General features: G+C 41.2%; 7 protein-coding genes and 1 long non-coding RNA gene across 11 annotated transcripts in view; 7 read left to right on the forward strand and 1 right to left on the reverse strand.

Moving 5' to 3' along the window:
- Window positions 1–6,168: 6,168 nt before the first annotated feature.
- LOC308335278 (uncharacterized protein) lies at window positions 6,169–13,062 on the forward strand (the record flags this gene model as incomplete). The annotated part of the gene is made up of 9 exons (XM_080792296.1): window positions 6,169–6,243; window positions 6,277–6,307; window positions 7,282–7,454; window positions 7,961–8,068; window positions 8,685–8,795; window positions 10,513–10,602; window positions 11,296–11,364; window positions 11,660–12,385; window positions 13,043–13,062. Exons 3-9 carry the CDS (start codon window positions 7,352–7,354, stop codon window positions 13,060–13,062), a joined length of 1,227 nt encoding a protein of 408 aa, XP_080648422.1. The 5' UTR covers window positions 6,169–6,243; window positions 6,277–6,307; window positions 7,282–7,351.
- Window positions 13,063–13,619: 557 nt separating this feature from the next.
- LOC308335092 (rano class II histocompatibility antigen, A beta chain-like) lies at window positions 13,620–22,169 on the forward strand. 2 transcript variants are annotated; one of them, XM_080792071.1, is made up of 7 exons: window positions 13,620–13,635; window positions 16,935–17,101; window positions 18,065–18,334; window positions 19,059–19,349; window positions 21,075–21,182; window positions 21,366–21,386; window positions 21,536–22,169. In XM_080792071.1, the coding sequence occupies exons 2-7, from the start codon at window positions 17,041–17,043 to the stop codon at window positions 21,574–21,576; spliced, it is 792 nt and encodes a 263-aa protein (XP_080648197.1). In that variant the 5' UTR covers window positions 13,620–13,635; window positions 16,935–17,040; the 3' UTR covers window positions 21,577–22,169. The 2 variants fall into 2 exon arrangements, with proteins under 2 accessions (XP_080648197.1, XP_080648198.1); XM_080792072.1 differs by lacking the exon at window positions 13,620–13,635 and having other exon boundaries at window positions 16,983–17,097.
- A 674-nt stretch (window positions 22,170–22,843) lies between these two features.
- On the forward strand, window positions 22,844–28,598 carry LOC308335665 (H-2 class II histocompatibility antigen, A-U alpha chain-like). Its single transcript, XM_080792782.1, has 5 exons — window positions 22,844–23,012; window positions 23,688–23,948; window positions 25,859–25,959; window positions 26,597–26,774; window positions 28,128–28,598. Exons 1-5 carry the CDS (start codon window positions 22,937–22,939, stop codon window positions 28,274–28,276), a joined length of 765 nt encoding a protein of 254 aa, XP_080648908.1. The 5' UTR covers window positions 22,844–22,936; the 3' UTR covers window positions 28,277–28,598.
- Window positions 28,599–28,998: 400 nt separating this feature from the next.
- On the forward strand, window positions 28,999–33,142 carry LOC308335094 (rano class II histocompatibility antigen, A beta chain-like). Of its 2 annotated transcripts, none has more exons than XM_080792075.1 (6): window positions 28,999–29,325; window positions 30,312–30,581; window positions 31,306–31,590; window positions 32,177–32,284; window positions 32,471–32,500; window positions 32,625–33,142. In XM_080792075.1, the coding sequence occupies exons 1-6, from the start codon at window positions 29,283–29,285 to the stop codon at window positions 32,636–32,638; spliced, it is 750 nt and encodes a 249-aa protein (XP_080648201.1). In that variant the 5' UTR covers window positions 28,999–29,282; the 3' UTR covers window positions 32,639–33,142. The 2 variants fall into 2 exon arrangements, with proteins under 2 accessions (XP_080648201.1, XP_080648200.1); XM_080792074.1 differs by having other exon boundaries at window positions 29,001–29,329.
- An 880-nt stretch (window positions 33,143–34,022) lies between these two features.
- On the forward strand, window positions 34,023–40,086 carry LOC308335063 (H-2 class II histocompatibility antigen, A-U alpha chain-like). The gene is made up of 5 exons (XM_080792024.1): window positions 34,023–34,144; window positions 36,302–36,562; window positions 37,085–37,185; window positions 38,702–38,879; window positions 39,662–40,086. Exons 1-5 carry the CDS (start codon window positions 34,072–34,074, stop codon window positions 39,808–39,810), a joined length of 762 nt encoding a protein of 253 aa, XP_080648150.1. The 5' UTR covers window positions 34,023–34,071; the 3' UTR covers window positions 39,811–40,086.
- Window positions 40,087–49,728: 9,642 nt separating this feature from the next.
- Window positions 49,729–51,339, forward strand: LOC308335279 (uncharacterized protein; the record flags this gene model as incomplete). Its single annotated transcript, XM_080792297.1, has 3 exons — window positions 49,729–49,864; window positions 49,953–50,309; window positions 50,888–51,339. Exons 1-3 carry the CDS (start codon window positions 49,825–49,827, stop codon window positions 51,337–51,339), a joined length of 849 nt encoding a protein of 282 aa, XP_080648423.1. The 5' UTR covers window positions 49,729–49,824.
- A 4,966-nt stretch (window positions 51,340–56,305) lies between these two features.
- LOC308335738 (uncharacterized protein) overlaps window positions 56,306–70,636 on the reverse strand; it is a 20,809-nt gene continuing 6,478 nt past the window's right edge. Inside the window, exons 2-4 of the mRNA XM_080792909.1 lie at window positions 61,958–62,114; window positions 59,182–59,226; window positions 56,306–58,780 (exon numbers count right to left, since the gene is read on the reverse strand). Of these exons, the coding sequence (XP_080649035.1) occupies window positions 58,505–58,780; window positions 59,182–59,226; window positions 61,958–62,114 (478 nt within the window). The 3' untranslated portion in view covers window positions 56,306–58,504. The remainder of the gene's footprint in view (window positions 58,781–59,181; window positions 59,227–61,957; window positions 62,115–70,636) is intronic.
- The window catches only part of LOC308335739, a 4,602-nt gene continuing 1,051 nt past the window's right edge, over window positions 67,086–70,636 (forward strand). The window contains exons 1-3 of one of the 2 annotated variants that reach the window (XR_013966090.1): window positions 67,086–67,219; window positions 68,624–68,726; window positions 69,523–69,570. This is a non-coding gene — a long non-coding RNA (uncharacterized lncRNA). Of the gene's footprint in view, window positions 67,220–68,620; window positions 68,727–69,522; window positions 69,571–70,636 lie in introns of both variants that reach the window. The other variant, XR_013966091.1, reaches the window with a different exon arrangement.

Consider the following 70,636-nt stretch of genomic DNA (forward strand, 5'->3'; position numbering starts at 1 on the left):
ACCAAGAACATATTCTGTCTACTACACTCCTTTCCATCCACGGCAAGGTCTCCCATGAGATGGAAGGGAGGCTTTCTATCTGTCTGAGAGAGAACAGACTAATACTATGATATGTGGTCCACCCTTGGTAGCCTCTTATTATTGTTTTCTGTCTTGTGAATAATTTTGAATTTTGAATTTTAGTTGGTAGTTTTGTTTTGTGAGACCACTGGGCACTAGACCCATAACAAACTACAAGCCACTGTTGTAGGCTAAACTATGTCCTTTGAATGGAGTCCACTATGAGTCCCTAACTGCTGTTCTGTTCCCTCTTACAGGACTGGTGCCGGGTGAGGCCCATTTTGGGACCAGGTGACGTGACGGCCCATGGCAGTGGTGGTAACCCCCTTTCTGTTGTGTTTGCTTTGATTTGTGGGGGTGCCCTCTCCTCTTGCCCTTAGCACTGGTTCCTATAGGCCCAGTATGGTTATTGGTTAACTTACTGTTTTAATACTTTTATCCTGAATGCATTACTCTTTTAATGATAATGTTGTAACTGTTAATAAAACCCCTTTGTACGTATTATGTTATACCCATTTCTGCCATTATTATAACTTTAAGTGTACAACAAACCTTGTGCTTGTGGGGAGTAATTCATGTTTCAGGTGGTTTATTAGTATTTGGAGTATTTACTAAAACTATTTCCTATGGCGCAATCCCTACTAGGTGGCGTAGTTGGCTATACTAATTTATACCGCCATGCTACATTAGACAGCAGCATTGTTGTGTCAGGACTAAGAACCTGTTTTCAATCTTCTCAGAGAACTAAAACGTCACTCAGCCTCGCCCTCTGCAAACAGGTAAGACAGATTTAGCAGCCAGCTGCAAATTGACGAGATGTTCTATCTAGAGCCAGGCCGACATATCGGCGTGGCACTCACGACATATTGTGAGCTTCAATGTAGAACGGCAGTTGTTATTATTATTATATATTTTTTTTAAACAAATAAACTACCGGTAATCAAATTGATTAGAATTGATTTAGCACTTTTTGCCAAAATATTGGTCAAACCATCGCTAATCGGTGGGCCATTCAAGGCTATCTCAGCATTGTTGGGGTGGGTGGTGCATATCTACGCCTTTGATCTGGAGTGTTTGCAATCCTCCCAGTAGACATGACAGGTCGGTGTTGAAATAGGACGGCACTTCATTCATTTGACGATGGTTCCCAGAGGTTTGTCTCTCTGCTTCACCTTCCCTGTGAGCTGACATTGTTTTCTGTTTCCTGGTGTTATCAGGTACCGAAACACAATGATGTGCATTTCTTTCCTTGACCGTCGTCCAAGTATCTGCAACAAAAGGCAGACTCAGAATGTCTTCATCCCTTCAGTCTGATTCCAGACGTTGTTACTTTACACCCTCAGTTTTGTTTAAAATCTAGGCTGCATCTTTCATGATGCTGGGCACACACAGGCCCTTGGCAGAACAAGACATTCTAGGGTTTAAGCCCCAGGACCAGATTAAAAACAAAGGGTGACTTTGAAGTGACAGCCCCTAGGCTGTGGAACGCCCTCCCCCTGGACTTAAGAACTGTCCTTTCTGAGGCCTCTTTTAAAAAACAATTGAAAACGTTCATGTTCAGACAGGCTTTTGGTCACCTATAATCACTTGATGTTCTACTGTTTGTGTTTTTATCTGTGTGTTCTTATTGTCCTTTTTTTTTAATTTATAATTTTTATCCCACGATTTTGTAACCCATTTTTCACCCCTGTGTCAATTATCTAATGTGATCCTGGGCTCTACACACCCTCCGCCAACCTGGGGAGAGCAACGGACTTGAACTCATGCTTCCTTCATGCCTGAGTGTCCAAGTTGCTCCTTTACACCTGACAGGAGGGAGTTTCCCTGGTTGGACGTAGCGCATGGAAGGAACACGTTATTCCATCCAGTTCCATTCCCATCCATCAGGCACCCCGGCTGGCCAGGGGGAGGCAGTTTAGAGACCAGCATTACTGCATGTTTTTGTGAGGGTACCTACCCTAGGGGACACGGGGAGAACATGCAAACTCCACACAGAAAGGCCCTTTCGCCAACACCGCTATTGTCCTTTTTGATGCTAGTTTTTCACTGTTTATTCTGTGATAATGGCTGCCTGCTGTTGTTATAGTTGTTTTATTTTTGTACTATTGTAAAGCACCCTGTGCACTCGTGCTGAGAAGGGTGCTATATAAATAAAGGTCATTCATTCATTGTTTCCAGAGCAGTGCCCGTATAGGAATTTCACGAGACACGAGATTTGGTCGAGGTTGAACTTCTACCTTCCATTGTGTTTACAGAGGCGTTTATCAGTAGGCCTATTTTATCAGTCTCTGTAACTTAACCAGTAAGACGCTCTGAGGGCGAGAAGCGACTTCGCCCTAAAGGCTGCTGAAATAACAGGTCTGGGAATGCCCATATAAATTACTTTTCTTTTTCTTTTTTTATGTTTTCGGGCCAGGTATAGAGTGTAAAATGTGTGTTAATTACTAATAAGGCCAGACCCAGTTACACTGAATGAATTGAAAGATAATAGACCAGTAAGACGCGCAAACGCGGGAAGCGAACGCAGCTGAGACCCTGCAGATCATGTCTGTCTGTCTGTGTGTCTGTCCCGCTGTTACTGTATATGTGGACCTGGCCCCTTTTGTGCCCATATATGGAGCTGAGTGGACCTGGCCCCTTTTGTGCCCATATATGGAGCTGAGTGATTGCTGATGCAACACACTCCATATTTGGATAGCGGGACAGACAGACACACACACAGACATGATCTGCTAGGTCTCATAGTAAGTGCTCACTGCGTTCGCAATCACTGCATTCGCAATCATACTATCATATTAATGTATATTGTATATCTGCTATTTTTGAATAACCAACGTAAAAAATATTCTAAGAACCTGTTTTCAATCTTCTCAGAGAACTAAAACGTCACTCAGCCTCACCCTCTGCAAACAGGTAAGACAGATTTAGCAGCCAGCTGCAAATTGACGAGATGTTCTATCTAGAGCCAGGCCGACATATCGGCGTGGCACTCACGACATATTGTGAGCTTCAATGTAGAACGGCAGTTGTTATTATTGTTATTATTATTATATATATTTTTTAAACAAATAAACTACCGGTAATCAAATTGATTAGAACTGATTTAGCACTTTTTGCCAAAATATTGGTCAAACCATCGCTAATCGGTGGGCCATTCAAGGCTATCTCAGCATTGTTGGGGTGGGTGGTGCATATCTACGCCTTTGATCTGGAGTGTTTGCAATCCTCCCAGTAGACATGACAGGTCGGTGTTGAAATAGGACGGCACTTCATTCATTTGACGATGGTTCCCAGAGGTTTGTCTCTCTGCTTCACCTTCCCTGTGAGCTGACATTGTTTTCTGTTTCCTGGTATCAGGTACCGAAACACAATGATGTGTATTTCTTTCCTTGACCGTCGTCCAAGTATCTGCAACAAAAGGCAGACTCAGAATGTCTTCATCCCTTCAGTCTGATTCCAGACGTTGTTACTTTACACCCTCAGTTTTGTTTAAAATCTAGGCTGCATCTTTCATGATGCTGGGCACACACAGGCCCTTGGCAGAACAAGACATTCTAGGGTTTAAGCCCTTCATTGTTTCCAGAGCAGTGCCCGTATAGGAATTTCACGAGACATGAGATTTGGTCGAGGTTGAACTTCTACCTTCCATTGTGTTTACAGAGGAGTTTATCAGTATTTTATCAGTCTCTGTAACTTAACCAGTAAGACGCTCTGAGGGCCAGAAGCGACTTCGCCCTAAAGGCTGCTGAAATAACAGGTCTGGGAATGCCCAATGGCCAGACCCAGTTACACTGAATGAATTGAAAGATAATAGATCATACTATCATATTAATGTATATTGTATATCTGCTATTTTTGAATAACCAACCAAATAGGGATAAAGGGGGTTAATATGTATTATCCCAAATTGCTGGGGACCCCTTGGAACCCTCCAGAGGGAGCCCACTTTGAGAACCAATGTCTTAGAGAACTGGACTTGAGTTAGAACTGTAATCTGAACACATTTCCGTCCGACTATTCCGTCTATAAGAAATGTCTCTGCTCAGAAAAGAATACCCTGATCTACAAGCTCACAAAGTCACAATACCCAGAACACCTGATCTACAAGCTCACAATGCCCAGAATACCTGATCTACGTTGCAATGCGACTAGTCTCGCATTGCCAGACCTCTCGCCGTTTCCAAATGCTTCGGTCATACAGTCTGGAGCAATGGAAAAGCTAATAGCAAATAGTAATCTCAGCTATAGGCAGATGGCTTCTTGGTTAGTGGGTGACAATATTATCACATGAAAAGATGAAATTACCTACCTAGGTTCCATCCTGGAGGCTAATCTTCCCGGTGATAAAATGGCCACCAACGTAATCAAAAAAGTCAACCAAATAACAAGATTCCTTTACAGGATCTCCTCACTGGTCAACACAAACACCTTGAAGACCCTAACAGGTGCCCTCGTACAAGGTTTCTTTGACTATGCATGCACCTCTTGGTACCACAGCACCTCAAAGCCCCTTAAAACAAGGTTCCAGACTTCCCAAAACAAACTGGTCAGGCTCCTACTTGGCCTCACCCCCCGAACCCACCTCACCCCTGCCCACTTTGACAGGCTGGAATGGCTTTGGGTCGACGACAGAGTACAGCATCTTGCAATGGGTCTGGTCCACAAGATTCGATACACCACCAAGATACCCATGTACCTGTCTAAATACTTACTTCCTTAATGTTAACGAAGTCCACACCCACAACACCAGAGGGAGTGCAACAAACCATGTGCAACCCAGATTCAAAACAAGGGACACATTATTTTTCGCTCCTATGCCATCAAAATGTGGAACGCCCTACCAACAGTCATTAAGACATGCAAATCCCTTGACTCCTTCAAAACCAAAACTGGCCCCCGTAAAATCTGAACCCCCCCCACCCCTTTTTCCCCTCACTGTATAATGTTTCTTTTCCCTTTTTACCTGCTTTATGATGAATTCCTGTTCTCTTTTTTTTTGCTATATAGAAGTGTCTATTTGTACGTCTCTAAATGTTTTGATGATTTGAACAAGTTGGACCCTCTTGTAAACAAGTGTAATGCTTGGGTCGTCCACTCACAGTTAACAGTCTTTGTATTGAGTTGTGCTTTAAATGTACTGTAATTTTGCAAACTATAAATATGTCAATCAATAAATCAAAATGTAAATTTTAACATAGGCAGATATTTTAACATAGGCATATGAGAGGCAGTAGAAGAACCCTGCCTCTCATAAGATGCACCATCAAACTTTCAGATGCTGTTTTTCTACCAGTGTGGAGGAAGAATGATTAGGATTTGTATTGTATTCTCTCACTATAGGCTATATTATAATCCATTGGTTTCTGTTGTGTGAGAACAATAATAGTAATTCAAAGCAGTTCTGCAGTTGTCCTCAAAACCACACCTCCAGTCGCTGTCATAAGAACGGGAGGTGCGCTCGGCAGCAGAGCCTGTTTGTCCCATTTTGTCCACGGCTGCACGCGCACCTGCAGCCCATCAAGTATAATTTATGCTTCGTCCTGCGATGGTGTCGCGCACGCAGACCTCTACGCTCACAACAGTCGCATCCGCGATGCGATGTGAGCAGCTGTTCTCTGTGCGCAATACTGTTGCGCTTTGAAGTATAAATGTCTCCTAGACTCTATAGGACCTAGAGACGAGTGCACCTCACTAGCCAACACACAAGAGGAGGTTGAATGAACTGAAACCAGCGCTCCCCAAAACAACAGGTTTGGAGATCTGTTGTGCAGCTCCCATCCCAATGTTTGTAAACAAATAATTGGTCTATAAAGTCAGACAGACTTGAGGTTTAGATTGAGCAGCATAATTTTGTTTACGACGAGCCATCAGTGCCAATGTACGATTATAATATAGGCCTACTACCGAATTAATGTAAATAAATAGCTCCTATAAAGAAGGCGGCTGCCTACTTCCTCTCAGAGCCTTAGATATTAGGCCTACACGGCTCTGCTTCCTCTAAAGTCTAAAGCCAGGAAGACAGGAAGTTCGGCATTCGACAAAGAAATACAGATACAGAGGTATTCAGATTTCAGAAGCGCGTCTTTCCTATTCTAACAGATATACATGTCCGAAGAAACGGAGAACAACAACAACAACTATATGACGGGGTTTTGACCAAAAGCTGTTTTCTGCTATTCGTGAGTTGTTGAAAGTTTCAACAACTTGAAACCAGAGAACAAGTGAAGTTACTCAGTCAGAAGAACAGGTATGTGCAGTTACATTAGTCACTTTCGCTGTTGACTGTAAAACGTTTGGTCTAATTTACTGTTTTTTTGTCCTAAACTAAACTGGGTAATGGATATAGGCGGATATATGGCGGAAACACGTTTTCTACCACAATTTGACAGTTTAACTGTTATTGTATTTTAAAGCTTGTGAGCTTGTACTTGCAACTGACTCGCTCTCTCTCTCTCTCTCTCTCTCTCTCTCTCTCTGTGCGTGTGTGCGTGCGTGTATAATGTTAATGTCAGAATCATCTTTATTGATGATTTGGTTAATCACCTAAATTAACATTGATTTTACGATATAAATTGGGGTCCCAGAGATGTAGAAATGCCATCAACTGCATGGGACTCCGTAATGCAGGTCAAACTGGGGGTCGATCCTTGACATTAAAATGTCTGAGAGTCACTGCCATAGCCATACAAATCTTCTCTTATGGGGGTCCTTGATATGAAAAAGTTTAAGAACCACTGTCCTACTGAAACAAACCTATTTAGGACTACAAATGTCTTCCAAATTTCCAAAAGACAGTTTTCTGAGAAACCTATATGTTTCCATGTCAGTGGTTCTCAAACTATTTCATGTCAAGGACCCCAGAAAGTATATGTAATTGGCCGCCGAGTCGGCGGCCAATTACATACACTTTTACATATACATTTTTGCCTTACCCTACCATGTTAATGGTAGGGTCACAAGAAACCCCTGTAAAAAGTTGCTCAATACCGACAGCTGGTCAGCAAGTGGATTCATGAATATAGACAATATTTTATTAACACTGAGGAAGGCCCATCTGGCCATAAACGCTTCCTTCTTTACTGTTATTCTCATAGCCTAGTGTTTTAAATTCAGTTGCCGTTGCGCAGTGCTGTGCACGTGTTGCATTGTGTTTGTGTGCTGCTCAGTAAGTTTGACATGGTGTGTTTTTACCTCTCTTTCTCTCTCTCTCTCTCTTCACAGAGAAGGTCCAGTGCGGAAGTGCATTAACAAGGAACCTTCCAGTCCCCGAAAGGCAGGCTTCCCGTTTGGTATGGAGATGCCAGGGATCCGTGCCGGACATTACCCCATGTCCGAGCGGCAGCAGGTGGCCATGCTGATGAAAATGACGGCCGAAGAGTCTGTCAACAGTCCAGGTGCGTGATTGTAACGGAGGCCCACGTCTCCATTGTATAGCCATCGTCTTGTATAGATGTATTTATTGATAGATAGAAAACATTTAATAATAATAGAAGTTGCAAGTCTAGGCAGCAGGCATATGAACTGTAAAAAAGAATGGACACACTCCAGAGAACAGATGGACAGCTTCCTACGGCACAAAATGATTTATTAGCATGATGCATTTTGCTGTGAGCTTCGTCAGGTTCTACAGCTATAGCTTTGTCAGGTGCTATAGTTACAGTATATACCGGTAGCTATATAGTATATAGCTATTCCCTGTGGTATCAAACATTGTATTGAATATCGATATTTTGCACAATATAGTATCAAAGTTGGAAATTCCATTATTCCATTACACTTCCATTCCATTACAATTCCATTACAAATTGATACACAAGTGATTGACCAACTCTCCTCCTCCTCATATTGTCTGTTATTATTGAAGTTAAGTATTGTATTTCCCTTGGATCCTTCACCACAGACTCTATGAGGTCCAGACTGCAGGTTAAGATGAACTCTCCAGACCCAGCTGTTTCCACGTCCAAGAGGCAGAGTAAAATAACAGCTGAGGAGTCCGTCAACAGTCCAGGTGCGTGCTTGTAACGGAGGCAACATCTCTCCAGTGTATCTCCATTGTCTTGTATAGTTTTATTTATTGATAGAAAAATAAAAATAAATCACACTCCTGTGAAGTGAGGGGCGCTCTTATCATCACACATCATCATACATCATATTCCGTGCGCAGCCAATCAAATCGTCACAACTGTCACTCCGGTCAATCGCTTTTGGCGCTTTTCTGCTCTCACTTTTATCCTCAATATGTAAATCATCGCTATGGGGTGATCAGCCAATCAAATCATCGTGTTTGTGTTCACACAAAAACAGACAAAGCTGGGCATAGGACGGGCTAGAGCCCCTCAAAAAGGGGACATTAAAAAAAAGCCCCTCACTTCACTCGTGTGAAGTGAGGGGCGCAGCGACAGCTGCATGTCATCACAGGTCCTCTCAAATTTTGAATGGCTGGCTCCCCGGCTATTAGAATACTGGACAATATATAGTTGCGGGAACACCACAGTGTTCCCACCCCCTAAAATACTTTTGGGCCCCCCCAAAACATGTGTGTCTGGTCTGTTTGCATGCCTGCTGTTATTATTGAAGTTTGGTTAATCCTGTATTCCCCTGGGATTTCAATTCCTTCATTACAGACAAGTCTATGAAGACCACCAGACTGCAGGTGAAGATGAACTATCCAGACCCTGCTGTTCCTCTTAAATTGAAGAGGTTGACACTAATGCTTGACAGACTGCCCGTGGCAGGTAAATAAAACGGTCGGGCAAGTGAAGTTTGCTTTCAGGTTGCCCCTACGGGCAAGTGCGTTTTAGTGGGGATTGCACAAACACACACACACACACACAGACAGCGTGCATTGGAAATGGAACGATAAACTTATGTAGTCCTAGACTGCTATGTGTGCAAATCCGGCGACCTGGGAACGATCGCCAGCAGGTACTCCTAAACACAACGTCAGTAAGAATTGGGGGCGAGTGTGTTTTTTGGGGGCGAGTGTGTTTGCTTTGCTTGGGTGAAGGCTTTGTGTGTCTCACTTTTGAAATCACTGATGTTGACTGACATTGTTCATCGTCAATCTGGACAAAAAAATTCCCCACTCCTACAGTATAAAGCTGCCATTTTCAAGCAAGCAGAAATGAAACAAAACTAGTCGGCGCACACACGACCAGACCGGACATGCACTAGAGCAGTGGTTCTCAACCTGTGGGTCGGGACCCCCAGGGGGATCTCCACATGATTGTTTTGGGGTCCCCATGCAGCGACGTGACAATTCAAGGACTTTTAAAACCTTTGTAATACCTCAAAAATAAAAGCAGAGAAAAAAATACCATTTCTGCATCAAAAGTAACAAACTGTACCATAAACTATACTATAAAAACTCGTCAAACATTGACCAAATTGTCAAATAATATAAGAGGCAAAAATTGAGAAAATAGCCGATCTACAAGCTCACAGCGCGAGGCATTGCGAGCTTGTAGATTGGCTATTTTCACAATCTGTGGATCCTAGTCAAACAATATAACAACTTATCAGTTTAAATATGATTATTTTGGGGGGTCACGGCCCGAAAAGACCCAGCTGTTCCCACGTCCAAGATCGAGGCAGAGTAAAATAACAGCTGAGGAGTCTGTCAACAGTCCAGGTGTGTGCTTGTAGGTAACATCTCTCCAGTGTAAGTATCTCCATTGTCTTGTATAGTTTTATTTATCGATAGAAACAAAACTCACACTCCTGTGAAGTGAGGGGTGCTCTTATCATCACACATCATCATGCATCACTTTCCGTGCTCAGCCAATCAAATCGTCACAACTGTCACTGACTCACTCCGGTCAATCACTTTTGGCGTCTTCACTTTTCTGCTCTCACTTTTATCCTCAATATGTAAATCATCGCTATGGGGTGATCAGCCAATCAAATCATTGTGTTTGTGTTCACACAAAAACAGACAACGCTGGGCATAGGACGGGCTAGAGCCCCTCAAAAAGGGGACTCCTGCACATTAAAAAAAGTCACACTCGTGTGAAGTGAGGGCTGCGCCCTCACTTCATCTTACGTTGACATCTTACGTTGACATTTCTCCTGTAACTCTCCTCCTCCCTTATTGTCTGTTCTTATTGAAGTTGAAGTTCATTAATCCTGTATTCCCCATGGGATTTAAATTCCTTTGCAACACTCAGTTCACACGGGTAGTGAGTAAATATCTGTTAATGAATAGAAAAAATACAAATAAAAAGTATGTCATGACATCACAGGTCTTCTCAAATTTTGGATGGCTGGCTCCCCGGCTATTAGAATACTGGGCAATATATAGTTGCGGGAACACCACAGTGTTCCCACCCGCTAAAATAGTTTTTGTGCCCCCCCAAAAAATGTGTGTCTGGTCTGTCTGTTTGCATGCCTGCTGTTATTATTGAAGTTGGGTTAATCCTGTATTCCCCTGGGATTTCAATTCCTTCATTTTAGACAAGTCTATGAAGACCAGACCAGTGAAGATGAACTCTCCAGACACGGCTGTTCTTAAACGGGCGGGACCTAAAGACCAGCAGGAACTCGGTAAGTTCGCCATTTAAGTTTGCCTATAGAGCGCCGAAGTCCTGACGTCACTCGCTCAGACCCTGGTTCATGGAAGTGTTTCTCTATGGAGAATAACATGGGGACATCTTAAAATCATCTCATATACTGTAAGTATTGTGGTCCAAAAGTAAACAAACTGTCTCTGCGATATTGTCGGGGAGGTGTCTCTGTATCGTTTAACAGTCAGTCACTCATATTTGATAGTCTGTTTCTAGTGAAAATGTAACAAATTCAGCAGCAGTAACATTGGCCTCAGTTGATTCTTCATATCCAATTATGAGTGAAATGCCAGGGATGATTTGATTATTTTTCAATCACAGTTCTTATATGAGGCGATCTAAAATTCCTATGGGGATTACAATGCAAATAAAAAGTACAGTAACCTCAGGACTTAGCGCCCTCTACCGATGATCTATAAACAGGCGGAACCTGAATACCAGCAGGAACTCTGTAAGTTCTTCATAACTGCATATCGGGTTTGTTTATGGTTATGTCTGAGTCATAGTGACAAGCCTATATATGGGCGTATCGAGTTTATTCATGGTTATGTCTGAGTCACACTGACGTGGCCATGGTCCGCCGGCCTGCCCACCTGCCAGATTGTCTGTTATTATTGAATTGAGTTAATTATTAATCCAGAATTCCCCTGGGATTTCAATTCCTTCATCACAGACAAGTCTATGAAGACCACGAGACTGCAGATGATAGACCCAGTTGTCGCTATTAAACTGGTGGAACTCGGTAGGTTTTATGCCCTCTCTGTTTCTTTGCTTTAATCTGTTCTCATCTCCCACTTCTCATGATGTATAAACCCACATGGTCTCACATGACCACAGTAACTGTGCTGCTACCGACTAATGGACACCCAGACACACAACGTCACATGTTGGAGCACTGCTCAAAAAAGAAAACCTAAGAAGAATATTAATTGTGTTATTTGTGTTTTTCTTCTTTTTAAGTAAAACTGACTTGACTGGCTCTGAACTCAAAGGCTAGTTGATGCATGAAGCCGGTTATTTTCTGTTTTCTATCTCAGATGCCCGTCTTGCCCTGTCCTCAGTCAAACCAAGAAGTTGGAGCTGTGACCAATGTGGTAAATGCTTCACTCGATGCTCTCGTCTCACAACACACCAAAGAATTCACACTGGAGAGAAGCCTTACTCCTGTGAGCTATGTGGGAGAAGTTTTAATCAACAGAGTGGCCTCATCGTGCACAAGAGAAGTCACACTGGAGAGAAGCCATACTGCTGTGACCAGTGTGGGAAAAGCTACAGTCACAGCTCTAGTCTTATTAAACACAAGCATCTTCACACTGGAGAGAAGCCTCACTGCTGTGACCAGTGTGGGAAAAGCTTTGCTACAATGGCTTACCTCGCTTCGCACAAGATCATTCACACTGGAGAGAAGCCTCACTCCTGTGATCAGTGTGAGAAAATGTTCTCGCATAGGCAACACCTTGTATCACACAAGAGAAGTCACACTGGAGAGAAACCTTACGGCTGTGACCATTGTGGGAAAAGCTTCGCTCATGCATGTGGGCTTTCGACTCACAAGAGAATTCACACCGGAGAGAGGCCATACTGCTGTGACCAGTGTAAGAAAAGCTTCACTCAAAGCAATCAACTTGTGCAACACAAGAGAGTTCACACAGGAGAGAGGCCCTTCTGCTGTGACCAATGTGGAAAAAGTTTTACTTATGAGTCTGCGTTTGTGGCACACAAGAGAACTCACACTGGAGAGAAACCTTACAGCTGTGACCAATGTGGGAGAAGCTTCAATTACAGATCTAACCTCAAATCCCACAAGACAATTCACTCTGGAGAGAAACCTTTCGGCTGTGAAACATGTGGGAAGATCTATTCCCGGCATGAAACATTAAAAGTTCATCAACGCAGCCATACTAAAGAGAAACCATACTGTTGTTCCCTATGTGGGAAAAGCTTTTCTGAAAAGCGTAGCCTTAGGAACCACAAGAGAATTCACACTGGAGAGAGGCCTTACTGCTGTGTCCAATGTGGAAAAAGCTTCATTCAAAGGTCTGAGCTCATGTCGCACATGAGAATTCACACTGGCGAGAAGCCTTACCGCTGTGACCTATGTGGAAAGTGCTTTGCTCAAGGAAACGGCCTCTCGACACACAGGAGAATTCACACCGGAGAGAGGCCATACGGCTGTGAGCAGTGCGGGAAAAGGTTCAGGCAAAGTGGTGTCCTTGTGAAACACATGAGAGTTCACACCGGAGAGAAACCTTACTGCTGTGACCAATGTGGGAAAGGTTTCACTCAACGGACTCACCTCGTGGTACACGAGAGACTTCACACTGGAGAAAAGCCGTTCAGCTGTTACGAGTGTGGGAAGGGTTTTTCTTGCCAGAAGTACTTAAATGCCCATAAGTGCGTCCATGCCGTGTCCCAACCAGGGCCATCCCTATCAAACTAACCTGTAGAGCACCAGTAAGTGATATTCTCTGTTTCTTCTTTGTTTTTTTCTCTCATATCCAGGATAGTTCCGCTATTAGTACAGTAATTCTCAACTTTTTCAGGCTGCGATCGTCTATATTTTTCGCCACTTTCTTGTACATACCCACATAAACTACATAATATAGTTTCAGTCAGTTATTGTGGTGTTTTTGTATGTTTTTTTTTCAGTTCTGTAATCCAACAATCACAACTTCCTGAAACGTGTGTGTGTGTGTGTGTGTGTGTGTGTGTGATGACTTCAAACTTGCCCTGTAACAAAAAATTGAAAAAAAAAAAAAAATTAATGATGAAATTGTAAATTATTGCAATCCAATTCAAGTGAGATTTGTGTTTAGTTCTTGTATATTTAGTTGTATTATGGTTAAAACATTGAGAGCTTCTGCTCTGCTGTCTGCACTGCAGCAATCGTTAAGCAACCGGTCGTCAGCGACGGGTTCCCACCCCTTTTTGGTTCCCAAAGCTAACAGTTGATCAACTGATGTTGACGATTATGACGAATGCTACTGAAACGTTTTGAAGGCAACATGATCTGGTAAGATTGTAAGATGTTACTTTTGGACAGTTTGTGAAATGTTCAGTGAATTCATTTAGACTAAAGTATAATTAGCAGAGCTCATAAATACAAACACGTCCAAAGTACTAAAATCACGGACGTTGTAGTCACTACGTGGAAGGCTAGTTCCTGCCATAGTAGGAAGGGCTGCGACAGCAAGCAGGTTTATCTATCGAGCACTGATCCATTTCTGGTTGCCGCCGGAGCATGACGTCGTTGCTTAAAGTCCCTAATGCCTACTGTGTTGTGGGGTAGCTTTGGAAAGCCTTATCCAGTCTAAAGCCCACCAAGCAGAGCGACTAGTGTCTGTATGTCTGTCTGTCTCTCTCTCTCTCTCTTTTGGGGGGGTGGGTACCCCAACATTAAACCAAGCTACCCCCTTTTTTCCCGGCAATTTGTGCACCCCGCAGGGCCCTGAAATGTTGTCTAGCCTGGGAGCCCTCAGCCAATACTACTGTAAATCCAGCCCTGCTTGAGGGTGTGCTTTACCTTGATTATCGGCACTTCAGTGATGCTTGTGGAACTCCGGTCATCGCTGGTGTGCCAATAATCAGGGTAAAGTACACCCTCTCTTGTAATGTTGCTTAATCAGAACATAACTAGTAACTACAAATTACAGTCGACCTCCGTGTTCAATAGACATACTGAACAGCAGCAGCCAATGAGGTGCCCATGTGTAATTGTGTATACTGTAGTTCTCAAACATTTGAATGTCACAGATCCCCAAATTTATATATATTAGGCCACGGACCCCCATCTGAAAAGATCATGTGCCATGGATGGAGTCAGGGACCCCATAAGCTCACATTGCGACATGTTGTGAGCTTGTTGATTTGCTATTTTTGAATAGCTTATGAAATGGAGGCCATTCAGCTTTAATTCTGAGTGCTATAAAAATGTTATTCATCTTAACTAATAACTATATAGCTTAACCTGACCCGGATATATTTATACTTACAAAAAAAAAAGACGTTTCCTGTAGGAGTACTTTGGAGAGGAAAATATCATGTTTATTTTATGTTTTTGTAAGGTTTTATTGAAATGTAATATTACGACGTTGGGTCTATTGGGTAGCAGAATTTCCTATAGGCCATTTTAATAATAATTTTAGTCAGAATAACATGACAGATGTCTATATACTTCACTAAAACAACTTAAGGGTTCATTTATATGGTTATGGTTTATTATTTGGCCTCAGAACAGTATACATTATGAATAATATTTGGCTTCAGAACAGTATACCGTATTATCCCGAATATAAGACTACTCTGATTATAAGACCCCTATTTTTCAATGACTCATTTGTGGAAAAAAAGAACATTGAATGTCAAGTTTTCTAGTCCCCGATTATAATACAACCCTGTTTTTTTTAGGATATTTCCATTGATGTTATTATTCATATGAATAATAACACCAATAAGCCATATTTTTAAGAATTGTGATTGTATTAAAAGAATAACAAAATGAAAAACAGTACAATTTTGAATGTACCAAAGAATCCTAATTTACAGTAAACACACACAATACAGAGTTTGTCCTTTTCCCTCTCTGGCACTGTCAAGTTGTCAACTATCATGTAACGAGGTCAACAAAGACTGAAATATGTTGCGTGGCATCACATCAGCTACAGGGGTGTGCCGTGTGGCGGCTTCCCAGTACATTTGGCATCTATTCATTTGTGCAAGGCCCAGCTTCAGATGCATGCCCATCATTTGCTCTATTCCTTTTCTACATTTCTGCTACTTTTCCATGTTCCTGTTGTTTGAAGGCTAGGTACACAATTTTGAGAGTCAATCATGTCTTCAGACACAAACCAGCGGACGTACTGCAGTGTTGTGTGGAGAGAACTCACATCTTCAGTCAGAGGAGGACCAGAAAAGTCTGTATTAGGGCTGCCACTGATTCACGGGGCTTTCCGTGTTTGGCCGGTTCGGGTTGTCTTTGGACTCCCCTCTTCATTCGACTTTTCATCAGTTTCAGTGAAGTCGATGTCCACATCAACATCACTTTCCATTCAGTACAATATCACATCCCTTCAGTGAAGTGAGGCTCTTTCCTTGCTTGTGGCAGTAGTTCACTCAACAAAGGGTAGCTATAGGGTTGGTAGCTTGTCAGAGGTTAGGGTTAGGTTTCTAGTTGAAGCCAAGGGCTTCCGTGTTTGTACCATACATTTGTATGTATAAGTACAAAACAAAGATTCGCCATCTTTGTTGAAGAAGAGTCTGGGCAATTATGTTTCTGTTCCTTTTTATGCCAGTGTTTATTTTTGTTTAGCTAAAACTAGACTATTAAGCTAAATAGTTTAAGTAGACTAGGTAGGCCTAAGGTTCAAGGGTGTGTTCAAAGAGCTGTCTGACTTCATGACAAGAAAATGTTTTGACAACCATTCCTTTGTCACTTTGTCTGCTATCTGTCCACCACTGGGCGGCGGTGAAAAACAAAACCAATCGGACACCATAAATGACAGATGATGAGCCACACAGCTCAACTAAACACATCTCTAATTAAGTTAACATTCAATTTACTAATTGTTGTCAAAATGATATTAATGCTCAAAAGCTGGAATCCATCACTTTTTCGTCCTATACCCGGGATTCGACCGCTCTGGGTGAACTATTGCAGGGGTTTTCAACCTTTTTATACAAAGTACCACCTCAGAAAATATTTGAAAATATATTTCATTCCACTTTTGTCTTTTTTCCCCTTGTTTGGGGAGACTCGTACCAGTGGTTGGGAACATCTGAACTGTTGTACTTCAGGCAATACTACTTGTCATCCAGTAGGTGTCCTCCCAACACTAGGGTGTGAAATTTGTGAACGACTCTCAATGGAAGACCAGGGAGACTACCTCCTACAGGCCCGCTGACTTTTTGACTTCCCTTTGGGAGGACGACAAGCTTTTCGAAATCGGGGCCCCCCTCTGGGCGTGCGTGCAAAGCGTAGGCTACTGCAACTTCACTTAACATATAATTGTATTCATTAAAATAAGCAACTCCAATCATTTATATAACAACTACATCAAAGTTGTGAACCTTTTTGCCGTAGTAGTCTGGTTTTAATTAGGCTACCGTTTAATTCAGAATACAAGAAGGGGAAAAAAGCAGAGAGACTGTAGCTAATGGATTGATTGATTGACTTAAAAAAGGGGGGAAAAAGAAGAAAAAAGTACGGTTTCAAAATTCAATGCTAAAAGGATTTAACCCAAGAAAGCACTATGGCTTGTTTCATTGGATCAATTTTCATTCATAGAAACATAATCTGTTGTTTGTGTTGTATAGTAATCAAATCACAGCTTGTAGCTTTCCTGGTGCACGCCCACCGAAGGAGTGCCACTGTGCCAGTGGCTGCAGAATGTTTCCTCATCCCTCCATTCCTGGTTAAATCATGGCTGTGCTTAAATGGGTCTGCTCTGTTCTCTGGCTGCTCCTGTCTCTGACTGCAGTAGGTGAGTTGAGTGGAGATTGAGAAGTGTTTATTTAAAATGCATTGTGACATTTCAGAGTTTATTTTGTATCATTATGATCATTATTACACACACACACACACACACACACACACACACACACTTGTCTGTCTGTCTGTGTGTGTGTGTGTGTGTGTGTGTGTGTGTGTGTGTGTGTGTGTGTACAGTGTGTCTGTCTGTCTCATAAGTATGCATGTTCAATTAGGCAGTGCATGCGTATTAGGCACACATGTACACACTCACAAGGGGGGGACCTCTTAAAGGTCACTGTGCGTTTAAAACTTGTTGCAGACGAGAGAAGTATCAACTTTCACTTCCTACACTTGTCTCTCTTGTTCTGGAATCATGTTTCAAAACCTTTTTTGACAAAGATTTCAGAGCGAGGACAGGGAAGCACTTGTTTTGTTTGACTGCATCCTGTGTGCGGTATGTGAAAAGCAAATACTGTACAAACTAAGCTATGAGGACCAAATTGGGGTCCATGGCCTAATGCATATCGAACTGGGTCCATGAACAACTTTGAGATTCACACTGACCTAATATTCCTTCCACAATGGCTTTCCGACTTGGATACCGCGGCGCGTGTGTCACAGCATTCGGGTCATTGGCGACTTGACACGGGCTGTCCATAGGGGCTATCTGGCACTCAGGCTTTATTCTCAGGCCTTGCTGTCGGCGCACTAAGCACCTCCATTTATGAAGTGCGTGTTAAAAGCATTCCGTTGAGAGTGAAATAAAACCAGCACTTCCCCCTCCCTCACCCATTCAGTCTAGCATTAAAACGCCTCAGAGCATTCTGATGGTCTGGTGGAGGCTTTTTAGTGCATGTTCTTATTATTTATTTAGATTTGAGGGTTTGTGCACACATTGAAGACGAAGGTGAGTGGCCGGAATGAGTTGAAGTTGAAATCCAACCTTTGAACATCACTGTCTGTCACCCTGCAGGTGGTCTGTTCGCTCATGGCGTTGTGCACTGCCAGTTCTCTGCCAGAGACGGCAGTGATGCTCTGTACCTGGAGAAGGTCTACTTCAACAAGATGCTGGTAGCGGGGTACAGCAGCGCCACGGGCAAGTTCACTGGCTACACGAATGAAACCAAACGCCTTGCGGAGGCCGCTAACAAGGACCCTGACATCATGAAACAGCAGAGAAAAGATAGCAACAACTCCTGTTTCAGTCGAGTACCTGCTGTTTATGATGCACTAAAAGTTACTGGTGGGTATATGAGCCGAGTACTGACATACAGCCAACAGGCCTGGCTTAATGCACAGGCTTTAAGGCTCACTCCAGCATGGTGGTGTTACGGTGAAATTGGTGAAAATCTTGCAGACATCACATAATGTCAGTGTCCGAATGAAAATCATTGCAGTTTGTTCATTAGCAGAGTTCAACCTAGCGGTATTCAGGCCACATATTTAAAGACCTCCATGTAGTTGTGTGAAGTCCACAAGATAGTAACATATTTCAGCAGGTCACCAATTTCACCATAATTTGCCATGCTGGAGTGACCGAGTGGGAGTGAGCCGAGATTTTGGGTATTGGAATTTGGCTATAGTGTCATAGTAAATCAGTGCCATACAAATTCTGAAGAAAACCTGGAGACTGACATTCAGTGAATTGGGTCTTGGTGGTATTGGTGTGTAAAAACAACATATACAATTTGCCACGGATGAGGCCAAGTCTTGCCACGGACACATTTCTGTACACATGTCTGTGTACGGCACGCCTGTATGTGTACGGACATATGATGACCCCTGGTTTTGACGTCCAGACAGTGGTTAACTGTGTGTGTGTGTGTGTGTGTGTGTGTGTGTGTGTGTGTGTGTGTGTGTGTGTGTGTGTGTGTGTGTGTGTGTGTGTGTGTGTGTGTGTGTGTGTGTGTGTGTGTGTGTGTGTGTGTGTGTGTGTGTGTGTGTGTGTGTGTGTGTGTGTCACCTAGTGCCGCCCAACGTCAGACTGAGGTCAAAAGGTCTAAACAGCAGCAGCAATCATTCTGGCCAGCTGGTGTGCAGCGTTCACCGCTTCTACCCCAAAACCATTCGAGTCACATGGCTGAGGAACGGACAGGAAGTGACCTCGAACGTGAGCTTCACAGAAGTATTGTCCAATGGGAACTGGTTGTACCACACTCACGCTTACCTGGAGTACATGCCCGTAATTGGAGAAAAGATCACCTGTAAGGTAGAGCACGCCAGCCTCCAGCAGCCCATGTTAACTGATTGGGATAATGGTAATAATAACTAGAACTGCACTCTGTCGATTGCCTACTTGCTTGTTGCACACAAGCTTTCAAATCTTTCAAATCTCAGCCTCTCTATGAAAGAAAGTTTACAATATTGAATTATTAGGTTTAGCTATTTGCTACGTACATTGCGTTTGGAGGAGAAAAAGTGGTATTTTGAAGTATATGGTAATGATTACTTCTGCCTGTTATGGCAGTGGTGTGAGATTACATACATGTATACATAGGGGAATTACCTTTAGCATAACATGTCATCGTTACGTCACCACCAATTATACCCTGACATTGGTACATATATTAATCACGTCATATGCTCATAATATGCTTGTTTACATATGATGTAAATTTTCCCTTCAATGTCTGTCATATCTTATAATGTGATTCTTATTGCATGCTGTTATGTTGTCTACAATTACAAATACACATTTTCATGACATTTTCCTGAAAACAAAAGGGGTCTACGCCCTTTGAGCTTGACCCCTAAGTTTGTTCAGTGCACATGAAACAATATTTTATCATGAGTAGCCTTCATGGGCAGCGCTCCGCGAATTTAGTCTATTCAGTATTTTAGCCGTGACGTAAGCGCCCCCGAGATACTTCCGGGTCCTACTTTTGTGTCGCTTTTGTGTCCCCATATAGAGTTATACTGTGTCCCTCCGTCTGACTAAATCTCAAATGAAAACAACCATGAAAGTCAAATTTTACCGCTTTCCTTGCAACAACAAAGCTACTGGTATCCCAAATCTGGCTGTGACAGGCCGTCTGCCCCACACTGAATACTATCGCCATTTTATTTCATTGTGCCAACTAAATCCTCCATTAAGATCGTATTAACGCAAACTAGATTCAACATACTCAACCCTGCACACATTCTAAATATGCCCCCGAAATATTGTACTGAGCAAATGGACTGTTACCACCTTCAATAATAATGACAATAATAGTCTTTATTGTAAAATTGTAAAAAGATTCACACGTTTAGATATTGCCATTTACAATGAGAAGCGGACGGGAGCTGGTGCCACTTGAACCCGGGCGTAACGTAGGACTATACAACATGACGTCGGACTTAAATACCGAATAGAGCTCGCCTCCAAAACCGCTTTCAGTTCTGGCCGTAGACTCGTAGAGGGTGCCACTGCCACAAATAAGTGAAGTTGCACCGTTTTCATACACATGCTGTCTTTCCAGTTTCCTCACACGACCACAACCTATGACTAAGGGCCGATTCATACTCCTATTTTAGAGCTGAATAAAAGTCGGTTCGGCGCTGTAGAGCCTACAATGTGACGTCATTTGAGGTTCGGGGGGGCGGGTACCGTCCTAAAGTCGGCTCATCGGTGCTACTGAAAATTTCTGACGAGCCGAAATCATTTCGGCACTACAGCGCCGAAACAGCGGTAAAATAGGAGTATGAATCGGCCCTTACAGTACACAGCCTTGACTAGGCAACCCAGCCTGGCAGAGATAGGGCATTTAGAAGAAGCAGTTTTCTAGTCTTGATATTAGTGGCATTGTAACATACTGTAGAATGAACTGCATAATGTTATATGGTATAACATAGTTTGCTACTTTGCTCAAACATAACCTGTTATATGTAAGCCATTTCATAGCTATTTTGTGTGATTGATGTTTGCAGATCACAAACAGATGTGGTCTGAAATGTTAGTTGTTTATTGACTGTGTTGTTGTTGTCGTCGTCAAATCCTACAGGTATGACTGAGTCCCAGAAGGTTAAGATTGGGATGGGAACAGCTGGCCTGCTAGCGGGACTGATGGTTCTCATTGCTGGATTTATCTGCTACAAGAGGAACACGTCTGGTGAGACTATGAACACAAAGAAAGAAAGAAAGAAAGAAAATAACCTAATATGAATTTGTTAGAATTCAATGAGTGTTTGTCATGAGTAGAATAATTAGTATACAGTTGTAATTGAAAGACTTGTGTTCTGACTTATGTGTTCTGAATTTTCCATGTTAACTTTCCACCGCTGGACTGGCGCAGGTGTGCAAACACTAAGTGAAGGTACGTACATTACTGTAGGCTTTATCTTCAAACATTACATTTAACCACATGAACCCCCAGTGTCCAGATCTACAAGCTCACAATGCATTATTGATCAGTGGTTCCGTTCACCTCTCTATACCTGTCTGCTGTCTCTGTGTGTCTTATAGCATCGTCAATGAGAGACGAGACACCTGCCGTTCCACAGTGATGTTCACCTTCACCAGGCTTTCAAACCACATACATTTTTGACATTGTTTCTTTTTGTAATCTAACTTGTGATTTAACAGTGAAAAGTGACTAGTCTGTGACTCTATAGTACTCTCGTACTATACATTTTCTTTAACTGACATTATTGCCTTGTTCTCAGAGGCGTATTTACAATAGAGCCAATTAAGGCAGGCAGCTGCCTCCCCAACTGCCTAACTAACTAAGAAAAACAAGAGAGGTAAATCACCAAACCGAGAACTATTAGTGGTCACCCTCACCCGTAGAAATGCATGGCTTTGTCTCATGGGGTGCCCGGTGTGGGGGTCTGAGTGCACCATCACCTGTACTCGCCCGGCAGGAACAATCCCTGTTTAGTGTTTCTGAAAATGCATTTGAAAATTCGGATGCAAATGAAGTTTGTACAGCCCGACAACACTATAAAGTGTAATTGCCTTTCGCAGACCTCCCGAGGGGGGTGGGGGGGGTCTGCGTATTTTGTCTCCCTTAAATATCATCCCTGCATACACTGCTTGTGTGTATTGTTTGTTTTAGGTTGTTGTATAATGTTTTTATTGTATTGGAGCTTCCGAGCATACGTATTCACATGTGCAGTATGTACTGTACCTTAAAACGGTGCATCTAAAAGTGACAATAAAGTGAATCTGAAATCTAAAGTTGACGTTTTCCAGGGAGCTTAGCACCTGTACGATAATGTCTTACATTATTGTCAGATGTCATTTGGGACATTCAGCTATATATATATATCTGCACCGTGATTATCATCAGCGGGGTTGGTTTTTCCCCGTTCACCCTACTCTGTTCCCAGTGTCAGAACGGCCTGACGCTTGGCATCATGCCAGGCTGAGACTCGATCAAAGTATAAAATCCTCAGTATTTGGTTTACAAATACCAAATTTGACTTAAGGATCTCATGTCAAATTGTCTGGGAGGGTGAAAAGGCCAGGGTGGAAACCGTAGTTGAGGCTAGGCCTGGGATGTTGATGGTTGTGGCGAGGACATGTTGCAGCCCTGGTCGTTAAAATGAGTACAGACCATTTTGGAGCCCACGAAGACGAGTAATAATAATAATAATAATAATAAGTCTTTATTAATTATATAGCACCTTTCGAAATGAAGTTACAGGAATCCTACCGCCACCATCCTCCCGTAAAGTCCCAGTTTTATTGCTTTTTCCCATTAACTATGTATCAGTTTTGTACTTTGCTCCCTAATACAAATGAGTTGAATGGCAAGACTGTGACTCATTGGTGAGAAGGAGGAAGTAAAGTCAATACAAGTGCTGTTGAATGACTCCAGTAGTGTCTGATGTCTGCATGTGAGCCACCTTACTGCCGAGGGAGATGAAGAATCCTACCACCACCACCATCCTCCTCCTCATCTCACTGACTTTCACAATCGGCTACGTCACTTCTCAAAGTAAGTAATCTTGCCACAAATTAATAATGACGATGATGGAAATCAACTCACAAGACTCCTTTTGTCTTGGGCTTTAGTGCGCGATGACACGGCCCCAGCACCCGGTACATAAAACGGGTCCACGCCTCCACACACTCACCCAGATTACCCTTTTCTTCTGCTAACGCAAGCGAAGGACAACCTGGCATATTCTTCGCAAATGCTGATTAATGCTGGTTATTGCATAACCTCCAGTTGTTTAAGATCAGCTATTTGCTCAGAATACACATTGAGAGTTAATGTTCATACACTCCCTTAGCTATCACGAGAGCGAGAACAACCTCCCGGGCTGATCCCGTCCTTGAACGGCGAACACGCCCTTATAGGACCATCAATCTACCACTCAGATCCCCGGCCTGAAGGGGAGATGGGGTCAGAAGGTCGAGGCTCACTGGGTCCCTGGCCGTACACTTGCAAGGAGCTGGCAACCGAAGTTGCCTCATAAGCTCTGATTCGACCATACTGGTCTCAACCCCCTAAGTAACTTAACCCTCAGGACAAGGTATTGAATCAAGAAAGTAAAACAATGTCTGAGTTGACATGGAAATGAGCCCAGAAGTGTTGAATTAGTGATAGTGAAATTCCCCCTTTTCCACTAATTAATGTAACATTGTTTTATTTGTTTTTTTTTTCCAGTTATCCACGATGTTCAGTATTTGGTGGGCTGCTTTGTGAACCGCACTGAGATAGAGTTGACCGTTGACGGCGACGAGACATTCTACGTGGACTTCCAGAGAGGAGAGCTCGTGTTCACCTTTCCCCTATTCATTGACACCATGGTACCCTCAATCTTCGACGATAAACACATGTTTGTCAATGCTGGGAAGCACAAGAGAGTGTGTCACGATGTTCTGTCAGCGATGACAAACGTGGAGAAGAATCCACCTGAAGAACAAGGTAAAGCAGGCGTTCTCAACACCTGGGGACCACCGGAAATGCTTTGGCCGTGTCTCGCCATGTTATGCATACATACGTGCACACACACACACACACACACACACACACACACACACACACACACATCCTTTGTCACTGGTTTATGCTGTATCTTCAATGAGTTCTCTCCTCTGATTAGATACATTTGGTATATTTTTGTTTACCAAAGAGCTGTGGTGGAAAAAGTACTCACATTTGTTACTTACTGTAAGTAAAAGTATATCAATACTACAATGTAGAACTACTCCGTTACAAATACTGTAAAAGTACAGTAATCAAAACTGACTTGAGTACCAAAAATTGAAAGTACTCATTATGCAGAATATCCCATTTCACGAGTTCAAAATGTCAATCACGATGCAGTGTAAGCTTCGATCGGCTATTTTCAAATAGTGTAAATGTATGTAGGTCTATGATATAGGCCTGAAGTGGTAAATGTATGTAGGTCTATGACATAGGCCTGAAGTGGTAAATGTACGTAGGTCTATGATATAGGCCTGAAGTGGTAAATGTATGTAGGTCTATGATATAGGCCTGAAGTGGTAAATGTATGTAGGTCTATGATATAGGCCTGAAGTGGTAAATGTATGTAGGTCTATGACATAGGCCTGAAGTGGTAAATGTATGTAGGTCTATGACATAGGCCTGAAGTGGTAAATGTATGTAGGTCTATGACATAGGCCTGAAGTGGTAAATGTATGTAGGTCTATGACATAGGCCTGAAGTGGTAAATGTATGTAGGTCTATGATATAGGCCTGAAGTGGTAAATGTATGTAGGTCTATGATATAGGCCTGAAGTGGTAAATGTATGTAGGTCTATGATATAGGCCTGAAGTGGTAAATGTATGTAGGTCTATGACATAGGCCTGAAGTGGTAAATGTATGTAGGTCTATGACATAGGCCTGAAGTGGTAAATGTATGTAGGACTATGATATAGGCCTGAAGTGGTAAATGTATGTAGGTCTATGACATAGGCCTGAAGTGGTAAATGTATGTAGGTCTATGACATAGGCCTGAAGTGGTAAATGTATGTAGGTCTATGATATAGGCCTGAAGTGGTAAATGTATGTAGGTCTATGATATAGGCCTGAAGTGGTAAATGTATGTAGGTCTATGATATAGGCCTGAAGTGGTAAATGTAGGTCTATGACATAGGCCTGAAGTGGTAAATGTATGTAGGTCTATGATATAGGCCTGAAGTGGTAAATGTAGGTCTATGACATAGGCCTGAAGTGGTAAATGTATGTAGGTCTATGATATAGGCCTGAAGTGGTAAATGTATGTAGGACTATGATATAGGCCTGAAGTGGTAAATGTATGTAGGTCTATGATATAGGCCTGAAGTGGTAAATGTAGGTCTATGACATAGGCCTGAAGTGGTAAATGTATGTAGGTCTATGATATAGGCCTGAAGTGGTAAATGTAGGTCTATGACATAGGCCTGAAGTGGTAAATGTATGTAGGTCTATGATATAGGCCTGAAGTGGTAAATGTATGTAGGTCTATGACATAGGCCTGAAGTGGTAAATGTATGTAGGTCTATGACATAGGCCTGAAGTGGTAAATGTATGTAGGTCTATGGTATAGGCCTGAAGTGGTAAATGTATGTAGGTCTATGACATAGGCCTGAAGTGGTAAATGTATGTAGGTCTATGACATAGGCCTGAAGTGGTAAATGTATGTAGGTCTATGGTATAGGCCTGAAGTGATAAATGTATGTTTTGTAATAATAATTCAAGTCTACATAGTAACTAATAACTAAAGTTTTCAAATAAATGTAGTGAAAAGTACAATATTTGCCTCTGACATGTATGGAGTAGAAGTAAAAGAAAATTGGAAAGTTTTTGGACCCGTTTCTGCACCCAACAGAAGCTCCTGACAGTTTCCTGTACGCATCTGAGGACGAGGAGCTGGGGGTGGAGAACACACTCATCTGCTACGTCAGACACTTCTACCCTCCATCCCTCCAGGTCAGTACCCAACCTATACTCCTGGTCAAAGACTCAAATATGACCTCAACTACAAGTGAAAATTTAATTTTGAATTAAAGCATTTTGCGTTGGTTATAGAGCGTCCGGTGCCCCGTTCGAGGGCACCAGAAGATAATTTCCCATTGTCAATACTTTTTTAAACGTATATGGAAAAATGAATGGGACATGCTCTTCTGGTGCCCTCGTCGTTCTGAAAGAGCGACATTCTATTCAAAAACAGCAGATGCACAAGCTTGCAGTGCGGCACAACGAGCGCACATCTGCTATTTATTTTTTACATTTTAGCAAAATCTTGAAGCTCACAATTGCCGTTTTGCAGTATTAAAGAAATAAAAGATGTTCCAGAAAATAGCTATATTTGAAATATACCATGGCAGGTTAAAACGCATGGCAGGTTAAAACTAACCTGTGGCTCCATGACATGTGTTGCAGGTTAAAACTAACCCGTGGCAGGTTAAAACTAACTAAACTAACTTTGAGTTTGGGTTTTGGGGTAGGGTGTCGGACTATTGCCTTTCGTTCTGTTAGTACGTCGGACCAAAGTACCGAGGTGAAAGTCCTAAGTATCCAAAAATACAAATTATCAAGTAAACGTACTTGTCCTCCACCACTGCAGGTCAGCTGGAGCAGGAACGGTGAGGCGGTGAGCGGAGCGTCTCTGAGCCGTTACTTCCCTGATGAGGACGGAACCTTCCACCAGTTCTCCTCACTGGACTTCATTCCCCACGAGGGAGACGAGTACAGCTGCAGTGTGACGCACCCTGCCCTGGACCAGCCCACTGTCAGGTTCTGGGGTCAGTATACCAGTACACATTTTGATTTAGTTTTTTAGCCAGGTACAACCTGTTTATACTGTCAATGTTGAGACTAGTGAGGACCTAGTGGACACTTTTTTCATGATTGGCTGCCTCTAGTGCCTCTAAGTCAATGGGAGATAAAACCCACTGATTTGGGCGGCTGTGGCTCAGGAGGTAGAGCAGGTCGTCCAATGATCCCTGGGTCGGCGGTTCGAATCCCGGCTCCTCCTGTCCACATGTCGAAGTGTCCTTGGGCAAGACACTGAACCCTACATTGCCTCCAATGAGTTGGTCGGTGTGAGCTCGCCACCATTGGTGTGTGAATGTGGGAAGTGAGGACGCTGGCGTTGACTGTTCGCCGCTTCACCTCCCAATGGGTATGAATGAATGAACCATTGTAAAGCGCTTTGAGCACTCGGAAAAGCGCTATAAAAATGCAATTCATTAAAAATGCAATTCATTATATAGTCTGAATCACGGCAAAGCACAGCCTCTCGTGTGATATTGTTTGATTGTACTTGGTTGCTTGCCTTTTCAATGTAAACGTATTTCTCATGCCAATAATGAATTGAATTGAATTGAATTGAATTGAATTGAATTGAATTGAATTGAATTGAATTGAATTGAATTGAATTGAATTGTTGTGGGAGATAACAGCCAAACGTTGATCAAAATAACAATTATACTACATTCTCTAATTGTGTAGACTCCTTGAAAATTAAGTGATGCAGATGTTTAACAATAATTTAACTCTTGCGTAAAATGAAATTATTTTATGCTCTCAAGAGTTAAAGAGCTAATACGCATAAAGAAATGGGAAACTGTCATCTAACCATGTGCTTCAAAGACACGAAAAGAAGAAGAAGCATCAATGAATATTTAAATTTAACAGGAAATTATACTTTTGAATTCTGTTTAAATGTATACTACCGTATAATGTGGCACAGGGGAAATTCCACATTAAACAAGGAAGTAGAAGTTTTAGGTAAAAAGTCTGTTACAGCAACATTGTGGATAAAGGAGAACTTGGACAGAAAAAAGGTGATGTACAATATTTTGACTCATACGGCTATACCCAGATAACCGTACAAGCCTGCATGCACAACATTCTAACGTTCTACCAAAGTTTAATTATCATGGGGTTATGTAGAGTTTAGACCTGCAGAACTAAAGGGAGTGACTCAAATTCAACTAATGTTGTTGTACACTTATATTGTTCTTGTGTATCCATTATAAACCAGTGGGTTTCAAAGTGGGGTGTGCGGAGAACCACAGGGACCCTTGAAGGGTCTCCAGGTGTTCCTCAGCTAAATCTTTGATAGTTTTGTTGTCTCTCTGGTGGCGTTGCAGACTCAGAACCTGAGCAGGTGGTGAAGGCCAGTTCTGCAGCGGATGTGGTCTGTGCAGTGGGACTGACTCTGGGCACTCTGGCCGCAGCAGGGGGAATGTTCCTCCTGGTCAAGAGTGGCCGTGTGTGTCAACCATCAGATGTGCTGTGATGTGGAGGAGGAACTTAGGAAGCTGTATGGCGACTTTGAGCTTGTATATCTGCTATTTTCAGAACACGACAACGGAGCATAAAATTGCACATTTACAGCATTGTGAAGAGAAATCCCAGCGGTCTGCATAAGGTTTTAGTTTGGACTTTCACTCTTTTGGAAAGTGCAGATTTTCCCTCTACACTGAGATTGCCATATACGTGCAGCCAGATTACAGGAAATGCTAACACAAATTCAATGCCCCCATGACAAGAAAATGTTTTGACAACCATTCCTTTGTCACTTTGTCTGCTGTCTGCTGCCCACCACAGGGTGGTGCTGAAAAACAAAACCAGTCAGACACCATCAATGGAGGAATTACAGATGATCACATCTCTAAGTTAACATTAAATGTATTCATTGTTGTCAAAATGATAATGCTCAAAAGCTGGAATCCATCACTTTTGTGTCCTATACCCGGGATTCGAAATTTCAAATTTCGACCGCTCCGGGTGAACTATTGCAGGGGTTTTTATTTTTAATTATTTATTATTTTAATATGTTTATGCTTTTCGTTTCTTTCTTTCTCCATTGCTCTGTAAATCACTTTGAGCTGCATTTCATGTCATGACATTTTTATTATTATTATTATTATTATTATTATTATTATACCAAGTATCACCTCAGAAAATATTTGGCTGTCCAAGTACCACCACAATAACTGACGATAATACAGGGGTGTAGACCTGCCCCATCCTATTCAGCTATTACCACAGGAAAATCTAATTTATTATTTGAATTGTTTTGTGTTTGTGCCAATCCTAAGCCAATAATGCTGCTGCTCTGACAAAACTGACTAAGCAGCACAACTGATGATATTTCTAATGTGATTAATCCGTTCTCAAATCTTCTATTAACGGCTAGGTGTGCTGTCTGTCATGTCATGACCATTGTATGCCTCCCCATATAAAGCGCCAGTGACTGCAGAATGTTTCCTCATTCCTGGTTAAATCATGGCTGTGCTTAAATGGGTCTGCTCTGTTCTCTGGCTGCTCCTGTCTCTGACTGCAGTAGGTGAGTTGAGTGGAGAAGTGTTTATTTAAAAAAAAAGGACATTTGAGAGAGTTTATTTTCATCATTATCATTATCATTTTATATTTTTTTATCATTATGCTACGTGTGTGTGTGTGTGTGTGTGTGTGTGTGTGTGTGTGTGTGTGTGTGTGTGTGTGTGTGTGTGTGTGTGTGTGTGTGTGTGTGTGTGTGTGTGTGTGTGTGTGTGTGTGTGTGTGTGTGTGTGTGTGTGTGTGTGTGTGTGTGTGTGTGTGTGTATTATACATAAGTGCACATGTGTTCAGTTATAGGCAGTGCATGCGTATTAGGCTGAATCTACATTTGAGACCAGAACAAAAGTTTGAAAAAAAGATTTCTGAGCGAGGAAAGGGGAGCACTTGTTTTTGTTTACTTTCAGGAGTGTACAGAGTTTCAGGAGTAACAAGAGATGGTCATGCCTTAGCTTAAATGGACTCTATTTTATAGTTGACTCACACAGTTTGAAATAGGTTTACATGAGTCGGCAGTCTCTAATGAGTTTGTCAGTGAGGAACAGGTTGTAATTAGAGTGTTAAAGGACAACTTTAGTTTTTTTCAACCAAGGTTCATGTTTTAGGTTGTTATTAGAGAAAGCTCCTCCATTTATGAAGTGCGTAGTTAAAAGCATTCCGTTGAGAGTGAAGCAAAACCAGCGCTTCCCCTGCCCTCACCCATTCAGTCTAGCGTTAACCCGCCTCAGAGTATTCTGATGGTCTGGTGGTTTTAGTGCATGTATTTATTTAGCTTTGAGGGTTTGTGCACACACAAACATTGAAGACGAAGGTGATTGGCCGGAATGAGGTGGTGATATGATATAATATAATTTAATGAAGTAACTAATTTATTGATGTATGCGCTTTAATAATTAAAAGGGAAAACCTCTGCAAGACTATAGTGTACAAAAAGGAGAAGTTAGAACAAGTTGAAATACAACCTTTGAACGTCACTGTCTGTCACCCTGCAGATGGTCTGTTCGCTCATGGCGTTGTGCACTGCCAGTTCTCTGCCAGAAACGGCAGTGATGCTCTGTACCTGGAGAGGTACTTCTTCAACAAGATGCTGGTAGCGGGGTACAGCAGCGCCACGGGCAAGTTCACTGGCTACACGAAGGACACCATACGCCTTGCGGAGGCCGCTAACAAGAACCCTGCCATCATGACACAGCAGAGAAAAAATAGCAACAGCAGCTGTTTCCGCCGTGTATCTGCTGGGTATGATGTACTCAAAGTTACTGGTGGGTATATGAGCCGAGTACTGACATACAGCCAACTTAATGCATGGGCTTTAAGGGCTGTAGCCCTCGGCACAAAATGCAATGCAAAATACTGAAATACTGTCCGGGGGCTGCTGAAATGTCATTTAATCAGTGCCGAAATGTGCCACCATGCATGCAGCACTCCTCACCTCGCTTATCTTTTATCTTATCAGCGAGGTCAAACAGTCAACTAAGATGTATTGGGTCAACTGTATTTTTTGTTATTTTGTTTTCATAGTTCACCTGGGGTTTGGCCAGGGGTCATCGCCATGCTGGCTTGTGGTGGACATTTTGTCAAAATTATATTTTTGCCATGTCATGGACATACAAAATTAGTAGACAAACGCATAAAGAGCTAGCACTAAATGACTTTTTACCTACCTGGGCCCTCATCAAACCCTGTACACTCAAGAGAATGTCCCCGCTACCACCCTTAGATCTCCATATACTGTATGGAGCTAACCTGTTCTGACATTCCATATGTTGATCTGACCTCATCAAACCCTGAACACTCAAGACATGCTCCTTATATGGCCAGTACAGAATTCATTCCATGTTGATCTGACTCCCCCATGCCAAAGCACCAGCACTCGACCAGCAGTCTGCCGTCAACACACAGACACACCAGTAAGACTGCCCTCAGGCATCTTACTTGTGTGTGTGTGTGTGTGTGTGTGTGTGTGTGTGTGTGTGTCACCTATAGTGCCGCCCAACGTCATACTGAGGTCAGAAAGTCCAGACAGCAGCAGCAATCATTCTAGCCAGCTGGTGTGCAGCGTTCACCACTTCTACCCCAAAACCATCCGAGTCACATGGCTGAGGAACGGACAGGAAGTGACCTCGCACGTGAGCTTCACGGCAGTACTGCCCGATAAGAACTGGTTGTACCACACTCACGCTTACCTGGAGGTCACGCCCGTATTTGGAGAAAAGATCACCTGTAAGGTAGAGCACGCCAGCCTCCGGGAGCCCATGTTAAATGACTGGGGTAATTATTATTATTAATAATAATAATAATAATAATAACTAGAAATGCACTCTGTCGAGGTGCCAACTTGCGCCTTGCACACAAGCAGCTGGCTATACATGGCCTACTTGTGTGCAAGCAGAGCGTGCAAGTACTGCTACTAACTAATGTACGTATATTACATCTGCTGTTCTAAATCCTTTAGACCTTTATATTAGATCCTACTTCTGGCCGTAGAGGGTGCCACAAAGTTACACAGTTTTCATACTGTACACATGCTATCTTTCCAACTTCCTCACATGTTCACAACCCATGGCTTACAGACAGTGCACAGCCTTGGCTAGGCAACCCAGCCTGGCGGAGATAGATGCACTTAGAAGAAGCACTTTTCTAGTCTTGATATTAGTCGCATTGTACATAATGTAGAATTAACTGTATAATGTAATGTTATATAATAACATGGTATAGATGCAGTTTGCTCAAACATAACCTGTCGTATGTAAGCCAAAGCGTGTATATTTTGTGTGATTGATGTTTGCAGATCACAAACAGATGTGGTCTGAAATGTTAGTTGTTTATTGACTGTGTTGTTGTTGTTGTCCTACAGGTATGACTGAGTCCCAGAAGGTTAAGATAGGGATGGGAACAGCTGGCCTGCTAGCGGGACTGATGGTTCTCATTGCTGGATTTATCTGCTACAAGAGGAACACGTCTGGTGAGACTATGAACACAAAGAAAGAAAGAAAATAACCTAATATGAATTTGAATCAGTTAGAATTCACAGATGATTGTTCTCCTTTGTCATGAGTAGAATAATTTAGTATACAGTTCTAATTCAAAGAGTTATCTGTGTTATAACTTTTAGCTTCATCTCTGAACTTTTCACGTTAACTTTCCACAGCTGGACTGGTGGAGGTGCCACTAAATGAAGGTACGTACATTACTGTAGGCTTTATCTTCAAACATTACATTTAACCACATGAACCCCCAGTGTCCAGATCTACAAGCTTTAGTGGTTCCTTTCACCTCTCTACCTGTCTCTGTGTGTGTTACAGCATATCGTCAATGATAGACGAGACACCTGCCGTTCCACAGTGATGTTCACCTTCACCAGGCTTTCAAACCACATACATTTTTGACATTGTTTGATTTCAAAATCTCTTTGAAAACCTGTTTATTGTTTCTGATAGTGCAACCTCAAAATGCATTTGAAAAGTCGGCTGCAAATTAAGTTAGTACAGCCCGACAACGCGAGCAAAGTGTCATTTCCAATCGCAGATTGCGGGGCGTCCGCATATGTTTGCCTCCCTAAAATGTCATTCCTGCATACGCCACTGCTTGTGTGTATTGTTTATTGAGTGTTTTAGGTTGTTGTATCATGTTTAAATTGTATTGGAGCTTCTGAGCGTAGGCTACGTATTCACATAAAGTATGTGTCATGGTCTGCATACCATGTCTCCCTGTCAGCCACTTCCTATGTTTTGTTCTTTTGGTTAGTTTGATCTTTTGGACTTCCTATAGTTTCCCCTCTGTAGTTTTGAACAGTTTGGCTCTCCTGAGTTACTGCTTGCAAGTTGCATTTTTTACTTTGCTTGTAAGCTAAGATGGCTTCTGATTTAAAATAAAATCAGAAGCCATAAAATAAACTAGGCCTACTCTGCTCTGCATTTGGGTTCAGTCATTCTGCCACCGTGACAGTATGTACCTAAACAGGGTGCTTAGTAGGCTACCTGTACGATAATGTCGTAGATGAAATATATCTGCCCGTGATTACTCACTCTACTCAGTTCCCAGCAGTGAGCAAAGATTATGCTCTCTATTGTAAATCCAGTCAGACCGGTTGTGAATCCAGTCACTTCAGTTGGTTGGCAGTAGGCCTATATAGAACAGCTGAAACATTACTATAACATCATCATTTTACATAATTGTGTTAATTCCATTCATCCATTCATGCTGTTTCACATTAGGACTTCATGGTCATACAAACATTTTCAGTCGTGAGATTTAGTTTTTGTTTTAAATTAATCCATGAACGCAAATAATCATCACGGTAAAACCTGTCGGCAACAATGTGGATTGCCTAAAAACAGGGGCTTGCAAGTGGCTTCTCCAGGCATGTTTACGCATTCATAGTTTGTTTTAGTTTGTTTAAAGAAAAAACAATCATATTGAACATGCAGATCTTAAACATAAGAATACAGATAAAATACAGGGACAGTGAGAGGACGGAAATGTACTGTATATAGAAAAGAAAAAGCACAATAGACCCAAGTCAGACAATAAAAGTACACCAGGTTAATTTAGCAGACCGTATGGGAAGTACTTGGTGGTTAGGAGAAGTGATTTTAGAACCTTCTTGAATTGATGAAAAGACAATAGATGTAAAGTTATGACTTCCTCCACGGGTGGGGTGGGGGGGGGGGGAGTAAAGACAACACAAAGTGCTGTTGACTCCAGTGTGTCTCTGATGTCTGCATGTGAGCCAACTTACTGCAGAGAGAGATGAAGAATCCTACCGCCACCATCCTCCTCTTCATCTCACTGACTTTCACAATCTGCTGCGCCACTTCTGAAGGTAAGAATCTTGCCACGATTTAACCCATTTTGACCTGAGATCAGATTTTTCAAAAAATAGCAGACCTACAAGCTCGTAGCGCGCCACTCGGTAGCGCGCTATGATCTTGTAGATCTGCTATTTTTCTATAGCTAAAGCATAATGTAATGCTAACACCAAAAGGAGTTCCCGCCCCAAAATGGGTAATGATGATGATAATAATAATAATAATAATAATAAAACGTTGGCGAATATGTTTATATAAAAGGCAGGTTAAGCAATACCAATGACAGAGGTTGGTAGTAACATATGTTGTTGCAAAAGAGTCATTTTAATTACATACATTTCACTTTAACAAGAAATATGTGTAGCCTGTAAAGCCATGTAAAGGCGTTACAGCTATCATTTTTCAAATGATCTGGCTATATTCCAATTTGTTACCAATGAAAGCATGGTGTGCCTTGGTGACCCCTTGTGGCAAAATGTGCTATCTCCCAGAAGACAGAACTTTAAAGATTCTGGTAGTCTTTGTCCAAATCATTCTTCAAGTTTCCTCCGTAGGCTACCTCTTTCCAAAAGGGTAAAACCACAAGACAATCCCAAAAAGCATGTAACATTTTACCTTTACATTTCCAACATCTATTGTCTTAGTAGTATAGTGTATAGAATATTTGATTTTATAATGGTAAATTTGCTTCTAATATCCCTAGTGCCTAGTGAATTATATTTTTGTTATATTTTCAGTCTTCCCACTTTGTAATTCCATTATACTTTTGTAAAATATTGAGGCAGAGGCATACATTGTATGTGGCAAGTCAAACAAAGATTTTGAACATATTTGATTCCTCTATACCCCATGTATGTTAAGGTTGAACACATTTACTCTAGCCTGGCTCCAGCCCTGAATCACTAGCCATAGCAATGTGTAGTAGTGTCAGGCTAACACTACTCCTTAGTTGAAGATATTTCCAAAATTCACCCCATACCTCCCCGTCAGATTAAATTGATTCCCGAACTCCTGATATGACTTAAAATGTGCATCCCTGTGTATAAATCATCAATCACAAAGATGACATGTGACCGTTTCTCACTGAACCACTGAAGTCATTGTTTATTTATTATTATTATTTATTTATTTTTCATGTAATATGAAAGCAGTGAATCATAGTTTCAAATTGACATATTGGTTGTTCAGTTTGACCCACCAGTTTTGGAGATATGGCTTATAGAGTATATGTCTTAACAGGCTTGAAAAGTTCACGTCTGTGCAGTGTTGGGCAATATACTTAAGAGAGTAATATGTTACTTATTACTTATTACTCCTTAGAAAAAGTAATAATATTACATATTACTTTTATATTACAGCTCTGACATTTATTTCAGACATGCTATAGTATGTGAAGAGTCTGCCTGTGCTATTAACTCATTTAGGATAAAAAGTTTTTCTCCTGTCCTGAACAGTCTTGCCGCCATGGCTGTCTCTGTATCAAAGAGTCACGTCATTCCTCTGTCAAGGCTCCCAACAAAATGAATGTTTACCTATTAAGATACTTATACTTGTCCCATATAGAAGACCATCCCTGTTTACTGGGATTTCCCCATCAGCCTATGGACCTCAGACCATACCCACTGGGAATGTTTCAAAATGGATTGAAACGTATTTAATGCAAAGACTCACACACTTTACATCATGGGTTCACATCTTTACAGATACTGGCTTGCCTTTGACAGATTAATTTCCTTGCATTTGAAATCCTTTTTTTTGTAGAAAGCTTAAAAAGAAACTGATTTCAAATGCAAGGAAATTAATCAAGTATTGGCAAGTGTCCAAAGTGTGTGGGAGTCTTTGCATTAAATTCAATACATTTCAATTTGAAATATATACAATTGTTTTTTTTTGTTCTTGCTCCAACAAAACAGTGCTACGATGACATCATGCCCTTGCCCTAGTAGGCCTACACATGATAAAGGAATCATTGTCATGTCATTGTCAATTTTAACATGTCTGTTAAAATTTATATAGAATCAATAAACTAAAACAATGTCTGAGTTGACATGGAAATGAGCCCAGAAATGTTTTATAGTGAAATTCCCCTTTAATGACCAACCATGGAACTTATCAATGTATACATTATCTACTAATTAATGTAACATTGTTTTATTTGTATTTTTTTCCAGTTATCCACGATGTTCAGTATTTGGTGGGCTGCTTTGTGAACCGCACTGAGATAGAGTTGACCGTTGACGGCGACGAGACATTCTACGTGGACTTCCAGAGAGGAGAGCTCGTGTTCACCTATCCTCCATTCATTAGCAGTATGATACCCTCAATCTTCGACAAGAAACACATGTTTGACAATGCTGGGAAGAACAAGAGATTGTGTCACGATGTTCTGTCAGCGATGACAAACGTGGAGAAGAATCCACCTGAAGAACAAGGTATAAAGCAGGGGTTCTTTTTTGGCTGGGGACCCCGCAAATGTAAACTCTTAATTTCCATTTTCCATTCATTCAGTTGCCCAAAAAATAAAATAAATTGCCCCCCAGGGGTCGCGACCCCCAGGTTGGGAACCCCCGGGGTAAAGGACAAAATACAGTTTCTTTGCTCTACTGTGGACATGTTCTATTTGTTTGGTTGTTTGTTTTCAGTAGTCGATTTAGTAAGTAAATTTCTAACTCAGCTTCCGATTATTAGTCGAATTAATTATGCATACACACATGCACACACGCACTCGCACACTCGATACAATTGGTATCCCGACCTGACATATTTTTGTTTACCAAAGAGCAGGGGTGGAAAAAGTAGAAAGTACTCATTATGCAGAATATCCCATTTCACGAGTTCGTATTGTTAAAATGAACACAATGCTTACTATCAGAATATTGTTTTGTGTTTTTACCAAAAAGGTCACTATATTTACTGCACATTTACATTTTGGGACCCGTTTCTGCACCCAACAGAAGCTCCTGACAGTTTCCTGTACGCATCAGAGGAGGTGGAGCTGGGGGTGGAGAACACACTCATCTGCTACGTCAGACACTTCTACCCTCCATCTCTCCAGGTCAGTACCCAATCCAAGTACTCCTAGTTCAAATATGACCTCAACTCCAAGTGGAAATTTCATTTTGAATTCAAACCGGGAAAGCATTTTGCGTTGGTTATAGAGCTACCGCAGTGCCCCGTTCGAGGGCACCGGAAGAGAGTTTCCCATTGTCATTGACATAGATGTATTTATTTAAAGACCATTAAGCCTCGGACTATTTTTTGGGGCCGAACAAATAATTAGAAAGAATAACCCCTTTTTTATATCTTTGTTTTTCTTCTTTTTAATTATTTGTCCAGCCCAATAATTTTTGTTTATTGTCATGATTTGTCCGGAGCCGAGTTGGCTTTGTCCGAGGCTTTAAAGATCTTTAAATAAATACTTTTTGAAACATCTATGGAAAAATGAATGGGAAATTCTCTTCTGGTGCCCTCATCGTTCTGAAAGCGGTAACTGTGACGTTCTATTCAAAAACAGCAGATGCACAAGCTTGCAGCGTGGCACATCTGCTATTTTTGAAAAACCTTGAAGCTCACAATGCCGTATTGCAGTATTTAGTGAAAATAGCTATATTTGAAATAAAACTAAAATGTATTAGGTTAATTCATAATATTGTACTTTTATCACTTCTTACCAGTGTTGATTTCGTCGATGAATACTATGTTCGTCGACTACCACTGACTTACATAAATGAAAACTAAACTATGATGACTAAAACTAAGACTAAATATATTGACAATTTCATCAACAAATAAAAACTAGACTGAAATGTAAGGGACAAGTGGACAAGAGATCCAGTATAAATAAGTCATTTTACACTAGGTTGCATGCTGAAAATAGCTGATCAACAACTCGTCGCACTGCGACGCATTGTGAGCTTGTAGATCGGCTAGATCAGCAAGTGTAAAATCAACCGTCGCCAAATCAACTGTAAATTTAGTCGACTAAAACCGTATGATATTTAGTCGACTAAAACTAGACTAACACTAAAACATTCCAGGTGACTAACATGTGACTAAAACTAAATGCAAACTATTCAAAAGACTGGCTAAAACTAAAATCTAAAATCAACACTCCTTACAAAAGCACAATATCTGTCCTGTAGTGTAGTAGTATAGTAGCCTACTATAGCCTCGCGTAGCCAGACTTATCTGCTTTTGCACCCAATTTCCCCAGGGTGATATTGTCTGGCTACCCGTGGCTCCTGTGACATGTGTGGCAGGTTAAAACTCACCCGTGGCTCCCAACATGCGTGGCAGGTTAAAACGAACCCATGGCAGGATAAAACTCACCCGTGGCTCCTGACATGTGTGGCAGGTTAAAACGAACCCGTGGCTTTCGACGTGCGTGGCAGATCAGATCTAAGCCGTGGGCGGGTTAAAACTAACCTGTGGCTTCCCGGTGACTGGTTATGTTTAGGGTTTGCGTTTTGGGGTAGGGGGTCGGACTATCGCCTGTCGTTCTGTTAGTACGTCTGACCAAAGTACTGAGGTGAAAGTATAAAAGTAAACGTACTTGTCCTCCACCACTGCAGGTCAGCTGGAGCAGGAACGGTGAGGCGGTGAGCGGAGCGTCTCTGAGCCGCTACTTCCCTGATGAGGACGGAACCTTCCACCAGTTCTCCTCACTGGACTTCATTCCCCACGAGGGAGACGAGTACAGCTGCAGTGTGACGCACCCTGCCCTGGACCAGCCCACTGTCAGGTTCTGGGGTCAGTATACCCCCATAGAACATTTTGATTTAACAACCACACCAAGGGTTCTAATGAAGTACTGTCACCGCATAAATACATGAACTGGAAGAAATACAAAAAGCACGGCACTCCATCTTTAAAAATCTACAAGCTCCCAACGTGTTACAGCGTGTCACACCTTTATCCACAATTCCAGTATTAATGGTGGTACCATAGGAGAGATAACAGCTAAACGTTGATCAAAATAACAATTATTCTACATTCTCTAATTGTGTAGACTTCTTGTAAATTAACTGATGCTTGATAACTGATGTTTAATAATAATTTAACTCTTTCGTAAAATGAAATGATTTTATGCTCTCAAGAGTTAAAGAGCTAATAAGTGTTCAAGACTGTGTAAAGAAATGGGAAACTGTCATCTAACCACATGCTTCAAAGACACGAAAAGAAGAAGAAGCGTCCAATTGGTTACCAACTATGATTTAGTTGGGGACCACCTGGAACCCCCTCAAGGACCACTGGTAAAAAAGAAAAAAGAAAAACGCACCATGAACATTATACCCCAAAACTCTAAGACACAATGAATATTTAAATGTAACAGTAAATTATACTTTTGGATACCGTATAAGGGCACAGGGGAAATTCCACATTAAACAAGGAAGTGGAAGTTTTAGGTAAAAAGTCTGTTACAACAACATTGTGGATAAAGGAGAACCATAGGGGTCATTGAAGGGGCTCGAGGTGTTCCTCAGCAAAAATCTTTGATAGTTTTGTTGTGTCTCTGGTGTCATTTGTTGCAGACTCAGAACCTGAGCCGGTGGTGAAGGCCAGTTCTGCAGCGGATGTGGTCTGTGCAGTGGGACTGACTCTGGGCACTCTGGCCGCAGCAGGGGGAATGTTCCTCCTGGTCAAGAGTGGCCGTGTGTGTCAACCATCAGAGGTGCTGTGATGTGGAGGAGGAACTTAGGAAGCTGTACGACGACTTTGAGCTTGTAGATCTGCTATTTTCAGAACACGACAACAGAGCATAAAATGACACATTTACACCATTGCGGGGGGAAAATCCCAGCGGTCTGCATTAGCCCTATAGGTTTTAGTTTGGACTTTCACTCTTTTGGAAAGTGCAGTTTTTCCCATGACACTGAGATTGCCATAATTATACAGTACGTGCAGCCACATTATATATAAGAAAGGGTGATATAGATCTTACCAACATTTTTTCAGAGGCAGAGCAGTTTTGGCAGGCATTTTGCAAAGTAGGCCTATCTATGTGTGGGAATTACGATGTATTTCACTGTCAAAACATCTATGACACAAAGATTTGTATATTCTAAACAAAAAATCTATATCGAACTTGTTATTACTATTGCAGTAAATAGTCTACAACTACAACTACAAATGTGTAGCACATGTGGTTCAAATGATATATTTTTGTACAGTGGAAAAACTATGGACATTTTCAGATGCTAATTCTTTCTTGTGCTGGTTCTTATAATCTTTTTTGGCTGTATTTTACCTTGAAACATTCGCATATTGTTCCCATTTTCTTTTACAGGAACAGTTTTGCGTGAATCTCCAACCTGACATGTTTTATTTTTTATCTTGCATTGTGCCCTAACTCTTGTTGTTTATTTATCATGATTTTCGTATAGTGAAATGTTGCGATTTCCCATTAAAGCCTTTAACTGCATTTAAAGACAGTGTGCGTGAGTTTTTTCTTTTTCAGTACTATAAAGTATACCACTAGTAGCCACTGGCCAGCCTACTAACATTTACTACTTCCACAAGAGCATTTGAAGTGGTCAAACTAGCAATAGTATATTGCATAAAAAAGCAAGGTTAAAGCCTCAGTCTTGTTCAACTGGTTGAACAGTGGGATTTACAATAACATCATAATTTTACATATTGTGTTAATTGTTTAGGAAATTGTGCTATTGCCATAGACATTGCATTGGACGTTTAAGTTAAATAACTCAGAAACTATAAAACATTTCAAAGTAAAAAAGTTCCAGCATGTGTCTCCACAGTAAGCTGAATAATAAAAAGTGTGAATGGAGTTTTTAGGTGAAAGTGATTTTTGACGAAATTGCGGAAATTGCGGAAATGGTAATTGCGGAAATTGCGGAAATGGAAATTGCGGAAATGGAAATTGCGAAAATTGCGGAAATGGTAATTGCGGAAATTGCGGAAATTGCGGTAATTGCGGAAATTGCGGAAATTGTGAAAATTGCGCTCCACACCATTACGCCAAGGCACCTTTGGGCATTCAGCAGATGTCTCCTGGTGCTTTTGAGTTTTTATTTTTTATTCAAGCCTTGAAAAATTCAAATTACTGCAGCATTGAGTTGTAGGAGGAAATCCCGATGGTCCTCCAGCACCTTGATGTCATGACATGGGACTTGAACCGGCCAACATGGAATGTCTGTACTGAAAGCCTGATGATTAGACCACTGCACCATCAGTCAGACACTCTCAGGCAAAGTTTCCTGGTAATTTTGAAGTGATCTTTTGTTCGTTAGCCTTCAGTTAGTAAAGTTTAAATAACACAGCATTATATTAATCAGATGTTTCTTAGCGCTGTTGAGGTCTTCTTTTGTATGACAGTGTAACAGCCGGGAATCGAACCCTGGTCTCCCACGTGGAAAGCCAACATCTTAACCACTACGACAATTAGAGTTTTGAGGTAGTCAGGCTGAGGCTGAGGCTGAGGCTGTAAATGAAGCTCAATAACTAGCATTAAACTTTAGGAAGAGTGGGATTTGAACATTTAGGCCTGGAGGGTAGGGTTAAAAAACGAATTGGGATTGGGCCTAAATGTTCAAATCCCACTCTTCCTAAAGTTTAATGCTAGTTATTGAGCTTCATTTACTGCTATTCTAGCAGTGGCTCACAGCTTCAGCCTCAGCCTGACTACCTCAAAACTCTAATTGTCGTAGTGGTTAAGATGTTGGCTTTCCACGTGGGAGACCAGGGTTCGATTCCCGGCTGTTACACTGTCATACAAAAGAAGACCTCAACAGCGCTAAGAAACATCTGATTAATATAATGCTGTGTTATTTAAACTTTACTAACTGAAGGCTAACGAACAAAAGATCACTTCAAAATTACCAGGAAACTTTGCCTGAGAGTGTCTGACTGATGGTGCAGTGGTCTAATCATCAGGCTTTCAGTACAGACATTCCATGTTGGCCGGTTCAAGTCCCATGTCATGACATCAAGGTGCTGGAGGACCATCGGGAGTTCCTCCTACAACTCAATGCTGCAGTACTTTGAACTTTTCAAGGCTTGAATATAAAATAAAAACTCAAAAGCACCAGGAGACATCTGCTGAATGCCCCAAGGTGCCTTGGCTCAATGGTGTGGAGCGCTTGACCCGTTGTCTCTGCTTCAGACAGTTAGCCGGTTCAAGTCCCATGTCATGACATCAAGGTGCTGGGAAGGACCATCGGGAGACGGTGCTCTCTCCCCCTGTTTCCTGAAAAGTAACGGTTGGGGGTTATGTCTGAAAGAACTCTGTCCAGCTAACCTTTTGAACTATAGTATGTCGTTTTTTTTAATCATTTTCACATTTGTTTTTTAAATCGTTGCGAAAACCATGAACTATAGTTCATTGCGGAAATTGCGGAAATGGTAATTGCGGAAATTGTGGAAATTGCGGAAATGCTAATTGCGGAAATTGCGGAATTGTGGAAATGGAAATTGTGAAATTGCGGAAATTGCGGAAATGATAATTGCGGAAATTGAAATTGCGAAATTGCGGAAATGGTAATTGCGGAAATTGCGGAATTGCGGAAATTGCGGTAATTTTTCATTGTCAAAATTCAAGAAAATGACATTGCCATTGTCCACGATTATAATCGGGCCCCAGTATGCAAAAACACAGACTATTCTGTCAGATGATGGGCCAAAATGCATTGCTATTTTATTTTTAAACGTTTGACCTAATTCTTATCTGTAAAATTTTAGGTGGACAGGGTTCTTTCAGACATAACCCCTAACCGTTACTTTTCAGGAAACAGGGGGAGAGAGCACCGTCTCCCGATGGTCCTTCCCAGCACCTTGATGTCATGACATGGGACTTGAACCGGCTAACTGTCTGAAGCAGAGGCAACGGGTCAAGCGCTCCACACCATTGAGCCAAGGCACCTTGGGGCATTCAGCAGATGTCTCCTGGTGCTTTTGAGTTTTTATTTTATATTCAAGCCTTGAAAAGTTCAAATTACTGCAGCATTGAGTTGTAGGAGGAACTCCCGATGGTCCTCCAGCACCTTGATGTCATGACATGGGACTTGAACCGGCCAACATGGAATGTCTGTACTGAAAGCCTGATGATTAGACCACTGCACCATCAGTCAGACACTCTCAGGCAAAGTCTCCTGGTAATTTTGAAGTGATCTTTTGTTCGTTAGCCTTCAGTTAGTAAAGTTTAAATAACATAGCATCATATTAATCAGATGTTTCTTAGCGCTGTTGAGGTCTTCTTTTGTATGATAGTGCAACAGCCGGGAATCGAACCCTGGTCTCCCACGTGGAAAGCCAACATCTTAACCACTACGACAATTAGAGTTTTGAGGTAGTCAGGCTGAGGCTGTGAGCCACTGCTAGAATAGCAGTAAATGAAGCTCAATAACTAGCATTACTAGTTGAAAGTTGGTCATTTTGGACCATGGGCTATAGCCCATATCGTACGGCATACTATAGCACGCCGTTTAACATCATTTTTGAGGATTAAAAAAAAAGGTTATCCTCGTTTCTCATCATTTTGGACCATGGGCTATAGCCCATATCGTACGGCATACTATAGCACGCCGTTTAACATCATTTTTGAGTATTTGGGAAAAAAAAGAATAATAATAAAAAACGATGGGTTATAGCCCATCTTTTTTTTCTTTTTTTTTTAATCCTCATTTTTCATCATTTTGGACCATGGGCCTTTCGCTTTTCCACGATTTTCACCTTTTTTAAATTCCTCAACAATGATGAAGACTATAGCGATGACCTCTGAGACCATGGACCAATGAACCATGTAAATACAACAAATTGAGCAGGGCACTGCAGGGAGTTGCACCCCGTTCCGGTAAACCAGAAGTACGACACCAGTGCCTTAGTTTTTGTGTTGTCATTTACAGGTCCTTTCGTTGAAATGTAAATTTTACATTTCAACAGTAAAGTAATATATAAAGAAGAGAAACACAAAAGTACAAAAATAACATTTTCGAATTACCTGTATTTGCTTAGATTTTTCTCTATTTTCTCTAACCATTATTTGACACTTTTGGTTGTTGAAAAACAGCTTCTAACCATTATTTGACACTTTTGGCTGTTTCAAAATTTCAAAAAACATGGGCTATAACCCATCGTTTTTTTCATTTTTTCATTTTTTTCAAATCCTCAAAAATGATGAAAAACGGCGTGCTATAGTATGCCGTACGATATGGGCTATAGCCCATGGTCCAAAATGATGAGAAACGAGGATAACTTTTTTTTCAAAATTTCAAATGTCAAAGTAACTAACTTAATACTATCAACATCTATCTATTCTATAGTCCCTCTACAACAGTGGTTCCCAAACCTTTTCTTGTCAAGGACCCCCAAATTTACACTTTATTAGCCCGTGGAACCTGAACCTAACCCTAACCCCATCAGAGAATATTATTACGGCTGTAGCAGTGATTCTCAACCCGATTAATTTCAAGGACCCACCAGTTAACATGCATTAGTCTATGGACCCCCATTGAATGCCATTTATATCTCTGGGACGCCCAATTTAAAAAATCAATGTTGATTTTACTCTGAGAGTGTTGGTTCCATTTGTACACTCTCTCAAGTTACAGACCAAAGTTATAAATGTCTCATATTTGGTTCCGGTCGTTCTTTTTGGAGGATTTGAAATAAAGATGAAAATTATGAAAAGACAACATACTATAGTCCATGGTTTCGGACGGCATACTATAGTATGTCGTATTTTCATGAATTTGGGACAATATGTCAGAGCAAGGACTTGAACTTGCAAACTCCTGATTCCCAGGCAGGCTCTGTACCCAGTGAACCACTGCGCATGTTGTTCTCAAAAGGCCGAATAGATAATGACAGAAGACTTGTTTCCATTGTGGTTCAAACATTTGAACGTCTTGAGATAAACAACAGCAAAAGAAACAATAGACAAATCTCCTGTTATCTTATTTTTTGCATTTTATTTTTGTATCAATGTTGTTACTCAAAGGGAACAGCAGATAACAAGTAGATCAGTGACTTAGCACACTGGCTGCATGATCTGGAGATTGTGGGTTCAAACGGCTATGACGTGCGGAAATACTGTGCCGCGGTGCTGCGCGCGGCGTTCGCAGACGGTGTGTGTAGGGCTTCACACAACACTGAACTGCTTCCTACAGGAAGTGCTATGCTAACTTGTGTTTCCTTATAAGGAGGTCTAGGGTCTGTGTCAAAGTCACAAAAGCATGTCACCAACGCTTTGTCTCAGCAGTGTTACAGTGTAAGCTTCCTGAAGGAGGGTCGAGGGGATGAGTCAAACTGTAAACACCCACACCAGGGGCAGAGTTGGGGATTTTTCAAATCTATTTCAAACTGTCCTTTCGCACACACTCCATGCAACCTTCACGGTGTGTGTGTGTGTGTGTGTGTGTGTGTGTGTGTGTAGTGGGAGGGGGGGCGGTCACAAACCTTGCCATCCCCTCATACAGTATGTTTAATATGTTTTGTAATAGTCGACTTTGATTCTTTCATTTGATAATGGACGTCAATGAGGCTCGTCAAGCTACTTTGTGGATACTGTACATACTCATAAACATATCGGCTGCAAAATGTCACAAATCTATAAACAATCACAGTGATGACTAATTTCATATTCTTATCACAGAACAGGTTTGTATGTATCGGTAACTATTGTGATCTTTTTGGGGCGACCTCTAGAAGTCTCCATCTAACCTTGGGGTGGTGGGTGAGGAACATATGCCAACACAGTGATGTATTACACATACATTCTAAAGTTTATTACACCAACAGAGAAATATATACAGTAAAGAACAGTGGATCTACGACGTCCCTAGTAGATTATGGAAACCATGGAAAGAACAGAATGAGCAGGAACAAGCGTATCTCATATCATATTGCACATACAGTCAGTCCCTCTGATACAGTAGTGGACATTCATGTCATGGTTATATGCTACTTATAGCCCATGTTTTTTGAAATTTTGGAAAAAAAAGTTAGCCTCGTTTCTCATCATTTTGGACCGTGGGCTATAGCCCATATCGTACGGCATACTATGGCACGCCGTTTTTCATCATTTTTAAGGATTTGAAAAAAATGAAAAAATGACAAAAACGATGGGTTATAGCCCATGTTTTTTGAAATTTTGAAAAAAAAAGTTAGCCTCGTTTCTCATCATTTTGGACCGTGGGCTATAGCCCATATCGTACGGCATACTATAGCGCGCCGTTTTTCATCATTTTTGACGATTTGAAAAAAATGACAAAATGACAAAAACGATGGGTTATAGCCCATGTTTTTTGAAATTTTGAAAAAAAAAGTTAGCCTCGTTTCTCATCATTTTGGACCGTGGGCTATAGCCCATATCGTACGGCATACTATAGCGCGCCGTTTTTCATCATTTTTGAGGATTTGAAAAAAATGACGAAATGACAAAAACGATGGGTTATAGCCCATGTTTTTTGAAAAAAAAAAAAAAAAGTTAGCCTCGTTTCTCATCATTTTGGACCGTGGGCTATAGCCCATATCGTACGGCATACTATGGCACGCCGTTTTTCATCATTTTTAAGGATTTGAAAAAAATGAAAAAATGACTAAAACGATGGGTTATAGCCCATGTTTTTTGAAATTTTGAAAAAAAAAGTTAGCCTCGTTTCTCATCATTTTGGACCGTGGGCTATAGCCCATATCGTACGGCATACTATAGCGCGCCGTTTTTCATCATTTTTGAAGATTTGAAAAAAATGACGAAATGACAAAAAAGATGGGTTATAGCCCATGTTTTTTGAAATTTTGAAAAAAAAAGTTAGCCTCGTTTCTCATCATTTTGGACCGTGGGCTATAGCCCATATCGTACGGCATACTATAGCGATCCGTTTTTCATCATTTTTGAGGATTTGAAAAAAATGACGAAATGACAAAAACGATGGGTTATAGCCCATGTTTTTTGAAATTTTGGAAAAAAAAGTTAGCCTCGTTTCTCATCATTTTGGACCATGGGCTATAGCCCATATCGTACGGCATACTATAGCGTGCAGTTTTTCATCATTTTTGAAGATTTGAAAAAAATGACGAAATGACAAAAACGATGGGTTATAGCCCATGTTTTTTGAAATTTTGGAAAAAAAAGTTAGCCTCGTTTCTCATCATTTTGGACCATGGGCTATAGCCCATATCGTACGGCATACTATAGCGCGCCGTTTTTCATCATTTTTGACGATTTAAAAAAAATGACGAAATGACAAAAACGATGGGTTATAGCCCATGTTTTTTGAAATTTTGAAAAAAAAAGTTAGCCTCGTTTCTCATCATTTTGGACCGTGGGCTATAGCCCATATCGTACGGCATACTATGGCACGCCGTTTTTCATCATTTTTAAGGATTTGAAAAAAATGAAAAAATGACAAAAACGATGGGTTATAGCCCATGTTTTTTGAAATTTTGAAAAAAAAAGTTAGCCTCGTTTCTCATCATTTTGGACCGTGGGCTATAGCCCATATCGTACGGCATACTATAGCGCGCCGTTTTTCATCATTTTTGACGATTTGAAAAAAATGACGAAATGACAAAAACGATGGGTTATAGCCCATGTTTTTTGAAATTTTGAAAAAAAAAGTTAGCCTCGTTTCTCATCATTTTGGACCGTGGGCTATAGCCCATATCGTACGGCATACTATAGCGCGCCGTTTTTCATCATTTTTGAGGATTTGAAAAAAATGACGAAATGACAAAAACGATGGGTTATAGCCCATGTTTTTCAAAATTTTGAAAAAAAAAGTTAGCCTCGTTTCTCATCATTTTGGACCATGGGCTATAGCCCATATCGTACGGCATACTATAGCGCGCCGTTTTTCATCATTTTTGACGATTTAAAAAAAATGACGAAATGACAAAAACGATGGGTTATAGCCCATGTTTTTTGAAATTTTGAAAAGAAAAGTTAGCCTCGTTTCTCATCATTTTGGACCGTGGGCTATAGCCCATATCGTACGGCATACTATGGCACGCCGTTTTTCATCATTTTTGACGATTTGAAAAAAATGACAAAATGACAAAAACGATGGGTTATAGCCCATGTTTTTTGAAATTTTGAAAAAAAAAGTTAGCCTCGTTTCTCATCATTTTGGACCATGGGCTATAGCCCATATCGTACGGCATACTATAGCGCGCAGTTTTTCATCATTTTTGAAGATTTGAAAAAAATGACGAAATGACAAAAACGATGGGTTATAGCCCATGTTTTTTGAAATTTTGAAAAAAAAAGTTAGCCTCGTTTCTCATCATTTTGGACCATGGGCTATAGCCCATATCGTACGGCATACTATAGCGCGCCATTTTTCATCATTTTTGACGATTTAAAAAAAATGACGAAATGACAAAAACAGATAAATGTTTTGTCACTGAGTCAGACAGCTGAGGCCATGAATCATAACAACTATAATATGCACATGTCTTTCCCCTCAACAGTAGAACAATCACATTTCATGACACTTTTGTGTCCATTATTTACCCAGGGAAGTAGCTGAGCACAGGTGCTCATTTTCAGCAACGCCCTGCACATAGAAACACACAGCGTGAAGACACGCGTGCGCACACACACACACACACACACACACACACACACACACACACACACACACACACACACACACACACACACACACACACACACACACACACACACACACACACACACACACACACACACATTAAAACCTGGGAGCTGATGCAGTACAACCACAGTCTTATACTGTTGGCCACTAAGCAGCTCCAGGGGCAGCAGTTGGGGGTTCAGTGCCTTGCTCAAGGGCACTTCAGCTGTGTTGGGTGAGTGATGACAATCACTTCCCCACCCAGATTTTTCCTGCCCGTCCAGGGAATCGAACTGGCAACCTTTCGGCAACAACGGCGCTTCTCTAACCCTTAGGCCACCACTGCCCCCACTGATTGATTGATTGATTGATTGCTTACTATTAGTCAGAAATGCAGCACAACATATACAAAAATATGTCTGGGGAACTCGTTTCCATTGTGGTCATGTACTATGTATACGTACTATGTCCATGAAGTCACAAAGTGCGCGTCCAGCCATGAAAGCCTGAAGTGCCTCGTGAAATAAAAGAGAAAGTTAAGATGAATGTGAAAGTTATGTCAAGTCAAACACACAATGCTGAATTACTTGACTGGAATGGCACATTTGAGCAAAATGGTCCCACATTTGACAATTTAAGTTTGTAGAATTCACATTGACCTTGGGAGGCAAAGATGTAAGTTTCAGACCTATGGTTATGTGTTTGAGTCCCTCAGGGACTATAATAGCCTCCCTAATGTTTTTCCCTCTACACCAAATCTCTTCACAGAAAATATCCTCTACACAACACAAGCTCACATTCGTATTTGTTCGTTCATTTGACATAGACGCCAATGCGGAAGTTAAATTGAAGTGTCAACACTTCAAACAGCCAATCACATGAAACCACATTTTAGGTGCGTTTTGCAAATGTAAGCACTTTCCACTCAAGACATTGTATTTCCTGAGAATTACAAAAACATTAGGTAGGTCATTGTGGCTCACTGTTATCAGCCAAGCAACAATTAAGGGTGTCTACCCCTTTACAACGCACTAGACTTCTGGGAAGATAGGTTGCTGAGGTGGAGCGCAACATCTGACATTAGCTCCCGAGTCCCAGTTATTACTGTAGGCCACGTATACTGTCTTAGTTACGCTACTCATATGATGACGCTGTATATGATGGTTGTTCTCTGTGGAATATGTAAGTCTAATTTCAATGTAAAAGGTGATCGCCAAAGTATAAGTGAAGCTTCAAATGTATATTAAATGGTGGTACCTCTTTTGTTCAGCTCATGTTTCAGGCATGAACCGGTCTTCAACGATGAAACAGGACAGCGGTGTGATGAGTGCCAGCGTCGGGGCCAATGTCACTTTACGTTGCTTCTATGACAGTAATGTGGCGATGCATTTCTCCTGGTACCAGCAGCCATTGGGAGGCCGGCCTCTGCTCCTTTCAACCATCTACAAGTACGGTGACACACCGAACCGCCACGTGAAGAACTCCCGATTCTTGGTGCAGTACGAAGCAGGCATCAATCATCTACACATCACTGACATTGAGCCCTCGGATTCGGCTACCTATTACTGTGGCAGCGCCCACTCCAATGTAGTGGAGTTTGGAGAGGGAGTCTTTGTCAGTGTCAAAGGTAATGTGTTCTTCTTATTTGTGCATACAGGTCAATACAAAAACTACTAGGACAAAATCAGAAAAAGACTTGATTACATCAGGGTCCTCCATTTTCAATTCATCAGAACATTTAAAGACATCCAAATATATACTTCTATGCAACAAAATAAATAAAATAAATTTTAAATGAAATAAATATAAGAAAATAGGGGGGGGGGGGACAGGACGTTAACTTTTTGAATTGCAGCCACCTGTAAGTGCTCTTTGAGAGCTGTTTAGGAGTCTAGGGATTCACATTTGTCAACGGTGGTTTGTGGAACTTTGTGCAAGGCTCTTGAAGTGGTAGCCTATACAGTAGGGCGTAGGCTATAGGTCTGCAACTATAGATTATTTTCTCAGAAATGATCATAATAGCTTATTATAAATCAACAAATTGGTGCGAAAATAATTTGAATAGGATTTTTTATCATCAACTCAATTGATTAGATTGAGATTATTATTCTTTATGACACATTTGTGGTTTTAGATCTGGTATATATAGATTATATATATATATTTATATACACATCTCTGACCAATTCATCTCGTGTGGTTTAGAGTCAAGCCCCAGTAAAATGATCGTCCAGCTGCCATTAGTGGAGTTGGTCCAACCTGGAGAATCTGTGACTCTGAACTGTACAGTACTCACTCAGACCTGTGATGAAGGACGTGTCAGTGTCTACTGGTTAAGGCAAGGTCCTCACCCTGTCATCATCCACACGGATGTTGAGGATCAACGTGGCAAGACCAAGACCTCTGAAACGAGCTGCGTCTACCATCTGCAGAGGAAGATACTGAACTGGACCGATGCTGGGATGTACTACTGCGCTGTGGCCTCGTGTGGGGAGATACTGTTTGGCAATGGAAGCAAAGTGGACATTGACACGTCACCGCAGATACAAACCTTCGCCATCCTGTCCATTTGTAGATGTGGAATTATGTTGTTATTCATAGCCATTTGTACTTTTGTTTACTTTATCAAGATGCAGTCCGTGAAGCGAGGAGTCTAAATATATCTCAATAAAAACATTACGAATTGGTAGAATGCCTCACTGCATTCTTAAATATACTTAGAATTAGTCTTGCCCAAGGGTGTGTTTTGAATGCAAAATACAATTGGGTTTGTTCAGAAATTATATCAATTATATTCTACTTCAGGTGACCAATTTATAAAATTGCTTTATTGCAGATTGTTTTTTAATACATGGACAATTATATCCAATGCATTTATTAAATTAATTGAAAATCAGCTTGAGATCAGCTGTGCAGAAAGCTGCCTCAAAATGGTTCGATTTTACAATCCAAAGAGATCCCGATTAGATATTTTAGCCAGCCAAGTCTTTCAAGGCAATCGAATATATATCTCATTAACCTTCTGTCACTTATCGTGGTTTTGCCTCACACCGGCGTGCTCTTTCACCAAACCAACAATAACCCACACAAATACAGTAACAATATGCCACTTTTGTCACTTTTACAGATGTTTTTATCAATGTGCACTGTCCATGTATAAAGGACTGTATAAATAAATGAAAATATAAACTGTAATATGACTATGACATACTATAGTTATAGTATGTCGTTTTTCATCATTTAATTATCGTAAAAACCATGAAAAACGACATACTATAGTATTTCATTGGTTGATAACAATTCCAAGTGGTCCTTGGAACCCCAACCAACCTGTAGGGGTCGCACTTGCCCAGTGACAGTCATAGAACACAATTCCCTGCTGAATCAACAGAAATGTGTGATACTGTATGTGATGGCAAAACCTGTAATTCTGCATGTAATAAAGGCTCGCAAACAAGAGTATCTTTCTTGGTATTTAATTTACACTTGCAAGTGAACAAAACCAACCTCTGAGAGCTTACAACTGAATGACTGCCTTCTCTGCTGTGCATGATTTCCCCCTATGCAGGAATCATACAACGTAACTGAACAATACAGTGAAAACTTTGAATTATACAAAAATACAAAATACACCACAAATAAAAGTTTTATGCATGTATATAGGCCTATGAAAACTCTTATTTTCCATCCGATCAGTTGCAAAACAATCACCACAATCAAATACAAAATCACCACAGCAAAACAAAATGTAGGCCTATAAAAATAAATAATTACAAGCCAAATATATAACTCCAAAATACAGCTGAACGGCTGGAAATTAAGAGTTTTAAGGGGGACGGTTGGACACACATTTTTCTTAGACGTTTCAATAACATTACAGCTCTAATAATTAAAAGGTGATCAATCAAACTGCTTATAGACAGTGGTTTGCTCCTGGGCCAGCATGTTGTACATTGTGGTTGTGTGAGTGGTATACAAGGGCCTTCTGCGCTGCTTCAACTCCCGGGCCATCTGACACCAGGCACAAGGTGTGCAGAACGTGACAATGGCGCAGTCATCGCACATTGAACCCTGACAGCAGAGGGCAGAGTCAGAGAAACAGCATGTTGATTTTGACAGCTAATTTGGATTTCAGTTTTAGTCAAGTCTCTTGAATAGTTTAGTTCGTTTTAGTCATATTTTAGTCACCTGGAATGTTTTAGTGTCAGTCTAGTTTTAGTTGACTAAATATACAGTTGATTTAGTAGATTAAAATGTGTTTTGGCAGGGCTTGACATTTTGGCGGGGCGGTGGACATTTGACCCTATTTCTCCTTTCATTGTCAATGGCAAATATTGAGACATGTGGGGACAAAAGCTGTACCCTCAAAAATAGAAGATTATCTGAAAACTTAGGTTATGATTTAGAAGTAATTTTTTAAAGAACATATGTACAGTACATCTTGAACAAAACAGCGATTATTATATTGCATGTCCATATTTCATGAGGAGCTTCTCACATTTTTTCACAGTGTGCAAAGTCTATGATTTACATCTCACGGTAAATTTAGTAAAACTATGAAGAAAGAGGAGAAAACTTTAGGGGTAAACTCCTGATAAAAGCCAGTCTGAAAGAGTCTGTTGTGTGTTTTAAGAAGGTATTTAAAGGACAATTCACTTCAAACTGCATTTGGTTGCCCAGGTTTCTCAGGCTCTGAAGTGCTTGCAGTATTTATCAACAGTTTGGAGAATTACAGTACATTTCAAGCACAACTCAATACAAAACTGTTAACTGTGGATGACACCATAAAGCACTACACTTGTGTACAATAGGGTCCACCATTTTCAATTCATCATAAACATTTATAGACGTACAAATATACACTTCTATATACAGTAGCCAAAAACAGGAAATCATCATAGAGGTAAAAAGGTATTCTGATTTTACGGGAGCCAGTTTCGAATTGCGAATTGAGAGCAGTTTTGAAGGAGTCAAGGGATTTCCCATGTCTTAATGGCTGTTGGTAGGGCGTTCCACATTTTGGTGGCATATGAGCTAAATGACTGCTATGACCTTTAACTGTGTGATATTTACCTGTATGTTGTACCGCTCTCTCAAAGCAGTCCTCGTGGCAAGAGCGGCGGCAGAAACTGCGCACCTGACAACCGCTAGCGGTGGGCTCGCTAAAAATGCCAGCGGGAAACAGGCACAGTCCACCATAGGTATGCACAGACCTTCTCCCAAATCTGAGGTAGTCTGACAAGCCAAACACAATGGGCACCAGAAACCAAGGCAGCCTGTTAGGGGGACACAGACAAATAATGAAAATATGATAGGTCGCATCATTGGCACCAAGTTCACTCCATACACATGCTTTTCAGGGAAAGACACTTACAGATATTCAGGTCCTCAGAGCAGCTGAAGAGGCTGCTACTCCAAGTCTCGGTCTTTAAGCCGTCTGCAGGGGATCGATACATGCCTGGCTGAACTGTAACGACAGAGTCTGTAACTACAGCTGTCATTGGGTTGGCTGTAATGTCTGCAGCGGATGTTACCGAGTAGGCAGGAGCCGTTGGGGATGTTACTGGGTAGGCTTCCATGTCTAAGAACACACACAGAGAGAGAAAGAGAAAATTACTTATTACCCAAAATGACTTATAGACCAATTATTTGTTTACAAACATTGGGACTGGGTGACTGTTTCATGTAATCAATTCCAAACAGATCTCCAAACTTGTTTTGGGGAACGCTGGTTTCAGTTCATCACCTCTTCTTGTGTGTTGGCTAGTGAGATGCACCCTATAGTCAGGGAATATCATCAGTATAATCTGTATAATCTGTATAATCTGGGAATACATTTACCAAGAATTTTCTTCACCAATGTTTTTGTAAAGGTGTCTACTAACATATCCCACATTGGTTTATATTCAACCACCCTAGGGGACTTTTTGACAGCTTCTGAAAGTTGTACCATCAACAGCCAATATAATTATGGCAAAATGTTCTAAATTTCATTATGCTTTAAATAGCATGTGACGTGTCAAACTAGACCCCCTAGTTTGGCCATAGCCACTTGTATGTACGTATAACCGTAGCCCCACAAGCAGAACCCAAATGTAGTAAAGTTTCTGACACTTTGATTACTTATAAAGCGACAATCAAATTTCATAAAAGCTTTATGTAGGGTTCCGAGAGGGGCTAGTATAACCGTAGGACGCTGATGACAGTCATGTCTCAAGGTAGCCCCTCTCGGAACCCCCTGGGTCAGCCCAATCCGAACCGAACCGGGCTGACCCGTAGGGTTCCTGGTCAAGCTAAGATTTTTCAATGCGATTGTTGGGACGCGGATATACACACACTCATCGTTTAGTCCATCGGCGCGGAATTAGGACGCTTTTTATTGTGTTTGTTTACGGATGTGCGAACTATAAGTACCTTACATACCTCTGATAAAATCTCCTGTGTCGCGGAAGCCGTTAAGTATTTTTAATCCATGTTTGATTAAAAATGTCGCTTTGATTTCTTCTTGTTTATTTACCGCCTCCCGATGTGCGGTTGGCTTTGCGGGCTATGTCCCTGCCTTTGATCTGCTCCGTCATAGCTGTAGCACCACTAGCTAGCCAGATAGGCGGTACAATGAGGTGTCAATAAACAAGGTAGGAAGAAGCGACATTTTTAATCAATCATGGATTAAAAATACTTAACGGCTTCCGCGACACAGGAGATGTGTCGGTATGGTATGTAAGGTACTTATAGTTCGCACATTCGTAAGTCAATACATGAATAACCATGGTCAAAGCGCGCAGAAGTCCGTCTCATGGCGTGTTACATTGTATTTGTTTGTGCGTAACTGGCGACAGCCCCACTTGAAGCAGGACCCAATGCAGTAAAGTCATAAAAGTGTCAGACACTTTACTACATTCGGGTTCTGCTTGCGGGGCTAGTCTCAAGGCTACCTTAATCTTAGCTAACCTTAATCTCAGTAAAACGGTGCCAAACCCTAACCCTATTCAAATGTACCACAGTAAAACTATATGCCCATAACATAATCGTAACCTCACTCTTCTGTAAAACAAATGCAATACAACTATACAAGAACCGCCTCAGCGTGCAGGTCGGCAGGGGTGATCGTGTTTTGGTTACCACGTGTGAGATCAGAGTAAACAAAGTATGAACCCGAACAAACAAACTATAGAGTGCAACGAGAACGTCATATTCTGCACCCAAAGAATCTGTCGGATATTCTAATTAAAGTGTATTAGCGTTAATAGATTAAAGTAACATACCTTTTCCTATATTCAGTCCGTCAATTTGGTAATGCCCGGTGTATCCCCTGTTTTCGGCCATGATCCTGCTGCCTTCTCTCTCTGGGCTGGCGAAGGTGGACCTACGAGGAGAACTCCTTCTAGCTATAGGTTCCAGGCACATACACCAGAGCTACCCACCTGGCAAGAATATGTCAATTAACTTGTTAGAATTAATTATGAAATGTCTGTGTTTATCTGAGTGAACGTGATTATGTTATTGAATTATTAATTTGTAACTAAAACAAAACAGATTCTGATCGGAGATTTTTAAGCACAAGATGAGAAATTAAAAAGCACTGGAGAAAAAGTCTGGTCTGATGGCAAATTTATTCCAGAATTAAGATGTATAGTAGTCCTATACAAATGATGAAGAGTCCACAACATCTCTCAAGGAGTGGTTGGGACAACATGAAAAAAATGCACATTCATTGAGTTGAAGGCACAAAATCAGCAAAGAGGGTGGGTCCTAACATGACAAGTTCTGAGATACTGGCAACACCTGGGCAATAAACCATCGAAGTGGGAGGCATACTTGTCTTTAATTGGTCCGACTCATTGTTGACTGGCTCATTGATAGATGTAGCAAAAGTCACGACCCTGGAGAAGGCAGGGGAGTGTGTGCCACGTGAGGATTATTACATCTGGGAAGAATAGGAAGTACATGCATTCCACTGGTCTGGGACACGTTTTGAGCTTGTAGATCAGCTACCTTGACTATGCATTGTGGCCCTCTGGAGTGAGTTTGAAATATAGTGGCCCTCTTCATCAAAGTTTCCCACCCCTGCCCTATCCAATGTTTTGTTTTGTAGCCTACTGCTGATGTTGGCAAATGGCAATAATAGCACAGTAAAGATGATAATAATCTAATATTGTGTGTAGTTCTTTATAGATCTAGCCTCTTAATTTCAAAGTGCACCAGATTGAAGCATTTTCATCGCAAAAACAAAATCTGGAGCCCTCAGCCCAGGGACCCCCTGGCGAGGCAGCGCTATCATTCTAATCTTGCACATACAACTGATACTGCCTGCTTGATTTAACAACGCAATGGTTTTTTTTTCTGCCCCCTCAAAAATCTCAATTGACCCCTCAGTCATAGTCATTTCATCCTGGCTCCGGGCCTGCGTTGCACACACTGTGCCTCCCCAAAAGGTTCCTGACAGTGCCATCTTGACGAGGGGCTCCCTGGAGACCCATTTGCAGTTGGCATTGGGTCCGACACCATATATGGAGTTTAAGAACATTGAGAGCAACATGTTAAAATGAAAAATACAGGGGATTGTATATGAACATGTAGAGGATATTATATTCTCCAATCAATCCACCCCTTGTTTATTTAAACACCTTAAACTAAACAATCAACAAAGAAAAATGTGAATATACAATAACAGAGATTGCTGGTGGTGCCTGCTGCTTGGGCAATGGGCGGTGTTGTGTGACCTGAACAGAGAGCATGAGTGAGTCATTTTAAAGGGACTTGATGCAAGTAACTGGAGGAGTACTAGCTGGGTGAGGGAGGGGATGCACCAGTGCTTGAACAGACACAGACACAGACACAGACACACACACACACACACACACGTTGCATAGGGTTGCCTTAATCCACAAGCTTTGGAGTAGGCTCGATAGTGTTGAAGTCCCTGCAGAAGTGGAAGAAAATGACTTTAAGCCAGTCTGATGATGCCATCATCTACCTCTGTAGATGCTTGACAGAAAGTCCACACACCTGGAGAAGTCACATAACAGATATTTTTGTTTGTCACATTCCTAAGCCAATAATTCGATGACCGGCGGTCTTATATGGGAGACATTAGCATCTTTCCACCGGACATCAAATGACTGGTAAATGGTGCATTTATATAGCGCCTTTATCCAAGGTGCTTTAGATAGATTGTGCATTACATTCACTCATTCACCCACACATTCATACATCGATGGCGGAAACCATGCAAGACTCCAACCAGCACATCAGGAGCAATTAGGTGTTCAATGTCTTGCTCAAGGACACTTCAGCACTAACTCTGAGGGAGCCCAGGTTCGAACTGGCAACATTGCGGTTTCCATCCAGCCACTCTACCCTGGGGTAGAGCACTGGGGTAGGAATGTGACAAAAACAAAGGCCTCATTGGGTGTTTAATTGACAGAAAACAAGTTATTTTGGGGTGAATTACTCCTTTAATGAAAAGACAAAGAAATTGTTTAGCAAAGATTGACCTCCTGGTGGCGCTATAACAGGCCCTTCCAGGGAGTGTGTGTGCAGTTTGTCTGCGATTAAGCCAACGGTGCCAGAGATTAGCTGTTCAGACAGACGCATGGACAGGGTGAGACTGGAGACAATATAACAGGCATTAATACTGTATATTTTGACATGTGCACAATATGCTGAACTGCAAGACATACCATAAACAGAAAGGTAACACTTATTTAACAGATCGAGGTTGGTTTGACGACAATAAACAGTTAAATATCAGATCTACAAGCTAAATAGGGTTTAAGTGTTAAAAGACAGTTTTAAGAATAGGGACTGGCCTGTGATTTGTCACAACTCGTTTTTTGTAGGCTTCTGCCGCTTTTCTAAGTAAGCCACAAACTCTTTGGCTTTATCCAATTTCATAGCCATTTTCTCATCCTCATCAATCATCGAGAGCAAGTTCTGTCTGACTTCGATGTTCACGTTGTCCATGAGTTGAAATATGGGCTGCAGCTTCCTCATCTCGGGGGCGCCTCTCGCAATGATGTCCTGCAACGCGTCAGCATGCCGATCCCACTCAGCGTACATCTCCACAGAGGTTTGACCCATTAATTTCTTGCTCTCCTGACAGGGGAAAGTTCATATTTGTAGTCGGTTTTAGCGGGTATGGCATTGTATAACAACTATAACGTACAACTATAATGTTATGTAGTAATATTCTGTTTGAGGGTGGTTTGTGTAAGTAACACAAGTAATATAACACTGACACAGGAAGTAATGCTGTTTGTACTGAAACTATTTTAATTTAAACTTAGTTTAAATTAAAGTAATACGTTAACATATCTTACATTTTGAAAGTAACCCCACCCAACAACACTGTCAGTTATTATGGATGGGTTAAATTGTACTACCTCTAATATGAAATATAATTGTTGTGCAGACAACCCTTTCCATAAATACAGTGATTGCTTAGTGACTTTAAGTAATTTTAATGTAGCTGACAATTAAGAAGTAGAGATTCTCACCTTTGAATCGTCTGCATCCTGTATCATACGACGCGCCTCCTTCAACTGCAATTACCGGTAAGAGTAAAGAATAAAATGTTATTCATGTCACATCCCCATTCAATTTGGGAACTCATTTGGAGAAAAGAAAATCACACTCGTGTGAAGTGAGGGCTCTCTTATTGTCGTATATCATCATACATCACAATCCATGCTCAGCCAATCAAATCATTTCAAATGTGGTACACACACAGACACACAAAGCTGGGCATAGGAGGGGGCAGAGGGGCTCCTCGAAAATAGTGCTTTTATGAACTCTCTGGGTGAAATAAAAACCGGTTGCTTGTATAAGCCTGGTGAAATAGTTTGACATACGATGTTGTCCACATTAAGATGATGCTTGGTATTAGCCACAAGCAACAGATCCTATTTTTGAGGGGCGCTAGCCACTCCTATATCCAGCTTTTGGTGTGTGTTAACAAACCTTGTCCTATACAAACATTAATTTCCCATTGACAATGAATGGACAATTTTACGTCATAAATAGACATAGTAACCTTAACGCATGTTCGCCAACCTTAACATATATTCGCCAACCTTAATCCGATCGTTGTTTCTGCATGTCGGTCCTATGGTGTGTCGGAAAAGCGTGCGCACCCCGTCTATTTTACGATTAGTTTATGATGATGTACGATGATAAGAGCGCCCCTCAATTCACAGTCACAAAGGTGTGATTTTTTATATCTGGAATCTAGAGTTGCAATACCAATAAAAACCCATGAATCCAAACAGAAAATCTGATTGTATTAAACTACCGGTATGTTAAACTCACGGTTATGATTTTGCATAACCATGCATAGATGTCAAGATCAATGTCAGCTAAATGTTAGCTCATGGTTATGTGACCAATAGCATGCATACTGTACTTTACTGTATTGCACCAATTCTTGAGATACCTTGAGATATGCTGATGTTGACCTTATTAAGGCCTGTTTACGCAAACACAGTATCCTGTATGTCTTACACCTTCTTAATCTTGACGGAATCTATTAGTATCAGGTTTATTAGGTGTTGTTTATGAGAGCGCAGGCAACGTGCATAGAAAATATCTTTTCAGGTTGCTCCGTTCCGTTCCAATGAAGGGGGGCCCGCGCGTCCTGCCTGCCATAGAGGGGACAGGAACTCCCACCTTTTGGCCTTCATCTCACCCTCCAACTCACTGAGGCCTAACGAACTTCAAACCACAGTTTGACAGTTTGACAGTCACACCTGGCCTGAGTCAAACTAGACTAGGCCAGGTGTGACTGCTTAAATCAGTCATCCTCCCTCTCACACACAGAAATTGTACTTTGTCAATCTTATGTATTCTCAGAAATACCCATGTGACATACGATCACTGGGCGGGAGGGTTGAACCTCTCGAGATGCTGTTTTGTATATAATGCACGGAAAATGTAATAAACATTATTGTCACTGTTTGAACCTCACTTCACCGTGTAGCTGTCAAATTGTGTCCTTGGCGCGTCACTTTCTCTTATTCTTACTATCTGCTGCAAGGACAAGGATTATTTTGCTCCATTTGAGGGTCTGCTTGCACTCACACCATAGCCAGGGGATGACATCTGACCAGGCTGAGACTGACAGTAGAATAATCGCTATACTTACTTACTTACTTACGCCTATAGCCCAACTTTGGGCATAGGCCACGAACAAGAGCTCTACTCACCAATATTGCAGCTGTACGGGAAGCTTGAATTATCGTCTTTACCATCTGCAAAGTTTTTGATTTGGAGTTTGGATTTTGGAAGCTTGTTGAAAATCACTAAATGGTCCTGCCTACCAACTCAAGTGTAATGCTTTATAGGTGTCGTCCACAGTTAACAGTTTTGTATTGAGTTGTGCTTGAAATGTACTGTAATTCTCCAATCTGTTAATAAATACTTCAATCAAACCACGATATAGATTGCGATATAGAAAACGAGCGCTTACAAACTCCAACACTTAGAAAAGTAATCACTTGCATGGAATTCATTGATATAAAGTAGCTCATAGAGGTGGACTTTTTTTATGAAACAAAAAAGACGATAATTCAAGCTTTCCGTATGTACAGCTGCAATGTTGGCGAGTTAAACGTTGTTTTATACAATCAGATATGACTTTTTCATTTGGAAGTATTTCATTTCGGAAGTCAAGGGTTGTTATTGCAACTCTAGATTCCAGATATTAAAAATAGGATCTATAGAGTTTGTTGCGGCTAGCGTGGTATGTGGTGGTTTCAACTTTCAAGTATAGCCACATTGAGACTCACCTGAATCCTGTCATGTCTATGAATTGATTGCATAGGGCCTAAATGTAAACAAGACCGCAAGGTGCTGACCTCGTACAGTCAAGTGTTTGACTGTACGCAACTGGCGGCCCGGGGGCCACATGCGGCCCCCACCTTCACTTAATGTGGCCCAGAATACTGATATATTATTGATTTCAGCTGTTGCAAACATGACCCGCTTTTGTATGTCCAATGTGTTTGGATTTAGTTCATAAAGTTATAACTAAATTAATTTGAAATGAAATAAAAAGTTACATTTTCAGGATTCCAAAAAAACAAATTGCCACATTTTTTTCAGGATCAATCAAATCAAATCAATTATAGCAAAAATAGCTGATCTACAAGCTCAAACAGTAAGATGCAACGTGGCCCTCTGGAGTGGAGTGTGGAAATATAGTGGCCCTCTCCTCTCCATCACCAAAGTTTCCCACCCCTGAAGTCACATAAATACAGCAATACCTTAATTACTTACCTGAGCGGCGGTGATCGTAACCTCATCTCCAAACTCAAAGTTACTTTCCATGCAGTTGTCCAGACTAATTAGACACAGCAGACACATCAATCCCAAGACTCTGGCAGCTCCAGTCAGACTCCTGGTCACTCCACTGCCTCCAAACATCTTTGTTCTGCTTAAAGATCACAAACAACCAGCATAGAGGACATAGATTAAACACACACACACACACACTTTTTCATCAACAGCTCATCGATGTCATTCATTTCCCGACCATCCAAACAAAATGGAGGAGTGGCGAGACTGGCTGGATAGCTGCTGGCCAGAAGGTCAAGGCTGTGCTGGACTTCTGTCAACTATGCTGTTGCTTAATGTATTTACTATTTTATGGCTTCAACTTTCTCAATAAAAACTTCTAAACTTCACCCTGAGTGGAATATTATTTTCCATAAAAGTTCTAGAGCCCAGAGGCTCTTTGAATACTTTTAAAGGTTGTTAGTAACGGATCACTGCAATAAACAGATGGCGAATACAGGACTTTTAGAGCAGTGGTTCTCAAAGTTTTCCCACATGTAGTCGTCGGAGTAATGGAAGGTCAGAGTTATGGGCAGTCCCCTTCGTGCCAGGGACCCCAGAAGATTAGACTTGTGTTTAAACATTCTCTCTCACCGTGGCTCTGCTCTGGAACATTAAAATGGGGTTCAGGTCATTTTCTAGGTTTGCCAGACCCAGGAAACACATCTGTAGACCAACCACTGATTGGTGCCAATTTGGCCAAACCAACTCCTTTAAACTGTTGCAGCAACAAAATGAGTTTGAAACCCCTGCCAATGAGGTCATCTGTGTGGATTGGGCTACAGGTCACATTACAAGAGGAAATATCAGATTCCACTAAAAGGCTGAAACTAACTTGATAGTTGATATACCTGACATATTACATTCAATCATTCCTGATTTTTATAGAAGTGTATAATTGTAAGTCTCTAAATGTTCTGATGAATTGAAAATGGTGGGCCTTATTGTAAACAAATGTAATGCTTCAAGTGTCCACAGTTTTTGTATTGAGTTGTACTTTTGTTTGAATTAAATGTACTCATTGACTCATTCTGAATACTGTTTATGTTTATAAATCAATACATTGAAACTGGGACTCAACTGATGCAAATTACAGCAATGTTGGCTGTTGCTATTCAATGGAGCCATTTACACGTATATTAATTGCATTTCTGTTATATTAAATATGCTAAAGTGTCTTACATTTATTTAAATTGTTTCGTACACATGCAGCGCGTTGTGATCGAGCTTGCAGATCGTCGGTGCCCCACTCACCGTGAATCCAAGCAGAGGTCCTCACAAGTAAACCAGACCACATTAATTCAGCACTTCATCAATATACACACCGTTATAGTCTATAACGGTGTGTTTGTATTCACTAAAACCAAGCATATGCCTCATCACAGGTAAACAAACAATCAACCCAAAAATGTTTGTGAATAGAATAATACACGGGGTTTTAGTTCACATGAGCTCCAACAGAGCTCATGAAGTTTTTCGTAGCCTGTGCAGAATGGGTACATTTCAAAGCACAAGTCAATACAAAAACTGTTACTTTGTGGACGATCCATGATAAAGCATTACACTTATTTACAACAGGGGGGAGGGTACACTATTTTCGACGTACTACAAATACACACTTACACACTGTCTTATCGGCGGCAAGAATAGTCAGTTCAGTTCCTTACTTACAGTCTCTGTAGCGATGTGAACCGTAATTCCCAAGACAAGAGACACTGTGATTGCTTTTCTTTTATCACATAGCATGCAACTTTTCTTGAAGCTTCAAACACAACATAACAACAATTAAACCATAGACTGTAAAAAGCAACAAACACTAGTCGTCCCTCCTTCTTCTTCGTTAGTCTCCGCCCGGCAGGCTGTGCAATGCTGCCCTCCACAGGTTTCGATTATAATAACTCAAATTGGTGTGAATTATTTATAGTGCCCAGTGCCCAGCCAGTGATGAGTGATTCCGACCTGAATTAATTTAGGGATCACTGGATACTTACATTACATTTAGTATTAGTTCTCCTAAGCCGCCTGTGTGAGTCGTTTGTGTTTACAAATCTTCACATAACATGGAAAATACCCAATACCTCGCTGTTTCAAAATAACAAAAATTCGGACTTATAATAATAAAATCACACCCGTGTGAAGTGAGGGGCGCTCTAATCATCATACTATGAAAACCTGCTAAACCCATCAGTCACACGGTCACACCATATGGTCACACCTCGTGACATCACACCTCCATATATGGTCACGCCTCATGACATCACTCCTCCATATGAAGATCACTACACTGACCTCATCTAACCCTGGATAACCATACATGGAGAAGACTCGATAATCACCTAGATCTGAATATATGGACCCGCCAGCAACTCTACAAACCTTTAGATCTCCATATATGGAGCTGACCTGTTCTGACATTCCATATGTTGTTCCTCTATAGGATATTATTATTATACCTGTACTTGATGCTTATATATTGTTGCCGTATGCATGAGTATACTGTGTGCATTGGTATTCGGGACGTGTGACTTGTGTCTGGTGAAACACCACGCGCAGGGCCATATAGTTGTCAATGGGACACTGTCTGTGACATCCTATGCACATTGTTATAACTCAACTAACAATAGAGTGATGCCAGTATGTAGGACTAATTGTACACACACACACAGTCACACACACACACACACACACACACACACACACACACACACACACACACACACACACACACACACACACACACATGCACACACATGCACACACACACGCATACAATGCACGCACACACACACACACACACACACACACACACACACACACACACACACACACACACACACACACACACACACACACACCCGTTATATTCAGAGCTATATAAGGACAATGCAAACAACGGTCTGGAGTCATACTCGAATTGTCATCTCATGGAAGTAAGCTGTCCAACTCTGTTTACTTTTATTGAACTCAAATGTGACTCCTTAGAAACTAATAAAGATTCTTGCTGAGTAAATATACAACGCATCCTGAGGTATTCTTCTTTTCAAACGATTCTACACCTCCCCACCCGTCCCTCTTCGATGTATCCCTTTTGACCGATACCTGTCCATTCAAGACAGGTCCGCCACAAAATTATTAGTGCAGCCGTGCCTGGCAGTCAGTGACAACTAGAGTTCTCAACAGGCCATAAAATTAAGGCCCGGCCCTACCTGGGCCCTCATCAAACCCTGTACACTCAAGACACTGCCCCCGCTGCCACCCTTAGATCTCCATATATGGAGCTGACATGTTCTGACATTCCATATGTTGATCTTACCTCATCAAACCCTGTAGCCTACACTCGACACGCTCCATATATGGCCAGTATAAGACGCTCGCCCATCAGTCTGCCGTCACCCAGGCGGATGTGTACACACATGGCTTCTACAGGTAGATACAGACAGTGGAAAAACATGAGGCTATTTGTGAGAACCTTGCAAGAAGCTCGCATTAGGTGTACACATAACATAAGGTTACAAGTTCATCAAGATGTTGATGAGATATCCTTTGCTTATAATCCCTTTCAATTATATTTTTGTCAAATTATATCCTGTAATCTTGAAAGTGGCAACCAGTTGTTTGTGGCATAGTGTGATCATATAGTTTATCTGACTATTCTGAGTATATTATGGTATTATGTGTCCATGCTTAAACATTATAACCACATTGTCATGTGTAGGCTGTTTTGCAAAATTTCCACTGAATCATCATTTCTGTGCGTCCCCTTCTGGGAGACGTCTGCTTTTTCTTGGAAAATCAAATCAACACAGCCTTTAGAATTATGGGAACTAACGGGTTAACAGTCATCGATTGAACACTTGAGTTGCTATATGTATGTTCGTTTCTCAATACTTCCTGAGAGGTGCCCTGTGAGAGGATAACTATTATACATTGTCACAGTATCTACAACATGTCTGGGTATCATGTTAGCATCGATTGAACGAACTGACACACAATAACATAATATACTCATAATAATCAGCAAAACTATATTACCACACATCACACTATGTCATACCTAATTGGCACTTTTTAAGATGAATGGATATGATTTGACAACAATATAATTGTAGAGTATATAAGCAAAAGATATCTCAACAGAAGGATATTCCAACACATAGTGTGATCATAGTTTCTCTGAGTATATTATGGTATTATGTGTCCATGCTTAAACATTATAACCACATTGTCGTGTGTAGGCTGTTTTCCCATTTAAAAAAACCCCACATGGAGCATTCCATTCAATCGTGCAGGTGCAGTGCTAACAATATGCCACTCACTCTCAGTCATGTTATAAACATTGTGCTCAGTGTGCCACACCATAAAGCGCTATAAAAATGCAATCTATTAGTATTATAAGTTTCGCTGGGACAATGGTGTTGAACTGCACACCTCAATGTGCATACCACAGTCGGGGTGCTTATCGCACCATCTGCAACTGCATACTGTATGTGATATAATTTCCATTTCCACCGAAGTGAAGTTTCTCGCTGAGCAGGAAGAGACACAGGAAGGATGGCAACAGGGGCCTCTCGTCTACTCGTCTAACCAAACTCTCCACCTGCACATCAATATGAACATTGTGACCTCTTAATGTATCTTGTGTAATCACGCAACCTATTGACTCATGCCACGTTAGGACCTGTAAAGTAAAAATGATGATTCCTAATTAAGTTAAACGACGATGTTCTGCTCTGTGTGACATGATTCTGACCTGTACGTGGGACATACATACACATTTTCCTATACTCCCATCCATAATGTGAGAATGTATATGTTACCATGTTACCAGTAACTGGCAAATGTAAGATGTCAGGAGAGGCCCCTTAGCTGTATCCTACAGGACACAATGTACGTATTAGATCTTTAACTGTTGTGTAAATGAAATGATCAATGAACAGATGATCAAAAGACAAAAGGGATCTAGAATATCAGAAGAGATTAAATGTGTTTATTTTCTATGACATCTAGTGGTGAAATGTTATATTGCATTCAGTATTTTTCTTTTTTGTGTACTTTATGGTCCGCCTGTCTTGCCGTACCCAGCTCAACTGTGTTTATATATAAGCACATGACAAAACACAAATAGTATGAGAGCACAAAGACAGTTCAAGCTTCAGTCTCCAAGCGTACTACTTTTTATTTTGAGGATTTTGAAGGTCTAAACCTGTAAGTTTATTTTGAATGTAATATGCAAATGTTCTTTGATATATTATTTTATTTGTGCATTTTCAGTGTTAGCTTGGATGCTAAGCCTCATAATATGCTACTATATGTTCTCATTTTGTCTTAAATGTAGCTATGTGCATAATGTGCTAGTGCAATTAAATTAAAAGTGCGTGTGTGCGTTTGTGCGCACGCGCTTTGAAAAGCCTTGCGTAGCAGTAGCTGGACCGTTTCGATTGATTGAAGTATTTATTAACAGCAGAATTACAGTACATTTCAAGCACAACTCAATACAAAACTGTTAACTGTGGACAACACCTAGCTCTGATCCATAGCCTTCTACTGCTTCTACGATTCTGCCCAACGCATTAGAGGCTGAGCTATGGAACAGAGCTAGACAACACCATAAAGCATTACACTTTTAAATCCATCATAATATTTAGAGACGTACAGATATACGGTATTCACCAAAAACAGGAAATCATCATGGAGGAGGTAAAAAAGGAAAACAAACGCCTATACATACAGTGAGGGGGGAAAAGGGGTGGGTGGGGAATTCCGATTTTATGGGGGCCAGTTTCGAATTGCACCCGTCCGTATAAGGTGCCCTTTGAGGGCGGTTTTGAAGGAGTCGAGGGATTCGCAATTTCGCATGTCTTAATGACTTGGTAGGGCGTTCCACATTTTGTTTCATAAGCCAGTTGAGTCCAACTTTTCACCATACCCAACACGTTTTTTTTGTCCTGAGCAAGGACAACATAATGTTGCTTATCTGTATTAGCCATCAACAGTGCCACACATTCGGGAGAACAGGAGTCTCTGTGGTCTTTTTATGTAGTTTGGCAAACAATGACAGGAAAACCAGTGTCCCGGATGCCAGCATGCAATGTGTTATTATGAAGTATGGCTACGTATGATTTATTGCTCAAGGTTAAATACCCATGACTCTAATACAAGTACCAATATTAAAAAGGTAAAATAGAACAAATATGGTCCATAATTGCGACTGAAGGTTAACTATGGAATCTTGCGTTTTTGACACCTAACCCACAATCCCCGTCACTCTGTCACGACTCGCGACACTCACAATTCCCCATCACTCAACTCAACCCAGGCAAGCCCCCGGGTCATCGTGACATCACACGACATCAGCCCCCTGGTCACCCCAGGCAAGCCCCCAGGTGCCCAGGTCACCGTGATGATTCCATAGTTAACTGCGACCTTTGCAGCAACCACAGTGGTTATCATTCCCAAATATGGGCTTAATATGGATCACAGTCAGGGATCTCCATATATGTGCATAACTGTGTGTGTGTGTGTGTGTGTGTGTGTGTGTGTGTGTGTGTGTGTGTGTGTGATCACTTATTCTTTTCTAATCACTCAATGTCCTGTATTCCCTCTAAGCAGCTGCAGAACAACAATGTCTGGTGACAGAGCTGCAAGAGTCCTGGGCTTGTTGTTCAGTCTGCTGGGTCTGCTGTCTCTGACCAATGGTGCATGGCGGTGCACGGTAAATACAAGGAATACCGGAGAATTTCGCCACGGCGAACATTCTTCATCGTTATGCTAACATGCTGTCCTCATCAGTGTAGTGTGTCAAACTCACAGATGTTATAGTTAGTTTCCAAAGTGATCAAATTATTTTGTGCAATTAAATGGTCAGCTAGAAGATTATGATAAAAAAGATGAGTATGTGAATACCAATGATAAGTAGGCCTACCATTTCAGGAATTGTTTACTAATTAATTACATTGTTTCGGTACTTTGGTGTTTAAACCTTTGGCATTCCTACTTTCTCTAGTGTTAACTCTAAACAACTATCCTCTCTCTCTCAATTCAATGCAATTTAAATGAAGGTGAAGTAAAAACTAAAATGAACGAAATCGCGGCGAGTTGGTAAACTGGCGAGTTCTCCGGATACCAATAGTACCACCACCTGGCCACGTATAGTCTCGCATGGCCAGATTGTTGCCTCTCGCAATTTTCCATCCCTTCCCTGAAGTTTTCAAATAATTGTAGTAGTGGAGTAAAGTACAATATTTGACTCAAGAGATGTAGTGGAGTAGATGTATAAAGTATAGTAAAAAAATACCTCAAACTTGCAGACCTGCTACAAGCTCACTGCATCTTGAAGTATTTTTTTGTTCTTCAGCGTCTAGGGGTTTGATGTGAGATGATTTTAGTTGTTTAGCTCCGGTCATTCTGTTGGAAGGAAAGGAATCGTTGTCATTTTCATAATGCATATCACTTGATTCACACTAACCTCAACTTCTACACTTGTGTTTATTGTTTACTGTTAATTGCAGGACACAGTGGAGGTGTGTCAGACCATAGAAAATGCAGAAGCTGCAAGGGTGAGAAAATCTTTATTTTTCTGTTTCAACTACAGTAGAACCCCTTTTGGTGTTTTACAGTATGTACAGTATTAAAAAAATGTCTGTAGTTTTTCAGAAAACTTTTTAGAAAGCGTGTTTAGAATCAGCCTCAGGCCTAAATGGGTTAAATCAGTTAAGAGTCGATTCAACAGCTATTTAGACGTTATTTAAACTTTAGACTGATGCTACTGTAGTGCCTAAAGTCCTATACTTAATGGCACTACTGGTTGCCGACGGCCAGGTGGAAGTTATTACGTGTGCCAGTACAGACTGATCTCCAAAACATGTCCGTTGAGTTTAACTTTGCTTTATTTTCTGCAGTCATTTTCCTATACAACATACAGATAAAATAATAAGAGAGAAACGGTAACAAACAGGAGACCAGCCCTCCTGAACACAGTGGAAAACTGTTAGGAAGACTTTCTATGGGTGCCTAGTGGTATCAGTTCCTCCACCTCTGGGCCCCAAGGTCACGGACACTGCTCGCCGCCGAGAGTCGGCAGTTACTCATATTTGATGTCCAGGCTCTCTCTCTGAAACCAGCCCCCTCCCTTTTTTATCTGTACTGATAAAAAACTCTGTGTGTTTCTTTGTTCATCATGTTACTTGCAACCGGACTGAGAGCCGCATGAAGCTTTCATCAAGTGTGTGCACATATCTGTGACTTAAACCCACAAAGACAGCTTTGCTTCAATTCCTTCTCGGTAATTTGTACACTATAACGGTTGAGGAATAAGTGTTGCAAAAGCTGTCTCAAATGATTCAAAGTGATAATTATTACACTTATAAATACGCGCTTGTTAATTGACAGATGTGCTCGTGGCAGAATCTTCAAGCAACATAACATGAGACAGCAGGACACAAGTATTATATTGTCCCAGTTCAGAGAGAGAGGTGAGGGGGAGAATGAGGAGAGAGGACGAAGAATGCAGGGAGGACCCAACGCTATCTGTGTGCGAAGACCTTGACAAGTTTCCCAGAGTCAGAGAAAACATTAATATAATTGCACAGAATAATGATTAACCTGGTTGAAGACATGCACAGA

The sequence above is a fragment of the Protomyctophum bolini genome, assembly GCF_963924005.1.
Source record: "Protomyctophum bolini genome assembly, chromosome: 20".
NCBI lineage: Eukaryota > Metazoa > Chordata > Actinopteri > Myctophiformes > Myctophidae > Protomyctophum > Protomyctophum bolini.

What these genes read in the sequence shown, in the direction of transcription:
- LOC308335063 (XM_080792024.1), top strand. Translation starts at nt 34,072, where the DNA reads ATGAAGAATCCTACCGCCACCATCCTCCTCTTCATCTCACTGACTTTC. An exon ending in TCTACCCTCCATCTCTCCAG is followed by an intron (nt 37,186 to 38,701) that starts GTCAGTACCCAA and finishes CCACCACTGCAG; the next exon opens with GTCAGCTGGAGCAGGAACGG. An exon ending in GCCCACTGTCAGGTTCTGGG is followed by an intron (nt 38,880 to 39,661) that starts GTCAGTATACCC and finishes CATTTGTTGCAG; the next exon opens with ACTCAGAACCTGAGCCGGTG.
- LOC308335092 (XM_080792071.1), top strand. Translation starts at nt 17,041, where the DNA reads ATGGCTGTGCTTAAATGGGTCTGCTCTGTTCTCTGGCTGCTCCTGTCT. An exon ending in TGATGCACTAAAAGTTACTG is followed by an intron (nt 18,335 to 19,058) that starts GTGGGTATATGA and finishes TGTGTCACCTAG; the next exon opens with TGCCGCCCAACGTCAGACTG. An exon ending in TGTGCAAACACTAAGTGAAG is followed by an intron (nt 21,387 to 21,535) that starts GTACGTACATTA and finishes TGTGTCTTATAG; the next exon opens with CATCGTCAATGAGAGACGAG.
- LOC308335665 (XM_080792782.1), top strand. Translation starts at nt 22,937, where the DNA reads ATGAAGAATCCTACCACCACCACCATCCTCCTCCTCATCTCACTGACT. An exon ending in CGGCTACGTCACTTCTCAAA is followed by an intron (nt 23,013 to 23,687) that starts GTAAGTAATCTT and finishes TTTTTTTTCCAG; the next exon opens with TTATCCACGATGTTCAGTAT. An exon ending in GCCCACTGTCAGGTTCTGGG is followed by an intron (nt 26,775 to 28,127) that starts GTCAGTATACCA and finishes GTGGCGTTGCAG; the next exon opens with ACTCAGAACCTGAGCAGGTG.
- LOC308335094 (XM_080792074.1), top strand. Translation starts at nt 29,269, where the DNA reads ATGGCTGTGCTTAAATGGGTCTGCTCTGTTCTCTGGCTGCTCCTGTCT. An exon ending in TGATGTACTCAAAGTTACTG is followed by an intron (nt 30,582 to 31,305) that starts GTGGGTATATGA and finishes TGTCACCTATAG; the next exon opens with TGCCGCCCAACGTCATACTG. An exon ending in CTACAAGAGGAACACGTCTG is followed by an intron (nt 32,285 to 32,470) that starts GTGAGACTATGA and finishes AACTTTCCACAG; the next exon opens with CTGGACTGGTGGAGGTGCCA.